The sequence below is a fragment of the Nannobrachium achirus genome (genome assembly GCF_963921795.1).
Source record: "Nannobrachium achirus genome assembly, chromosome: 12".
NCBI classification, from domain to species: Eukaryota; Metazoa; Chordata; class Actinopteri; order Myctophiformes; family Myctophidae; genus Nannobrachium; species Nannobrachium achirus.
Window position 1 is genome coordinate 2,536,302 of NC_137832.1, and position 72,089 is coordinate 2,608,390.

At 42.2% G+C, this 72,089-nt stretch overlaps 3 protein-coding genes across 8 annotated transcripts; 1 reads left to right on the plus strand and 2 right to left on the minus strand.

Moving 5' to 3' along the window:
- Window positions 1–4,172: 4,172 nt before the first annotated feature.
- On the minus strand, window positions 4,173–21,783 carry LOC308294975 (arrestin domain-containing protein 3-like; the record flags this gene model as incomplete). Its single annotated transcript, XM_080737911.1, has 8 exons — window positions 4,173–7,336; window positions 9,057–9,260; window positions 10,043–10,104; window positions 12,498–12,600; window positions 13,647–13,794; window positions 15,044–15,113; window positions 19,173–19,295; window positions 21,633–21,783. The coding sequence occupies 8 exons, from the start codon at window positions 21,781–21,783 to the stop codon at window positions 7,241–7,243; spliced, it is 957 nt and encodes a 318-aa protein (XP_080594037.1). The 3' UTR covers window positions 4,173–7,240.
- Window positions 21,784–32,555: 10,772 nt separating this feature from the next.
- LOC308296222 (rano class II histocompatibility antigen, B alpha chain-like) lies at window positions 32,556–37,953 on the plus strand. Its single transcript, XM_080739393.1, has 4 exons — window positions 32,556–32,681; window positions 33,219–33,479; window positions 33,775–34,056; window positions 37,509–37,953. The coding sequence occupies exons 1-4, from the start codon at window positions 32,615–32,617 to the stop codon at window positions 37,628–37,630; spliced, it is 732 nt and encodes a 243-aa protein (XP_080595519.1). The 5' UTR covers window positions 32,556–32,614; the 3' UTR covers window positions 37,631–37,953.
- Window positions 37,954–45,354: 7,401 nt separating this feature from the next.
- LOC308295036 (uncharacterized protein) lies at window positions 45,355–51,546 on the minus strand. Of its 6 annotated transcripts, none has more exons than XM_080737977.1 (11): window positions 51,205–51,546; window positions 50,041–50,163; window positions 49,783–49,854; window positions 49,480–49,533; window positions 49,260–49,331; window positions 49,059–49,136; window positions 48,866–48,945; window positions 48,628–48,714; window positions 48,443–48,520; window positions 46,786–48,211; window positions 45,355–46,675 (listed from the first exon to the last, which is right to left on the minus strand). In XM_080737977.1, exons 2-7 carry the CDS (start codon window positions 50,147–50,149, stop codon window positions 48,929–48,931), a joined length of 402 nt encoding a protein of 133 aa, XP_080594103.1. In that variant the 5' UTR covers window positions 50,150–50,163; window positions 51,205–51,546; the 3' UTR covers window positions 45,355–46,675; window positions 46,786–48,211; window positions 48,443–48,520; window positions 48,628–48,714; window positions 48,866–48,928. The 6 variants fall into 6 exon arrangements, 5 of the variants coding, with proteins under 5 accessions (XP_080594103.1, XP_080594104.1, XP_080594102.1 ...); XM_080737978.1 differs by having other exon boundaries at window positions 49,059–49,133; window positions 49,480–49,536; XM_080737976.1 differs by having other exon boundaries at window positions 49,480–49,536.
- Window positions 51,547–72,089: the final 20,543 nt, after the last annotated feature.

The following is a 72,089-nucleotide window of genomic DNA, read 5'->3' on the forward strand; positions in this document are numbered from 1 at the left end:
GTTAACATGACGGTCATAATTATTATGATATGACAAACTTTGTAAGAGGGTATGCGCGTGACATCATCATCATACCCGGAAGTTATGCGGGAACGCCTACTGAGTGGCAAAAAACTACTCTCTGGCCTTGACAGCCCATACATCCAAACGTAAAAGTCCTATCTGATTGCATTAAAAAAATATTAAACAACGTTAAATTCACTTTGCCACTCGATTTGCCACTCACTATATGCATGTGCATACTCTCTATTGCAAGGAATAGTCGGGGGGCCTTGGGGGGAGAAAATGCTCATTTTGTGCAAATCAGTCTAAAAGAGCCAAGTTTTGCACAGATGTAGCCCAGGGCATGCTCTAATGATTTAGCTAGGGCGCCCGAGTCGGCGACCTTCAGGGTCGCCACAGTGGCCAAATCAATTTGGGCTCCCATCGACTTTCTAGGAAAATTCCCCGAAAACAGTCTGCTTTAAGAAGGATGTGAGGGGTCTAACTATAGGGGTATGTCATGATTCTGATGCAAAACAAAATGCTTTCAATGGATTCAGAATAATGAATTCAGAATCAGAATCATGACCAGAATGGAACACTTTGTTAGTGTCATTGAAGGAAGTAAGGAATAGTCCCGATTTGTTTACAATGAAGGCTGATATACAGTGGTTCTCAAACCTTTTGCTTCAGGTCACCCCTGTAAATAATGATAATCATATCAGCTATATTTTGAGATGGGGGTCGGCGGCCAAATACATATCATTCTGGGGTAGGGCATTCACGAATAGTGATTTTTAGTATTCGAATTATTCAACCTCAAAGTATTCGAATAGTCGAATATTCGACAGGACTGGCCAAACTGGCAAATATTAAGTAAGCAAGCGAACATTGTGAAAATAGCCGATCTACATGCTCACATGTAGTGAGCATGTAGATCTGCTATTTTCACAATATTTATCTGTGGAACAGAGTCACATTAAATGTAATACCTACAATTCCAAGTGCTTGTCAGGGTGGGGGTCCCCAGTTCAAATATATTTATTTTGGGGGTCACGGCCTAAAAAGGTTTGAGAACCCCTGGTATAGAGCATTAACCAATTCATCCACCAGGGGCATTGACAACTCATTCTTATGACTTCCTATCTAGCCAAGCTTGATAAACTATATATATTTTTTAAAGAGAAAACAATAAAAAAAAAAAGCGAATATTCGACTTCGGTGAACATCGAATCAACAACTTTGATATTCTAATATTTGGTGAATGCCCTATTCTGGGGTTCCTTGACAAGAAAGTTTGAGAACCATTGATCATAGAAACATAGCTTAATGTTGCTGGGATGAGTGGTGCGGGAGCGTTTGTTCTCGCAGCTGAAGTCTGTTTTATTAATCTTTTCATCTTTTATATCATATAAATTTAAAAGAAGAACCCTTTTAGAATCCATGCCAGTAAAGAATTGTAGTTGTAGTTTGGACCCTGCTTTCTAGATGTAACAACAACAACACATGTTGGAACAACTGTGTCCATACGAAGTAAATTCATGATAAAAACATGTTTCTTTGAATGAATGGTGAACATGTTTAAATTCTAATAACTCCCCCGTTCTCCCACATCCATTCAGCGATACGACAAATAAATGCATAATTAAACAACATAAATCACATGTATATAAAATTAAGAAACAGACAACATAATCGATAAGCAGTGTTGGGGAAGTTACTTTGAAAGCGTAACTTGTACAGTTACGAGTAACTCTCCATGGCAATAACTTGATCAAGTTAAAGTTATAACCCAGGAGAAATGTAACTTATAAAGTTTCAAGTTACATTTCAGCGTTAAATTGAGAATGTAAATTTTTGGTGTACATATAATATCCTACAAACAAAGTCACATGCCAGCAGAAATATGCCTGTCAACTGTGTTTTGTTTTATTTCAAAACGTTATGAAAATTATGATCTGTTGAGGACATTTGATTGTCAAACTTAACAAAACTTAATGTAAAATCATAACTTCATTTGTAACTTCTTGTAACTTGTAACTTGAGCCAAAAATGACCCTAAACGTATCTCAGTTACTTGATGAGTTACATATATATGACGGTAACTCAGTTACCAGCAAGTCAGTTACATGTAACTTTAACTTCCCCAACACTGTCGATAAGTATTGATTATGGCTGTACAGTAGACATTGGATGAAATGATAAGCATTGATTATGGCAGTAGACATAAGATGCAATGATGAGTATTGATTATGGCAGTACAGTAGACATAGGATGAAATGATAAGCATTGATTATGGCAGTAGAAATAAGATGCATTGATAAATATTGATTATGGCAGTACAGTAGACAGGATGAATTGATTGAAGTATTGGCAATGGCAGTAGAAACAGGATGGCAGTTGTTTTCAGTGTGAAACTTTGGCTTTACACTTGAAGGTAGAGTAAGTGATTTCTTTGTTAAAAATAAGTGTTACCAGCAGGATTACCAGCAGGATTGCCAATTCACCATGTTTAACTAAACTTTTTTGTTTTCAACCAAAACATATATCACGTACTCTACCTTTTAAAATCACCAGTTATTTAAACCAAAAGCACCGTAGGCGTTCATAGCAGTGAGTGTTGACATTCATACATTTTGTCGTATAAAAAAATAAATAAAATGCCATTTCTGGTATAAAATGTCATGATAATGTCATCTTTTCATGTAATGGGCAGCAGAGGCACAAGATGAAAGAGTATCACTTAAGTTATAGAATGACAAGAGTACAATCTGGCAGTGGTGTAAAGTACAATTACTTAAGTACTGTACTTAAGTAACATCTTTAGGTATTCTTTTTTTTTTAACTTTATTGGAGTATTTCTACTTCTACTCCGCTACACCTCAGAGGCAAATATTGTACTTCTAATCCACCACATTTATTTAAAAACTTTAGTTTCTAGTTACTGTCTCTCTCTCTCTCTCTGTCTCTCTCTCTCTCTCTCTCTCTCTCTCTCTCTCTCTCTCTCTCTCCCTCTCTCTCTCTCTCTCTCTCTCTCTCTCTCTCTCTCTCTCTCTCTCTCTCTCTCTCTCTCTCTCTCTCTCTCTCTCTCTCAACTTTACTAGTTACTTTGTAGACTTTGATTATTAATACAAATCATACATCACCCACTACAGCCCTATGTACATTTCGGCCATTTGAAAATAGCCGATCTACAAGCTCACAATGTGCTGCAACGCAACGCATTGTGAGCTTGTAGATCTGCTACTTTCAAAGGACTTTTTATTATACATTTGCTACATTTGAAAACTTGTGAAATGGTACATTCTGCATAATGTGTACTTTTTTTTTTAAAGTTTTGTACTTTAAGTACATCTTTATACCAATACTTTTGTTACTCTAGTACAATTTGTATTCCAGACTTTTATGTAACAGAGTATTTCTACATTGCAATATTGATAGTTTTACTTTAGTAAAAAAATGTGAGCACTTTTCCCCCACCACTGCATTCTGGTATAAAATGTAATGTCATCATGTCATATGATGGGTAGCGACTAGCGAGGCACACATGAAAGAGCTTGACTTAGAATTAGGGAAGGAGCTTGTTATTTTGTATTGATAATGAGCAGCTTATCGATCCTGTTTATTGAGCCAGGCTTTTATCGAGCCCACAGTTGATAGTCCAGGCGTTTCGGGCAGTATTTTGATGGAATCGTGCACTTTATGAAAGAAGCATGACATTTGGCACACAGTTAGAACAGGCCATATGGAACATTTTTGGCTATAGGGGCATCGCAGATTTGTCTTGGGAAACTTGTGGGAGCCAATCAAATTTGGGCTCTCATAGACTTTACTATACAGTAAAATAATAACAGAAATAAATATGCTTTAAGTAGCATGTAAGGGGTCAAACTAGGTATTTTTCGGGATTCTGAATCCAATGCAAACATTTGTTTTGCAGGAAAAATATTCCTTGGGCTAAAAACGGACCCCATAAAACTATGGTTTAGTGATGAGTCATCACTTTTCACAGTTTTGTGGCGGCCGTTTCTCGGAAAGGAAAGTTTTTTGTGCAAAACAAATGCTTGCATTGGATTCAGAATCCCGAAAAACACCTAGTTTGACCCCTCACATGCTACTTAAAGCATATTTTTTTTTTGTATTATTTTACTGTATAGTAAAGTCTATGAGAGCCCAACTTTGATTGGCTCCCACAAGTTTCCCAAGACAAATCTGCGATGGCCCTATAGCCAAATATGTTCCTTATGGCATGTTCTAACTCTGTGACAAATTTCATGCTTCTTTCATAAAGTGCACGATTTTTGCCTGAAACGCTCTGAATATGAGTGTTTTGTGACCGTGAGTATGTGGCTGACTATTGAGCGTTTTCTAATATTTTGTGGAAAGATGTGAGACGACAAATTCTGACTGTGACTGAGTTTGTGGCAGACCACCAGCTATGAAGGTGACATTATTGATAAAAGTAACAAATATTATCATCAAATATCACTAAAACAATCATTCATTAGTGTGCAATAAGTGTTAAATGGTTTTATATTATGAATAGTACTGTAATCATTTCTTGATCACCTCTTGTATTGATTGTTTAACCAGGAAAGGAATAAGCCCAAAGCTTATTGATAGCAGGTAATCAATAAATGTGTTATGGAGTTTGTAGCGGACTTGTTTCCAGCGGCTTGTTTCCAGCTCCCTACTGATAATATGACATAAAAAAAGTTACATTCTGGCTTTATTATAAAATGTAATCTCATCTTTATACATCGTTGTTGTTGGGCTGAAATCTCAGATCTCGCCGTATTCTTTTCAGGGCCCAAAAAGTGCCGATCTACAAGTTTAACCCAAAGACCTCGAACGCATTATAACTTTAACCATTATTATATGCTTTAACTATTAAAAATAAATAGCAGATCTATAAGCTCACAGCGCGGCACTGAGTGCTGAGAGCTTGTAGGGCTGCTTTTTTTGCAAATCTTTGAATATATCTTTTTAAAAGCGAACATTTGAAACTCAAATCTCTGCTTCTGGGGGGGTCCCTGGAACAACATATTTTGAGATGGGGGTCCGTGCCCAAATACATGTAATTTTGGGGGTCCTTGACATGAAAACGTTTGAGAACCAATGACTTGCACACATTTTCACGATTTTGCAAAAATAGCAGAGCTACAAGCTCACAGTGCGGCACTCGGTGCCGTGCTGTGAGCTTGTAGATCTGCTATTTTTCAATAGTTAAAGAATAAAATAATGTTGCAGGTCTAAATGGGTTTAAATATGAACACAAGGTTTCTGCCCAACAACAACAATAATTCTGGACAGGCACAAATGAAGACGGCTCTAGAGCACTAGAGTTCTGAATTACTTTTGAATAGTTTGTGATCACAAACACTTGACGGAATACTTAAAAAACAATTTACAGTATATGGTTTAAAAAACTATAATAAAATAATAAAGAAAAAATATGTCCACATTATGGACACCTTAGATTGACACAAAGCAACGGCTTACTCGCGTTAAGTTTACTCGCGTGGTACGAGAAAGGAAAAAATATATACTTTAAAAACGGTTGAACAAAGTTATTGTTCAAAGATGTGCGGGAAATGACAGCGAAACATTCCTGGAGTTTTGTTTTGTACAACATCGTACATGTGGCGACGTGTACGAAAGTAAAAAGCACCAATGGTAATGTGTAAAAAAGCAAAAAGCACCGAATAAAAACACTTTAGAAATCAACCAAGAGACGGAGGGATAAATGTACCCGTAAGCATTGAACCCTTGAGCAAAAGAATAAAACTAAAATAAAAATAGGAGTAGGATGAAGGTTCTACATAATGTCCTCCCGGTGGGGGCTCCTCACTGGCAGGTGAGTCAGTAGGACACAGCCGCACTGGCAACAACACCACACAGAAATGAGTGTGTGCGGAGGAATTAATAAGCGACTACATTGATTGGATTAATTAGCATAACGACTACATTGGGCAGTAAAATCCCAGCTGGAAGAGTGGTGACGCGTTCCTTCCGACTCTCTTTCGTCTCCCCGCCGTCCTCTCCTCCTCCCGCAGAATGAAGTCGAGGTGAAAGAGTATTTTTAAAAGGTAAACTGATATGGTGTCATAGCAACCAACCAACCAACCAGACGCGCTCCCTCCGAAGGGTAGTTGTCCAACCGGAACCTCTCGTTTAAGACAACAGTGGGGGGACTACATAGGTCACATATGCCTTACTTACTTACTTGCTGAGGCCTTTAACTTCCCTTAGGAACATAGAGCATCAATGAAACTCCTCCATCCCCTTCAGTCTCCATAGAGTCACCTTCTAAGTTCTCCTTCTCCGGCGTGTCCAAGCCTGCACACCCTCTCATCTGGTACGAAAATAACAAAAACTATTTCGCTACTCACCAAAACCAAGATATCAGTGGCGAGTTGAAAGCTTACTCTACTTAGTGGACGCAGTCTGGACCCTCCACCACACGCTTAAAATACATTTCTAGGACGAAACGAAAAATATTCCACCGGATGGAGACACCACTTCTTCTAGTATTTTTACTATTTGGCGTCACCATCGCGGTGCCAACTCACTCCTGCCGCGCAGGTCAGAGGACAGCATTCACAGAGTATTAGTCTCGTTGGTCGTTGGGTGTTATTCAGCTCTGCGACGTTGGAAGCGCTGTTTCATAAAAACTGTCTTCAACCTGGAAGAGTGTCTCCATCCAGAGGATTATTTTTACATTTCGCCCTAGAAATGTATTTTAGTTTGAAACTCTTCCGTCCCCTTCGGTCTTGCACCTTCATCTCCTGCTCTGTGGTTCTTCTCCAGGAGGCTCTAGGTCTTCATCTCTTCCTCTTGCCTCCAGGGTTCCTGGATGTTAGAGCATGTTTGGTGATGGATCCTATAGTGTCTTCGCAGTGTGTGACCTATCGGTTCCATTCCATCCTTCTGATTTGCGTTTCTACTGTGTCTTTGTCTGGTGAGGTCCCACAGGTTGGTATTGGAGACGGTGTTGGGCCAGTAGACACTGTAGGAGGCGTGGGAGGCGGCGCTTGAACAATGTCTGTATGTTTGTTGAGTATGTTGGTGGTTATGTAACAGGTTCCACTAGGGTGGATTTGACATTAGAGTTGAAGATTTGAAGTTTTGTCTTGAGTGATATATATATATATTTTTTACATGTTGAATCTGGTCCTTGTTGTGGTCACATATTATGGCGCTCTCGTTAATAGGGTGGGGGGCCACGTAGGGTGGGGTGTCACAGATGACCCTGTCATTAATAGGGTGGGGGCGACACGTAGGGTGGGGTGTCACAGATGACGATGGGAAACAACACCACCAGATCAGGAGACGCTTTCACACCAAGACTCACCTACAGGGAGAGATAGAACACAAACGTTAGGCCTCTTGTAAAACGGCACCATCTAGAGGAGAGACGGAGAACAAACATTAGACATCTTGTAAAATGGCACCATCTAGAGCAGTGATTCTCAACCTGTGGGTCGGGACCCCCAAATTATTAACTTAATGTGCAACATTGTTTTCTCACTCAACAGTAAACAAACCACCATAAGGTTTAAGTATATAGAGGGTATCTGCATATTTCTAATGTGACAATTTAAAGGACAACTTTGTTTTTTTTACAACAAGGGTTCATATTTTTTGGAGAAAAGAAAAGATGAGTGTTAAAATGCTTTCATTTACTTCTTTCTAGCGTTTTAGTGATTTTAACCATTTTGATTTCAATACATGCCCCAGGTTGGGGGCATGCATGCAAGTGGCTAAATATGTATTTTTTGACACAATAAGCCCATTCCCAAGATGCACCGCAATCTTTCATGGGCAGATGTGACTTATGGGGGCTGGTGTAAATAGTAACAAAGAAATTGCCATGTTATTGTGTCTAAAAAGACATATTTAGCCACGTGTATGCATGCCCCCACCCACTGAAATCATAATACTAAAATCACTAAAACAATTGAAAGCAGTAAATGAAAACATTTTAACACTCATCTTTGCTCCACTCTGTGAAACCTTGTTGTGAAAAAAAAACAAAGGTGTCCTTAAAATGACAAATTAAACATTGGCCAAATTGTCAAATATTAGAGGCAGAAATTGTGAAAATAGACACAATAGAACCGTGTTATACAAAATGTAATTCCCGCCGCTTATTTCCGTGTTGTGTCTGTGGTGGCTCGAGGTGGATGCGTTTTATTTCATGACAAAAATAATGTATTTCACAGAGGGGGTGGGGTGCTGAGAGGTTTCCCACCACGGAGAATAGACTTTCAATAACGCAAAACTACCTTTGGTTTGGTGAGTAGTGAAGTAGTTTTGTTTATTTTGACTGAAGTTGAGCCGTCGTAGGGGCTGAGAGATCCTAGCTGGTCTAGTCTTTTAGCTAGCCGCTTACTGACTCTTGAAAACAAAGCGTTGCATTGTGGGGGTTTGCCTACTTTAGAAGCCATGAAGGGAGCTGACTGGCCCTTCTTGACGTCAATCAATCAAGTCACCTTAATTCAAGTGACAGATGCCAAAAAGAGGGTTTGTGAGGTTTAAACACATATTATTTAATATTTTAATTATGGCCTGATTATGGCCTAACAAGCCCCTTTTGTTTTAGAGGTGTCATGTGGTCTACCTGCACAGCCTTTGTGATCTACTGGTAAGATCAGCATCTACCTTTTGGGCAGCCCTGATGTAGTCTTACCGTGATGGTGTAGGACACCTCCAGGATGGGGCAGTTAAAGCAGTGTTCATTTTGGCAGCAAATTTCTGATTTAGTTTTAGTCAAAGTCTTTTGAATAAAATGCGATTTAGTTTTAGTCATATTTTAGTCATCTGAAATGTTTCATTTTAGTCTAGTTTTAGTCGACTAAATAGCGTGACGCGTCGCAGCGTGACATTTTAGTCTAGTTTTTATTTGTTGACAAAATTGTCAATATATTTAGCCACAGTTTTAGTCATCACAGCTTAGTATTTATATAGTTTCTATTTAGTTTTCGTCAGTAAAAAAAGGTAGTTGACGAACATTTTTCGTCATAGTTTTAGTCGACGAAATTAACACTGAGTTAGAGATGGTGTAGTCTTACCGTGATGGTGTAGGACACCTCCAGGATGGGGCAGTTAGAGATGGTGTAGGCCACGGAGGGCGGTATGGCCAGGAGGATGTCTGAGCAGGTGTCCTGGGTGTGAGGCTTGACGGGGGGTCCCTGGACCATCGCCAGGGGCTTGGACAGGATCCTCTTGCTGCTCTTGTTGTGGGTGTAGAAGGCCTGCTTCTGGGACAGGCACACCTGGTGGACAGTGGTGGAACAACAAGCACTCACATGTTTCACTGACTCCACCCATTTAGATCCGAAACGCATCCATGTCACTATAGATTTTAACTTCTTTAACCATTTTATACATTAGCTATTCAAAAAATAAAAGATCTATAAGCTCACAGTGCAGCACCGAGTGCCACACTGAGAGCTTGTAGATCTGCTATTTATTTTATTTTATCGTGATTTCTTTTTAGATACCCTCACAAAAACATGCAGTAATCCTGGTCTCTATACTGCTTCCCTTGTCCAGCCAGGGCACCTGATGGAGGGGAAAGGAACTGGTTGGAATAACGTGTTCCTTCCACGAGCTATGTCCAACCCGGGGAAACTCCTCCCTGTCAGGTGATAAGAAGCAACTTGAACTCCTCATGCATAGAAGGAAGCATGAGGTCAGTCCGTTGTCTCCCCAGGCGCGGCAGAGGGAGAGCAGAGCATGCAAATCTTTGAATATATCTTTATTAAAGCGAACATTTGTAACTCAAATGTTTGCTTCTGGGGGGTCCCGGATACATAATATTTCGAGAAGGGGGTCGGCGGCCAAATTCTAGGGGTCCTTGACATGAAAAGGTTAGAGAACCAGTGACATAGAAACGTGTGTTTTTTCAAAAACCTTTTTAGATTTAGAAGACATTTATAGAATCGTCTTAAAAGGATATTTCACTTTCAAAAAAGCTTTCGGTCATGGGTTACAATGGGTTTGTATGTAAGTCCAGTACTTGAGTAGATGTACTCAATTACTTTCCACCACTCACCTTGGGCGTGGCCGTCCGTGACGAGGCGTTGCCGAACTCACAGATGATCTTCACCGTCTCTCCTGGGGTTTCACCACCAGGGGGAGAGGGGGGGGCAAGAGAGGGAGGGGTAAGGGTAAGAGAGCACCAGTGTTAATGTTGTCGACTAAAAAACTTTGATGGAAAATATTCGTCGACTACCTCTTTTTTCTCCCACTGACGAAAACTAAATAAAAACTAATACTGTATATGTATGCTGGTCCCTGATTGGCCTACATTGCAAGTGTGGTTGCCTTGACGGGAGGCAACCAACCGAACATTCGGCATAACTGCCATAGAGTTATATATATAGAATAGAGGACGGACAGCCCCAGCCATTCACTTCAATGCAAGTGCTCAGTGGCGTTTTGAAGCATGCAGAAGTAGCTAATCCAGGTGCATTCTGGGGGAAATTGGCACATACCTATGTGCCAAAATGTTTGACGTCGAGACGTAATGACGTCGCAAACGACGTTGGCGTCCGTTGAACCCTATTGTAGACCCCAGCGGCACGCTCTTATGCTCCTGCATGTTTCACCCGGCCTGAAATTCCACAGCTTTGGCCAGTAGGGCGGCCACTTCAATATTTACAAGCCGTTCTGGGGGCTTGATAACTGGCAATCAAAGTAACTGTACTAGCCAATCACAGCACGTCTTTTACAGACTTGGCAAAACACGGAACAGCATAACATCTGTTTAGCAGAGTGTGTCGGCTCTTGTGGGACAACGATGGCATGGGTTCTTTCAAAAAAAAAGAAAAAAAAAGAAAAACACTTTTGACCACAACAGACAGTGTAAAAGCAATAGGCTTATTAGGCTCCACTCTATGCTATGAGAAGCTGCTGGGTTTTGCTGGGAAAACGGAGCAATTCTTCCTAATAGACCCCATGGACAGTAATGCAGGATCAATATGAGTAGGAAAATGAGCCTATATTATTATTACTTGTGCCAGCAGAGTGCACAAGTACTGCATTCAGGGTTCACTGTCGCGTAACCACACTAAGCTATGATGACTAATATTAAGGCTAAATGTATTCACAGTTTTGTCAACTAGACTCTAATGTGTAGTGGAGAAGAGATCCAGTAGAATTCATGTTACAGTATGTTTGGTTGCAGTTGGGTGTGGCGCTCTGAACATAGCAGATCTACAAGCTCACAACGTGAGAATGGAGATGGAACGACTGAGGAGTGACACAATTGAGGATCATTATCCATTCACTTAGAATGGAGCCCAGTGAAGCACTGCGCTTCTGGGCAGATGCGCGCGTCATGCGCGTCAGCAGTGTGTGTGCGTGGTGCGTGAGCACTGCGAAGCCTTATGGGTAATGTAGGGTTTTTTGCTAATCTGGCGATAACATAGCAATATTGGTCATTATTTTTTGATAGAAACGCCAGGAGTGCCAACTATGATTTAAAGACGTTTCCAGATGTCTTTTGGCTATTTTAGCAGCCAATGTGAGAATCAAAAAGTCTGGGAGAAATGACGGTTTGGGGAGTACATACTGTAGGCAAAAGAAAAGAATGTCGGGCTGCTAAATCTGAAGTTTGGGACCAGTTCTGTGAGGGTGTGAATGCAGAGGACAAACGGCAGCATGGTTTATGTTCCGTATAATCCCGGTGATGAGGTGCATAAACATGATTGACAGCCACAGCTCTGGAACATCCAGCATGAAGAGACATGTTTGTGGAGGAGCTAAATAGAAGGCTTCAGCACAACGTGCTATAACCGGTAATAACAAAGTTCCCGTGCAAGCCATGTCTGACTCTGAAGTCACCCATGCATGTGTTAGTGGTCTTTACAGCGTTGTGCTGTAAAGACCACTCCTTCATAACCTCCTCTCTCTCCCTCTCTGCCCTCCTACCCTAATCTAAACCTCTGACCGTCACCACTCCACGTAACCTGAAAACCCTGAACCAGTGATACTCAAACTACAGCGCGTGGGCCACTTCCGGCACGTGGCGAAATGTTTATGTCCTAATAGAGTAGCATACCCAAAACGTCATTGTAGGCCTAATGCAGATCAAATGAAAGATAGATGTACTGTAGCTCTATTTGCAGTAGCAACTGCATTTGGTAGCTAGACAGTCTGGGTAATCTATTTAAGTAGATTGTTTGATTTAATTTTATTTTCCTCAGCCATAACTATCTATTTTCACAAGTTTGAGTATCCCTGGCCTAAACCCCTCCACTCTCTCCGCCTCCATTCTCTCCTCCCTTCCGACCCTGGATGCTTTCCTCTCCCTCTCTCCAAAAACAATGTTGGTAGTCAATGAGTTAAGTGTGTGTGTGTGTGTGTGTGTGTGTGTGTGTGTGTGTGTGTGTGTGTGTGTGTGTGTGTGTGTGTGTGTGTGTGTGTGTGTGTTTGTCTTTTCTTTTTCTGGAAATTAAGCAGGCTTATTTGATTAATGTGTCCAGGAGGTGTCGACATTACCGTACCGGGAACGAAGGCTTTCCTCTCCAGGCGCACGTTCATGGTGACAGGACCCGACGCACACCAGAGGCAGCACAGAGTCATGGAGTTAGAGCCTGCTAGAGGAGACTGTACACACACACACACACACACACACACACACACACACACACACACACACACACACACACACACACACACAGGCTTGATAAGCCCAAAGCTTATTGATACCGGCTACTGGAGTATGTAACATGCTCCATCCCAAGTCATGCTGTTATACAGCCTGTAAGAGACAAACATCAGCCAGCATTGTTTGTTTTATTTTTCATGTTTAAGTCTTTACTGAATATGTGCTTGGTCTACCTATGTTTTTCTTATATTAGCCTGCCATTTCTTTGCATTTGATGTATTGATGCTGATGTAAAGATGTATTACCCTGCTTATTGTAACTCGCTATGGATTTAGAACGTCTGCTAAATGCTTAAACTGTAAACATCAAAGAGTCACTGTTAGAGCCTGCTAGAGCAGTGCTTCCCAAACAGTGAGTCGGGACCCAATTTCTACAGGTCACAATCTTGTTTGCTTTTCCTACCTTAAAAGAAAATCACACCTAGTGTAAAGTGAGCGGTGCTATTCATGAGTCAATTTTATTAAGAGTCCCGCTGGCCAATGGGACCCTGGGCGCACAAAACACTTTGAGCTGGTGGTGCCAAGATGTAGGCCATATCTAGACCAGAAGTAGGCCATATCTAGACCAGATGTAGGCCATATCTAGACCAGATGTAGCCCATATCTAGGCCAGATGTAGGCCATATCTAGACCAGATGTAGGCCATATCTAGGCCAGATGTAGGCCATATGTAGGCCAGATATAGGCCATATCTAGGCCAGATGTAGGCCATATCTAGGCCAGATGTAGGCAACACTTCAGTTTACTTTAGGCTACTCACCATCATGCCATTGTGGTGAACATAGTTGAAGTGTATTACCAGTAAGACTCCCTAATCGGGAGATAAGCGACCGTCAGATCGGCAACCTCATGCAAAGTTTGGCATGGATAGGGGCAACAGTGCCGGAGAGAAGAGTAGGGACAAAAGTGCGACGTGACGGACAGACGGTCGCAACCAGATGTAGGCCAGATGTAGGCCACGCTTCAGTTTACTTTAGGCTACTCACCACCATCTCGTTGTGGTTGGCATCGATGTGGTGAACGTAGTTGAACTCGGTCACAAAGTCCTTGGCCAGGTGCCAGGGCCGGTTGATGGACACGGTCAGCGTGTAGGAGATCTGACCGTGGACGCCACGGAACGTCGACGGGAAGTTCCTGTCCGCACAGGAAAACAGAGACAGGGACAGAAGAAACACATATATTTGTTTTAAAGGGAAATCTGCCATTTTTGCTCTACGTGTAAACATTTGATAGCAAATGTTGATTTAATTTAGTTTTAGTCACCTGAAAAGTTTTAGTGTTAGTCTAGTTTCACTCGACTAAATCTCATATGGTTTTGGTCGACTTAAATCGGGAGATAAGCGACCGTCAGGTCAAAGTATACACAAAGAGGCCTGTAAGTGGCATTGGTTCCACCCACAAGTTTGTACGACAAACGGTTGATGAGTAAAGCCAAATAAAGTTTCGGCCAATCAGAGGAGGGGGCGGGGCAAAGTTAAACCAATTAAGGTGAAGGACTCTTAAGGAAGTTAATTGACACCAGCCACAAGTGTGTACGACAAACAGTTAATGAGTAAAGCCAAATAAAGTTTGGGCCAATAAGTTAAACCAATGAAGGTGAAGGACTCTTAATCAAGTCAATTGACACCAGCCACAAGTTTGTAGGACAAAGGGTTGATGAGTAAAGCCAAATAAAGTTTCGGCCAATCAGAGGAGGGGGCGGGCCAAAGTTAAACCAATTAAGGTTAAGGACTCGTAATCAAGTCAATTGACACCACCGACAGGTTTGTACGACAAACGGTTGATGAGTAAAGCCAAATAAAGTTTTGGCCAATGAGGGGAGGGGGCGGGGCAAAGTGAAACCAATGAAGGTGAAGGACTGTTGGAGCAGCAGGAGTCGGTGGTCCCCGGGAATTCCCCGTGAGCAGCCCAGTTGGGGTGTTGATTTGGTCATTTGGCCAACTATTTGGCGGCAGTGGCAGGGGGTCCCTCGTCCCTGGGGGTCCCTGGGGGTCCGTGGAGGTCCGGGGGTCCTGAAGGTTGTGGTTTGGCAGGCAAGGAGTGTGTGTGGAAAATTTCACATGGATAGGGGCAACGATGGCGGAGATATGAGTCGGGCAAAAGTGTGACGTGACAGACAGACTGACGGACTGACGGACAGACAGGTTTTGATAGTAAATGCTGTTAGGATCCAGTAGAACTAAAAATAAAAGTAATTCTATGTTTGGTTGTGCTCGGTTGTTGCGCCCTGAAAATAGCAGATCTACAAGCTCGATTATCGGCTGTTTTCAGCATGCAACCTAACACTGACACACACACACACACACACACACACACACACACACACACACACACACACACACACACACACACACACACACACACACACACACAGAGTACCCACCCGTGGGGCAGCTGACAGGAGAAGGGATAAACATGGGTTCCAGGTTGTAGTTTTGTAGTCCCACCGCTCACTGTAACACAGAACACAATGTCCCATCAGCCACTGCAACGTCAGATAAATCATAACAGTTTGGCTGATCCAATACTACTAATACTACTATGTAGGGCTGTCCCCGACTAAGGATTTGTATAGTCGACTATGATTTTAGTCATTGTGTTGATAGTCGAATGGTAGTCGAATGGCCCGTTTTTTTTTTTTTTTCTCTCGTTTTTTTTGTACTCATTCATTATTTAAGCCAAGGTTTATTAGCATGGCCTTATAAGAATATTAATCAGAATAATACAGAAACTAGCCCTTACCCGTTCAAAGATATGAGCTCCGAAATGATGTGCAGTGTGTGGATTATGGGATGTGCACTGTGCACACAGTATATGAGGGATGGAAAGTAACTTTAACTGGTGCTTGCATGCTAATATGTAGGAGCATCAATGTAAGAAATACCCGTTCCATTTAACGGCTACAGAGATACTGTGTACCGATCTGCATGATTTTGGACAACATCTGTAACAGGGCCAGAACCCCCCCCCACCCCCCCCCCCCCCCCCCCGCCTGCCCGCCCGCCTGCCCGCCTGCCCGCCTGCACACACACACACACACTCCCCCCCCCCCCCCCCCCCCCCCCCGTGTGTGTGTGTGTGTGTGTGTGTGTGTGTGTGTGTGGGTTTGTGTGTGATTGTGCATGGCCTGAACAACAGCGCCCCTCCCTTAACATGTGTGGTCACAAAAGGTACTGTAGGCTAAATAGATATAGATACACCATAAAAATGCAATTATACAGCATACGATTTGTGAAAGTGACAAACGGGCTTCACAGTTATGTCAGGTGTGTTCATATGGTGATGGTGATGCGATTTCAGATCAATTGCTCCAGCCACTGAGGAGAAACGCTGTTTCAGACAGACACTCAGACAGACAGACAGACATTCGGAAAATTATATGTTAGATAACAACAACGAAATAATATCTCTAAAATAAATAAAGTAACTAAATAATATAAGGCGAATTAAAATAATAAAATACTAAAATAAGTAGGCCTATAGCAGGTGTAAAGTTTATTCACTTAGAGCCCCGGACTCCGATGTCTGTGTGTAACAGCCATGCAACTACTGTATAGGCGATGCGGTCGCCGGTCACACATTTCTGTAGGCTCTGCCTGACACCAATATCTGTGTAACATCATGCATCTGTCCACGAGACGCTGCGCTGAGCCTGACAGAGAGACATCGATTGGATTTTATTTTACAAAACAGACCCGTCACTCGTCGGGGAGAAAGAGAAAAGGAGAGCTTAAAACACAACTCTAGTGCTGTTGTGTTGATGGCATAGGTTTATTGCCGATCTGCAAGCTCAAAACGTGAGCGTCCGCTTCGCCTCGCTTTTGGGAGTATAGACATTACATAAGGGACTTAAGCCAACTTACTTTTATCAAGTGATCTGACATGTTGCTCGTTGTGGAGTGGTAGGTCATAGCCAGATCCTGCATCTTACTTTAGTTTTGTCCTCTACTTGTTCAAAGTCAAATCAAGATATTGCCATTCGACTTGGTGCCGTTTCGATCGATTAGTCGACTATTCGGGGTCACCCCTACAACTATGTCATATTAAGGTTTAAACCGTAAGGAGAGCTGGTCAGTTAGCAGTGTGCTGCAGAGTCAGACCAGCCCTGCTGGAGTTCATTGCTTTGACTTACGTAGTTTTGCATCTTTCTTTGGCATGAGGTAATTCATTATTTTGGAGCACCTGTGTAAGATTCCAATAGTATAAACATTTCAAATAGCTTTCATATAGCCTACTCTTGACCGGTGTCCCTGGAAGGAGCTAAGCTCCAACATCTGGCTCTGTCCGGTCCCCATAAAATGTCCGGGCTCTGAAGCCCTAAATCTAGCCTAGAATATGGCCTACATTTGGCCTACATCTTGGTGCACACAGCTCAGAGTTTGTCGTACGTCCAGGCAGTGTTGTTTTTGGCGTGCATTTTAGATTTAGTCTTAGTCTTAGTCTTTTTGACGAAATGCTTCTTAGTTTTAGTCAGATTTTAGTCATTTATATCCCTGATAGTTTTAGTCTAGTTTTAGTCGACTAGAACTCAAAAGGTTTTAGTCAAGTTTTAGTCGACGAACCCACACAAAGGGTTTAGTCCAGTTTTAGTCAATAGTTTTAGTCAAAAAGAAAAGTCTTTAAATAAATAAATGAAACACAGTCAACTAAGGCAGTGGTTCTCAACCTTTTCAGGCCGCAACCCCCAAAATAATCATATTTTAACTGGGGACCCCCCACCCACCCTGACGAGTTGAGGCATAACATTTTGTATAACACGGTTCTATTGTGAAAATAGCAGATCTACATGCTCACAACCCCTCACGTTGCGAGGCATTGTGAGCATGTAGATCATCTATATTCACAATTTCAGCCTCTAATATTTGACAATTTGACCCTTTGTCAATTTAATTTGTCATTTCAGAGTTATTAAAAAGTCCTTACATTGACACTTTAGACATGTACATAAACCCTCAATACACTGTATGTTGTTTTGTTTAGTTGAGTGAGAAAACAACGTTGCACATTAAGTTAATCATTTGGGGACCCCCCAAAATAATTTGGGAACGACAGGTTGAGAACCACTGAACTAAGGATTCACATCACACGTCACCATCATGCAGAAGACAGTTCGTGGCTGGATATAGGGCTTTAGCTGTGTGACGTCACTTTTGGCTTTAGCCTAAAAGCTAACGCACATGACAAGTGAACCTGATGATGTGAATCATAAGCACATCGCAACGTGCTGATTTACGACTCTCCCAGACAGGTGAAGCTAGTTTTATAACAACAGCCACGCGTGCTGCTGTTTATTGACACTCTGAAAAGCTACTCCGTGGCCGCAGCGGGTGCCTCCGTCTCCCGCTACAGCTACGATGCACTAGGTTTTCCCTTCGGGCTTCGGCTGGAAGATATTGGAATGTCCATATGTCTTCTCTTCTTCTCCGACCACTAATAGCTTACCACCGCGGTACCGACTCTGATAGAGGCTTTACAACCCCCACGTTTGGCGCTGACGCTATGGTCCATCAACTTCTGTGAGTGAGTTGTTTGACTGTGTGTGTGTGTGTTTACTGTAATCTGATTCTGTTGTGTGTGTGTGTGTGTGTGTGTGTGTGTGCGGGCGGCGGTGTGTGCGACACTGCATGCGTGATGCGTCGTGCGTGCAAGGAGATGGGCGTAACTAACAAGGACAGGAGGATATATTTATTTGACAGACAAATTACACGCACAGTTGGCAGAAAATGGTCATGCATTTTGACTTTGTCCACACACTAACATTTTCGTTTAGTCTCGTCTAGTCAACGAAAACACACATTCGTCTCGTCATATTTTCGTCACCAGACTAGAGATTTTAGCTTGTTAACGTTACGTCATAAACGTGAAAAAAGGGGCGTCAACAAAGTCATTTTCGTCATCGTCTCGTCAACAAAAACAACACTACGTCCAGGGTCCCATTGGTCAAGCCTCGCAAGATGCACTGTGATTGGCCAGCGGGACACTTAGTGAAACTAGAAATGCAGTTCCTAGAGAAAGTGCGTGGGCTCGCTGAAAACACACACAGTATATCATAGCCAGTATAAAAAGTACTGTACAGTGCAGTCTAATGCCGAACAAGTTGAAGGTTGAATGCGATTTGTAGCTCAAAGAATGAGGTCTAGTTTTAAGTGCCAAATAATGTGGATGGCAGTAATATAAGACAACATTAATCTCCCATAGAAATTCACTGGGAAACTGTTTTTGTTTTTTTTTCTCCCTCCAAAATCAACAATAACTGTGTGTAAACATTTGTGTTTCAAAAACAAGAGTTTTTGGATGGGACAACTAAAATCCGATTCGGACGGGATTATTTTTACCTAGGGACCCCAGGTAAAATGTAAAGATCACTGTGGTCATCTGTTTTTTTTTTATCCTGTTGCTTATCGACCATGTCTGTAATAATCACGGACCTTGTGGTGTAATCATTACAGGCGTTTTACCTAATAATCGCTTCACAGACCTCTTCTAATTAATGGTGGTAGTGTCTGTCTTACCGCTGGCGTCTTGCAGCAAGGCGCTCTTGATGTTGAAGAATTCCAGTTTGGCGCTGACTTGTCTCCTCCTCCTCCTCCTGCCTCCGCCTCCCCCGCTCACCGACCAATGAACATGAGCTTTACCTGTAAACAAACCAACCAACCGACCAATGAACATGAGCTTTAACTGTAAACAAACCGACCAACCAATGAACATGAGCTTTACCTGTAAACAAACCGACCAACCAATGAACATGAGCTTTACCTGTAAACAAACCAACCAACCAATGAACAGGATCTTTGCCTGTAAACAAACCAACATATACATTAAAGGGAAACTAGGCGACTACCTGTGTGTAAAAACACTCCCCCTCCCACTCCCCTGTCTGACAGGCATCAAACAGATAGCTGTCTTTGATGATTTAAACACATCGTGATTCCCCCACCCACAACATAATCATCATGTATTATGATTATACTTGGAGTAAAATTATCTTTTCAAAAAAGTGTACAGAAAGTGTTAAAATTATGTTTTTATGTGGCCACAGCCACCAGTTCATTAAGTGTGCCTGGTTGTCAGGTGGGTGGTGACCCAGCTGAGGTTAGCCACACCTACAGTGTGTGGTAAAAAGGGGAGGGGATGATTTTATGATATCATTATTACAATGTATTTCAGTTGGGCCTTTCAGCTTTCAGGAAGTAACCAAAACTACACAGGGACAGACATTTGCATAATTATAACCACACCTTGGGGGTCTATTAGAGTAATGTTAACTCCATAGACACTAGAGTTCTCAAATTCTGCCCAAACCAAACCATACCCGACCGACATTTAGGGTAGGGTAGGGCCTAAAGTTTATGCTAATTAGTCGGGCCGGGTAGGGCCTAGAGCTCAATGAAAAAAGAAAATATTTATTTTTATTATTTTATTACTATTACTATATGATAGATCCGACCATACCCGACCGACGTTTTCGGGCCGGGTAGGGCCTAAAATGTATGCTAACTAGTAGGGCCGGGTAGGGCCTCGGACTTGCCCAGTTAGGGCCCAGTTAGGGCCGGGCCTTAATTTTCAGGCCCGTTGAGAACTCTAATAGACACATACAAAACAGAAAAAGTACAAAACTATGGCATCACCTCTTTAACTGATTAGAGAGAGCACTAACGAGCACAGAACACGTTTGACACTTTTATGGGCCAATCAATTACCTCAGTGAAAAACCCCTTCGAAGTTCAAAGGGAGCAGTTAAGAGCTCTGGCCGAGCTCCCCCTCCCCACAGACAAAGGAATCCCTGCCAGGGATGAATGTCAACATAAACAGTGGAACAGAACCAAAATACAGCCAGGGGGATGTGTCTTTCTGCAAGGAAACACCCCCAGTCCTATAACTGCAAGATCTTATAGATCACTTATTACCTCTAACAGTGAGGTCTTATAGATCAGTTATTACCTCTAACAGTGAGGTCTTATAGATCACTTATTACCTCTAACAGTGAGGTCTTATAGATCAGTTATTACCTCTAACAGTGAGGTCTTATAGATCAGTTATTACCTCTAACAGTGAGGTCTTATAGATCAGTTATTACCTCTAACAGTGAGCTCTTATAGATCAGTTATTACCTCTAACAGTGAGCTCTTATAGATCAGTTATTACCTCTAACAGTGAGGTCTTATAGATCAGTTATTACCTCTAACAGTGAGCTCTTATAGATCAGTTATTACCTCTAACAGTGAGGTCTTATAGATCAGTTATTACCTCTAACAGTGAGGTCTTATAGATCAGTTATTACCTCTAACAGTGAGGTCTTATAGATCAGTTATTACCTCTACAGTGAGGTCTTATAGATCAGTTATTACCTCTACAGTGAGGTCTTATAGATCAGTTATTACCTCTAACAGTGAGGTCTTATAGATCAGTTATTACCTCTAACAGTGAGTTCTTATAGTTCATTGGTTCTCAGCCTGTGGGGGGGGGTCCCCAAATTATTTTGAGGGGGTCCCCAGATGATTAACTTAATGTGCATAAACATAAAGTTTAAGAATAGTATAGAAGGTATTTGCACATTTCTAAAGTGACAATTTAAGGACTTTTTAATACATTGCGTTGCGAGGCATTGTGAGCTTGTAGATCTGCTATTTTAACAATAGAACCGTCTTATACAAAATGCGCTTGTCAGGGTGGGGGGTCCCCAGTTAAAATATGATTATTTTGGGGGTCGCGGCCTGAAAAGGTGGAGGACCAGTGTTACAGATCAGTGGTGTTACCTCTAACAGTGAGAGGTCTTATACATCAGTTATTACCTCTAACAGTGTGAGGTCTTACATATCAGTGACCTTACCTCTGACGGTGAGGTCTTACAGATCATTACCTCCAACAGCGAGAGGTCTTATACATCAGTTATTACCTCTAACACTGTGAAGTCTTACAGATCAGTTATATAACCTGTAACAATGTGAGGTCTTGTAGATCAGTGACCTTACCTCTGACGGTGAGGATGATGGAGGTGACCTTGGTGTCCTTAGTCAGGTCAAAGGTCAAGCGTCCGGTCATCAGGTCTCCGGTGGTCCAGGTGTTCCTCTCGTTCAGAGCGGTCAGGTTGATGGAGAAGTTCTTCAGCGTTTGTTGGAACATCGTTAAAAAATCAAAAATAAATTCCAAATAATAAAAAGCACACCCAGAGTGAGGTGAGCGGTGTTATTTTACGGGTCGGTTTCATGGAAGCGTCCCGCGAAGCTTGGCCGACGATCATGTGACCTGCATGGTCATAGGTAGCCTAACAGACACACAACCGATAACTGACCAATGACAGTCCGGACAGAAAGACAGACACAGCGGGACAGACAGAGCCAGATGTAGGAGCTGGTTTAGCAAACGCTCAAAAATAAAACAACAAACAAACAAGCAAGCAAGCAAAAAACACAAGCGACCATTAGAAACAACAGCAGCAGTGCTGTGTGGCTGCTGGTGCTCTGCAGTGCTCAGCTGTTCTCATGTCTTTAGAGAAAACACTCAATTCCTTATAAATAGACATCCTGACATAGTAATCATTCTCAACACACGGTGAGCATGTGTGTACGTGTGCATGCGTGAGTGCGTGCGTGCGAGTGTGTATGTGTGCATGAGTGCGGTGTGTGAGAGTGAGTGTTGCGTGCGAGGCTACTAGCTACCAATGTTTTGGAATCGGCGTTGCCAGAATCTGTGAGAAAAGCAAGTAACAGGGTCTAAAAAAAGGTCCAAAAAGAATAAAGTCACATTAGTAGCCTATCATTCATTTCTTTTTTTTTTGTCAAATAAGTTTTATTGCCAACAGATTATCAACAACAGGATGTATCAGTTATCAGATTAACAATTTTCTGTTTTAGCATATATAAGAAAGAAAAGAAAGAGGAAAGAGCTGAAAACAAACAAGAAATAAAATACAATATGGCATCAAAACAACCCCTTCATACCCTCCCACCCCTACTGCTCAGTGACGAAACGCATAATAGAGAATCAGAATGAATTGTTCAATGGACATGCATTAGAATAAACAGTCTGTTTACAATAACATCATCCTTCTACTCAGGTAACGGACAAGGGGCAGCCAGATCTTATCAAATTGTGCCTGTCTGTCTTTAAGTGAATATCGTATTCTCTCAAGGTGAAGTGTACTAGTCATTTCATTAAGCCAGTGTTTAAATGCAGGTGCTTCCTCTTTTTTCCAATGAGTTAAAATCAGCTTCTTTGCTGTAATCAGACCATATGAAAGGAGATGTCATTGTGAACTTGTCAAGTTGGAAATGGGGTCTGATGTGCCTAAGATAATTCGTATTGGGTCAGGGTCAAGCCTATCATTCATTTCTAATGGGAAATGTGCGATGCAGTCCGGCGAGTACGACATGCCGACGTTCACGCCGTATCTGACAGACTGTCATGGACAGATCTAATTTGAATAAAGTTTGTTTCAACCAACTTCATTCTAATCTGATCCGTTGGTCGTTCTGTGCAGCCAATGAAAGCAGCTCTGCTGTGCTGTGCGTATAGGTGTGTCTGTGGGAGATGACAGGGAAGTGATCCAAACAGAGTGACTGTCAATCAACAACAGCACTGCCAAGGAGGCTAGGACACACCTACGTGTTGTTGGAGCCGTGGCAGACAGAATTGCGTTCCATGTGTCTGGCGTCCGATTCCACAGAGCCACTGGGAACTGAATTATGTCTTAACATTAATACCAGTAAGACACCCTGAGGGCGATAAGCAACCTCACCCTAAAGGGCGAGGCCGTGTGCACAAAGGCGTGTGCACATGGGCGCGTGCACGCATCCGCCTGGGTGACGGCAGACTGCTGGGCGAGAGCTGGAGCTTTGGCATGGGATCAACTTTTCATCAGACATCTATGATGTCAGACGACAATTTGCAAGTGTCTTTCTTCGCCTTAAGAAAGAGGTGTGACAGACGGACATGAGCTGCAGGTTTTCATACTGAATAGTGACCTAATTATTGTGATGTCATGTGAAGCGTGACAACAGTGGGTGAAGCATAAACAAAAACGTTCACTTTTACTTTTGTGCAAAAGTTAACAAAAAGCAGCTTGGAGGCAAAACATTTTAATCTCGGACCAAGAACAATTGTTTGTTGTGTTGCCTATAGCAACCACACTTATAAGCAACTACACTTCAGAAACAAGACCCCAAAAAACTACTACCAATATTTACAGACAAACAGAAAAAAACAAGCCCTAACTTGCTTATAATGAGCAGACGTGGCAACATGGCTTTGGATGCACTGCGCATGCGCCTTGCGTGCAGGGTGCGTCACTTTTCCTTTTTTCTCTCTCGTCTCTTTGACAAACTTTATGTATACACATTTTATACACAAATGGAAATTAACACATTAATACACACCAGACTATCAGTTATTAAATGCATGATACATTTATTAGAGTCACAGCACGAAAACATACATTTAACAGAAGTATATAGGCCTATTAAAGGTTTTCTTTGAATTGAGTAAAGGACCCTAATGGAAACAAGCCATAGTCATTTCTTGGGTTTAAAATCCTCTTAGCAGACCTGAACTGTAGTTTCCTATTATTATGTATTAATTAACTGCTAATACAGTATTCAATCAATCAATAGCCTCTTCAAACGAAGTTCAATTATGACGTTTTTAATACTGTGTAATTAATATGTTTTAAGTGTTGTAAAGTAACTAAGTACATTTACTTAAGTACTGTACTTGAGTACAATTTTGAGTTATTTGCAGGCTACTTTACTTGAGTATTTCCAATTTCCAATACTTTTACTTCTACTCCTCTACATCTCGGATCCAAATATTGACACGTTGTGAGCTTGTAGATCTGCTATTTTCAAACATTTTGTATGCTAACTTTTGGTCTACTTTAAGTACATTTCGATGTCAACACTTTCATACTTTTACTCGAGTACATTTAGAATTTTGGACTTTAACTTGTAACAGAGTATTTCTATATTGCAGTATTGATACTGCAAGTTCCTAATATCAGGCACGTGCACATAGACATCAAAGGGGGCTTGAGCCCCTGGCCTTTTATCCCTGTGCCCTCTCCATTCTTTTTTCTCCACTTTTTACTGTGGTGAAAGAAATGCAAATGCCCCTCTTTCCATGCCATACCTGAAGGCAGCGTTCAAGAGAATTGCCTTGTCCATTGTCCAAACTCTCCTGAACTTGAATGCAGCATCTTATGTTGAAAGAATTGCCCTCTCTGTGTAGAAATCCATGCCGTTGTCAGTACCATTTTGGCTCGCCTGGCATTTTGGCGCGGGGGTTCTGCACTTGCGACTGACGTCACACAATATGATTGGCTCTCTGTCTGAACGATGACGTGGCATATTGTGATTGGCTTTTGAACCTGGAAATTACATTCCCAAAAAATAAAACGTTTCTCAATAATGAAAAATAACTTTTAATAATAAATATCAGCAGCAAGGGACCCCCGGGGACCCCCCATGAGGAGCGGCGGTCCGCGTACCCCTCCGCTCCCCGGCCGAGCCAGGGCCGGGGTCCCGCTGCAGTCCCCCGGCCCTGGCTCGGCCGGGGAGGGATCTGCGGACCGCTGCTCCTCAGGGGGGGTCCCCGGCGGTCCTTCGTCTTAACACATGGGATGCCCAGGATTATTCAACATTTAATCGGCAGGGGCCCATGCAACCTGCTATTTTACCTACCTTTGAGGTCCTGGCAAAAAAGTAATCCGAGTAAATGTAATCCAAGTATGTCCTGTTCATTTTCACGATAGTATTTTCTTTCAGTCAAGACTGTTTTTAAACAATCGGGGGCCACAGAGATTTTGTAACGGCCGGTAGAGAAGGCCGCGTTTTAAACATGAAGGTGATTTAAAAGTTAGATTAGAAAAAAAAAAATGTTTGTGCAGCAGCGTTACACTGAAGTGAATCAGGGAGACAGACTTCCCGGTCACGTGATCTCGAGTGTTTTTCGTCACCGCGGTATTCAGGTACAGTAGCTACAGTATAGTTTACTGTACAACGCGCCAAACGCGTCAATGGGCACAAAGAGACATCAAAGAGATTGACGCGTTGGCACGTCGTGGACCTCTAATCAGTTAAAAGTTATTTTTTCATTATTAGAAACTTTTTTTTTGTTATTTTCCAGTGTTCAATAAAGGTTTGAAGAGGAATTCAAAGCCGAAAGCCAATCACAACATCATATTGTGTGACATCCGTCGCAAGCGCAGGACTCCCGTGCCCGTATGGTAGAACAAGCCAAAATGGTACCGACACCATTACGCCACATCTCCAGTGTTCACTTGATTATGCTTAGTTCAGTGTGCTATAAAGCACCAAAACAGATGCAGTTACATTGTAGAAGAGAAAGAAAGTTAACTCAGGCAGCGGCAAACAGAAAGGTCTTTCATTGTGTTTTAAAAGAAATAAGAGTAGACTTTTCTGGGAGTTTGTTTCTTTGTGTTCTAAAAGAAGCAGGAAGAATATTATAACATCCTACCCCTTCATAAAAGTTTTATACAGTAACACAAAACATATATGTATATTAAAAAGGGAGAAAAAAAAACATTCAAAAAACGTTTTTAAATACTTCAAATAGTCGATCTACATTAGAGTTCTCAAATTCTGCCAGAACCCGGCCATAACCGAACCCGGCCCGACATTTAGGGTAGGGTAGGGCCTAAAATGTATGCTAACTAGTCGGGCCGGGTAGGGCCTCGGGCCGACCCAGTTAGGGCCCAGTTAGGGCCGGGCCTTAATTTTCAAGCCCGTTGAGAACTCTAATGTACATCGAAATGTTGTGAGCTAGTACAGTAAATCAGCTATTTGAAATATTTAAAATGTTTTTCAAAATAATAAAAATCACAAGAGTTCAAGGATAAGGGTTAAGGCATGGACGAAAATAGGGCCCAGTGGCCTTGGGCATCTATCCTAACGGTGAGGGTCCATGTCTCATACAGCAGTACTGACTCCACTGTGAGGGTCCATGTCTCATACAGCAGTACTGACTCCACTGTGGGGGTCCATGTCTCATACAGCAGTACTGACTCCACTGTGAGGGTCCATGTCTCATACAGCAGTACTGACTCCACTGTGAAGGTCCATGTCTCATACAGCAGTACTGACTCCACTGTGAGGGTCCATGTCTCATACAGCAGTACTGACTCCACTGTGAGGGTCCATGTCTCATACAGCAGTACTGACTCCACTGTGAGGGTCCATGTCTCATACAGCAGTACTGACTCCACTGTGAGGGTCCATGTCTCATACAGCAGTACTGACTCCACTGTGAGGGTCCATGTCTCATACAGCAGTACTGACTCCACTGTGAGGGTCCATGTCTCATACAGCAGTACTGACTCCACTGTGAGGGTCCATGTCTCATACAGCAGTACTGACTCCACTGTGAGGGTCCATGTCTCATACAGCAGTACTGACTCCTCTGTGAGGGTCCATGTCTCATACAGCAGTACTGACTCCTCTGTGAGGGTCCATGTCTCATACAGCAGTACTGACTCCACTGTGAGGGTCCATGTCTCATACAGCAGTACTGACTCCTCTGTGAGGGTCCATGTCTCATACAGCAGTACTGACTCCTCTGTGAGGGTCCATGTCTCATACAGCAGTACTGACTCCTCTGTGAGGGTCCATGTCTCATACAGCAGTACTGACTCCTCTGTGAGGGTCCATGTCTCATACAGCAGTACTGCTGTAATTACACTTATCTCTGATCATTATTTACCTTTTTAAATTGACATTAAATGAAGGAGAATGTGATGCTATGTGCCCATCAGTCCAATAGGCGGCAGTATTAGTCTACCTTTTATGCCAGAGGGTGCTTTAAGTCTCAGCTCAACTCAAACTTCATTTATAAAGAACATTACAACGAGTAAAAGGTTGACCAAATGCTGTAAGGGTTAAAACTAAGAAACAAGACTGACAAAGACTAAGAAACACATTTAGACAAGAACAGAAAAAGAGGTTTTACAAATACCAAATGTGTTTTTTTCTCTCTTTTGTGCAGTTTCTGTGTTTTTATTTCTTTATTGCACAGCTGCTCTCCTAGATAACTTGTATTATTTTATGTTGTTCTTATAGAACTTTTAATCTGTTTAATGAATTGATTGAAGAGTTTATTAGCAATTTGTAATAGGACAAAGTACAGTTTCATGACAGTTCAAATCACTGGTACAAGGTAAACTAAAAAGAGATCCTAGTAAGCTTTACGGCTTATTTACACAAGAACCACTTTATGTATCTCATATAACATTGAAAGACAGACGGATAGAACAGAATACTTTGCATATAGGATAACATCAATTACAAAAGCAGAAAATTAAATAAAAAAAGACAGGGCGATAAAAATTTACAGACCCCTTAGTCATTTTACAAGTGCAGCTGTTTGAAGGTGACTTTCCAGACCAATGTTGAAGGAGGCAAGGGATTTTTTAAGGCTTGGAAGGCACATGTTGATGGTATAGCTGGAGAACGAGTTAGACTAGAGCCTCGTTTAGTATTAAATCTACGTTATTACCGAATCAGCTAAACTCAGAGACAAAAAGTACGATGAAAAACGTAAGTGCTGCAAAAAGCTTAGAAAAAAATTCAACCATGACCTCCAAATCCAAATCAAATATCTCACTGCTCAGTGTAAGAAGCTCAGAAACCAGACAATCGCCCTAATTAGATCCGCCAAAAAAGACTACATCGACGTCAAAATTGACGAATACAAAAACAAACCACGAGACCTATGGAAGTTGCTTAACAACCAATTAGGCTTAAAACCTAAAACCATATGCCACAGCATAAACATCAAAACGGACGCCGCTCTCATTTCTGACAAATGTGAAGTGGCTACCCATCTTAACAAAACCTTTACCACCATGGCCCATTCACTGGTTGAAAGACTGGTCGCCCCATCTGGGAGGTATGGTGTAAAATTTGTTAAGAAATTCTACAATAAACTGGGCGTCAGAAAAGACAGTTTTAAACTTGCCACAGTGACAACTGATGAAGTGTTTAAAAAACTGAGCGCCCTACCTCAACACAAGGCCACTGGCCTTGATAAAATTCCAGCTAGATTTCTCAGAGATTCAGCCGCCACCATTGCACCGATCATTACCCACATAATTAACCTTTCCATCGAACAGGGTCATGTCCCACAGGACTTCAAACTAGCAAAAGTAACCCCCCTGCATAAAAAAGGTAGCAAACTAGACCCTGGAAACTACCGTCCCGTTTCCATTCTTAGCTCCATATCCAAAGTCATGGAGAAAATAGTCTACGAACAGATAGCAAGATATCTCGATGAGAATAATCTGATTTACGAGTTCCAATCTGGATTCAGAAAATCTCATTCCACTGACACATGCCTTCTGTATTTGACTGACCAAATCAAACGCGAAGCGGATGACGGCAAATATAGCGGCATGGTCATGATGGACCTCCAGAAGGCATTTGACACCGTAAATCATTCTATTCTGATTGAGAAACTAAAAGCCATCGGTCTTGACAGCGCAGCAGTGAGTTGGATGCAATCTTACCTGGTGGGGAGGGAACAGGTGGTGGAGATTAACGGTACCCTGTCCCCCCCCCCTCCCAGTAAGCTGTGGTGTTCCTCAAGGTAGCATACTGGGACCTCTGTTGTTCCTAATATATGTGAACGACATGGCATCTGCTTGTGACTGCAACCTGTTCCTGTTCGCGGATGACTCGGCTCTCCTAGTCTCGGGCAAGGACCACTTGCAGGTTGAAAAGACACTTAACTCTGAACTAAGTAAGATCTGCACATGGCTTAATGACAACAAATTATCAATTCATCTGGGAAAAACTGAGTCCATCCTCTTTGGATCAAATCATAACCTCAAAAAAGTCGATAACTTCACAATCAAAGTGGGTGACAAGGTCATAACACGAAAAAACGAAATCTCTTACTTAGGATGTATCCTTGAAGCTAATCTTTCCAGTGAAAAGATGACTTCTAAAGTAATAAATAAAATCAACCAACGGACTCGTTTCCTACAGAGGATCGCCCCAATGGTCAATTTCAACACACTGAAGACCATAGCTGGTGCAATAATCCAGCCCCTCTTTGACTACGGAGTCCACGTATGGTATCGTGACGCCCCACAAGCCCTAAAAACTAAACTCCAAACAGCCCAAAATAAACTAATTAGGGTCCTACTTCACCTTCCCTATCAGACTCACCTCACCGCTACTCACCAGTTAAGAGTGGGGTGGCTCAGAGTAGATGACAGAGTACAGCAACTTGCAATGGGCCTGGTGTACAAGATACACTACACCACTATGATACCCAAGTACCTGTCAAAATACTTTATAAACATTAAGGATGTCCATAATTACAACACCAGAGGCAGCGCCACAGATCACTTTCAACCCAGAGTCAAAACCAACAAAGGGTCAAACTCCTTTTTCTGCTATACCACCAAAATGTGGAAAGCCTTACCGAAGGTCATAAAGGAGTGTGGATCACTAGCATCCTTTAAAATTGCCCTGAAGAATCACTTACAGGCAGCAGCCATTCGCAACTGGTAAAAAACTAACCTAGCCCAACCCTACCCTCCCCTGCCCCTTCTTTGTATATACTGTTTATTTAGACTTACTGTTTTCTTTTTTCTTTTTCTTTACATATCTACTGCATAGTACTGTGTTCTATTTGTCTGTCATTCAATGTTATATGAGATACTTCAATGGTTTCCAGTGGAAATAAGCTTAGTCTTTTCATGGATCTCCTTTTAGTAGACCTTGTACCAGTGAACTGTACCGTCATGAAACTGTACCTTTTCCTATGCAAACTTCTAATAAAGTCTTCAATCAATCAATCAAAGTGGAGCTGCCTCTCTTGTGATCGTGGACATCCTTGACCTTTTAAAAGGAGTTAGTCAGGTACATGGGTATCTTGGAGGTGTAGTGTATCTTGTACACCAGGCCCATTTCAAGATGTTGTACTCTGTCAGCTACTTTTTGAGCTGTGGTGGAAAAAGTACTCAATTTCTTTACTTGAGTAAAAGTATCAATACTGCAATGTAGAAGTACTCCGTTACAAGTAAATGTCCGGAATTCAAAATGTACTTGAGTAAAAGTACGAAAGTGTTGGCATCAAAATGTACTTAAAGTACCAAAAGAAAAAGTACAATATGTTTGAAAATAGCAGATCTACAAGCTCAAAACGCGTTGTGATGCGACGCGTTGTGAGCGCGTTTGTTTTATAATATCATAATTTATATCTGCAAAGTAACAAGTAACTAAAGTTTTCAAATAAATGTAGTAGAGTTAAAGTACAATATTTGCATCCGAGATATATATATCGTTCTATTTTGTGCTAATAAAACTAACCTAGGGAAGTGAAATTAAAGTTTGGGGACTTTCCAGTGAGAGGCTTCAACACACACACACACACACACACACACACACACACACACACACACACACACACACACACACACACACACACACACCTCTCATGTGACACTTAGATCACATGACCAGAGTGTTTTAAAGACATGATGGTTTCAGCAGTCAGATGTAATGAGGCTTGGATTTATGTTTAATGAACATGAACAGCATTTTACCAGCTTGAGCTTGTAGATCTAGAGTTTGTAGATCTGCTATTTTCGGTGTTGTGTAGAGGAAAGAAAAGAGTGAACCAAGGTCAGAGCCAAAGGTCAAGTTTACTAAGTATTGATGTTTTAAATGGTTAAATGTTTGATCATGAATATAATCATACTAATTAATATCATTAATTAACAAAACACTGACAGTTCTGTCAAACGACAAAAGACAGCCTTCGGTTGAACAAGAGACACGGAAACGACATGAAACCATGTGACTTAAATAGAAAAGGACTCTCCCACCCCCCCTCATTCTCAAACAATACAGAGAAGATGTCTCGGAGAAGATGTCTCACTCACGCGTATGTGTGATTCCGGCCTGTCAGGTTGATCAACATGTCTCCCTGGTAACTGGTGATGTTTAATAAAATAATCATTCTGATTGGCTGCTGAATCTGGGGTTTGATGGATGTAGCTTGAAGGATTGGTTCTGTGTTTAAAGTGTTGATAAATGTTCTGAAAGAGATTTAGAAAAACATTTCAATAAATACGTCTTAGAAATTGTGAAAAACAATGCATGTGTTAAAATAATGTCTCTCTCTTTCTCTCTGAAGAATCATTCTGATTGGCTGCTGAGTGAATCAGGAAGTGAAATTCAGGTTTGAGTTTCCTGTCAGAAGCTTCGTGGTTCAACCCCACACACACACACACACACACACACACACACACACACACACACACACACACACACACACACACACACACACACACACACACACACACACACACACACACACAGTGTGTTGTGTCATTTAACCCCATCAGAGCAGGGTTGTAGGCTGAGACCTTCTGGTCATTTCACTGAAGGATTCTCACCAGGGTCTGGATGGCTTTGAACTGGGATTATTTGACCAAATAAAATCAATCAATAAATCACATCAGACTCTCATAGACTAACATTACAACCTGATTAGTCTGTTAGGATATTCTATTTTGATGTTTAATTTTCTCTCATCATTTCTATGTTGTCATTTAGTGCAGTGTGAAGCGCTTTGTAAAAAGTGCTTTGACAAATAAATGTTCAGTTTAATGAATTAGTTCACAATTTACAAATATGCATAAGGTAGATAAGGTACATAAGGTGCATAAGGAACATAAGCGGCAGCTATACTGTATTATGTGCAATAATTCAGAACATCGTCTTCTTGGAAACAGATGACGTAACACCATATCTTTAATCTGATTGGCTGATTCATCTAAACTACAGAACAAATCCTCCTTCCTTCTCTTTCAGACTCCACAACGTCTCTTGAGGGTTAGGATTAACATCAGTTTATAACATCTGTTTATATCATCAGTTCATTCTAATCAGTTTATTCTCATGTATTAAATTCAGTTGAGTTTCGATCCGTGATGATGAAGATTACAGCCACCCTCCTCATCCTCTCCTCTGTACTTCATGTCAAAGCCATCCCAGGAAGTAAGTACACTATATTTATATTATTTATACTGTAAATGCATTAATATCTACTGTTATGATATACGTTCATGTGTCTAGGGTTATATAACATTATATTTATATAACATTTAAAATATGCATTATTCATGTTATTTATTAAAAATATCATCTGATAAACTGTAGTGAAGCCTCAAGGCCTGAACAGTTCTGTTACACCACAACAATACACACACACACACACACGCACGCGCACGCGCGCACACACACACACACACACACACACACACACACACACACACACACACACACACACACACACACACACACACACACACACACACACACACACACTTCAATGATTTTATAAAAAAACAAAAACATTGACATATATTTTAGTGTGGATAGATGTTTGGCAGGAAGCTACTTATCCAACCTTTCACTTGATGATTGTTTAACATGGTGGTGGTGGTGATGATGATGATGATGATGATGATGATGTCATTGTTAGTTTAAATCAGTTTGTTGTTGAATGTAATGTAATGTTTGTTTTATTTCCAGAGTTCCATGAGGAGATTAAAGTCATTGGCTGTTCAGACACAGCTAAAGACTCCTATAAAGAGAGGATGTTAGGACTGGATGGTGAGGTGACGTTCTACGCAGACTTCAACAGAGGGAAGTGGGTTGGTGCTCGTCCTCCATTTGTAGATCCAGTAAAATCCCAGCCAGGAGCTTATGAAAGAGCTTTGGGTAGTATGGAGGTCTGCAAAGCCAACCTGGAGGCCCTGCGCACTGCCTTGAAGAACCCTCCAGTGAAACAAGGTACAGAATTAAATATTAACTATTAACACAATAGTTATTATGTAAAACTGATGTCAAACTTATTTGACATCAAGGACATAAAATATTTAAATGTATATACATGCATGTGTCCTCTCTGCTCTTTTATATGGTATTGACCAGAGGTACTGTGTGTGTGTGTGTGTGTGTGTGTGTGTGTGTGTGTGTGTGTGTGTGTGTGTGTGTGTGTGTTACCATCTGTGGTGTGTAGCTGACCCTGGGTCTGTTGGATGATAACATATATATTTGTGTATCTTTGTATGTTGTGTGTCTCCAGTTGAACCTGACAGCCGGCTCTACACCAAGCGCCATGTTGAAGTGGGCGTGTCCAACGTTCTGGTGTGTCATGTGACTGGTTTCTATCCTGCTCCAGTGAGCGTCACATGGACCAGGAACAACCTCAACCTGACTGATGACATCACAGACACCGTCCCACAGCTCAACCAGGATGGAACCTTCTACCAGTTCTCCAGACTGAAGTTCACTCCAGAGCAGGGAGACGTCTACAGCTGTACAGTCAACCACCAATCACTGAGCAGCCCTGAGACCAGATGGTGGGGTAAGAACTCATCAATACTGTTTATTTGCACTAACTAGCACTGACTGTTACGGTCTCTTTATTATCTTTAAGTCACTTTATGTATATATACTTATATATTATTCGCCCCCTCTATTGATGCACCTTCTCTTTATTGGTACTGTACTGCTCTTTTTTTCTTTTCCTCTTATCTATCTTTTTTATTACTTCTCTGTAACTTTGTAAATACTGTATACTGCTATGCTACAACTGGACAACTGAATGTCCCCCTTGGGATAATGAAGGTATCTATCTATCTATTATTTAAACACTGTTTATACATCATAAATAATGTCCATTAACACTGTTTATTTAATCACTGTTTATACTAAATAAAAAATGTCCATTAACACTGTCCTGACTCCTGATAGCCACTGCGAAACTTTTTATACATAAACACTGTTTACAGCTTAATAATAGTTAAACACGGTTTTATAGATAAATACTGTTGATAAATAAATGTCCTGTCTAGCTGGGAGGGGATTCATAAAGATTCTGCACTTGGTGAAAGGTTTTATATTTTTGGCATGGGGTTGGTTGGTATCGTTATACAGTTTACACAAAATATTGTTGGCCCTAGTGGTCTGTTTGCAGAAACTCTATATTAGACTGGTCAGTATAAATGAATCAATGAATGAAATCTTTATTTCCATGTCATGCCATCAATTTGGCTCATCCCATATGGGATTATATGACACCTTACACAAAATGAAACGACATCAACAGTCCCTGCAGTTCACATCACACCCTATCATTTATGTTATAACATACCTAATAAATAACATAAACATGCATACAGTACACATACAAACAAAATAATAACAAACAAGACAATGCCATTTTACATATACTGTAATTGGCCCTCCTTCTCATTAACCTAGGCAGGTTGTCAAGTAATTCAGTAAGCAAGCTTTACCAGCTCATTATAGGCACTACATAGTCACTAGTCATTAGTTATCCTCTGACTCTTCTGAAAAAAAAACATGTTATGAAGTTGACACACAGTCCACAGACATGGTAGTCCATATCTTCTACCACTTTTTCGAGTCACGTGTTCAAATACTGGATTCTGATTGGCTAAATTCCGGAGGTTATGAGAGGACAACTGCCGCAAAGTTGTGTGGGGACTTGTCCGAGATCAATGCGCCTCAGTGTACATCCGGGGACTTCGTGCGTAGAAGACCTGGCCCCATGAAGTGAACGGGAGTGACGCAACTCTCCATTCTAGGGCTCTGCTTTCCCCCAACCAACAAATGACGGTGGCAACGGTCCTATGTTTACTAACGTGCATGCTATAGTCGCCGATTTATTTGGATCCAATGCAATCCGCCAACTTTAAAGCCCCTTTTCTCTGAACCTATGCCTTTCTGGAAGCGAACAGCCTCTATTTACGGCCGGAACGGTACTTCTAACTGACGTTAGCTTAGCTGTAAGCTAGACGCATGGATTAGTATGGAGTTGGCGCCATCTGTTGGTGAGTAGAAGATGTTGTTTGTGGAACTATCTGCTGTCTCGCGGAAGTTTTATAGGCAATAATGATTGTAACTTAAGATCCTTGCAAGTTACAACTATGTGTTTTCTTTCATGTATACGGGAAAAAGTGGTAGAAAAGCTATTTACCACTCGGGGTCGGACATTATGCTCTCATAATGTCCTGAGTGATGGTGTTATCGGACTCGGCTGCGCCTCGTCCGATAACACCCTCACTGCGGACATTATGAGAGCATAATGTCCTCTCACTCGGGGTAAATTGCTTACATCTACAAGAGCAGCAGATTCAGATTGTCTTGCAAGTATGTGTTGTGCAGCAGTTACAATAAATGACCTCCAAGATGTAAAATGATGATAATATAAGGACACATTCATGCAGGGACGTGCAGAGAATGTTAGAGAGGCAGGGGCTGAAATTTTATACATTTCGCTGTGACGCGTTGTGAGCTTGGAGGTCACATAAGCATAATCAAGGCAATAGTGGAGTTGTGGCATAATGGCATGGATTTCTTAGAGTTCTCAAATTCTGTCTGAACCCGACCCAACATTTAGGATATGTATGCTAATTAGTCTGGCCGGGTAGGGCCTCGGGCTCAATGAAAAAATGAAATATATTATGTTTGTATTATTTTATTACTTTTACTCAGTGATAGAGTTCTCAAATTCTTCCCAAACCCGACCATACCCGATGCTAAGTAGTCGGGCCTCGGGCCGGCCCAGTTAGGGCCCAGTTAGGCCTTCATTTTCAGGCCTGTTGAGAACTCATTTCTACACAGAGAGGGCAATTCTTTCAACATAAGATGCTGCATTGAAGTTCAGGAGAGTTTGGACAAGGCAATTCTCTTGAATGCTGCCTTCAGGTATGGCATGGAAAGAGGGCACCATAGTAAAAACTGCATTCATGGTCTGGAGAGGGCACTTTTTACAGACGGATAAAAGGGCATGGGGCTCAAGCCGCCTTTGATGTCTATGTGTGCACGTGCCTGCATTCATGTTCTGACAATGTATTCACCATATTCCTGGCCCCGCCCCCGGCTTCCTGTTCATATCCTGAAAGAGGCGGAGGCTGAAAAAGCTGGCCTGAAAAACATAATTTGGTTCCCTCTGTCCTTGCATTAAAGTGTCAGTAGTTGGCGTTCTGGGCTCTGGGCTCTGAATTAACCTGTGTTGCCATGTCTGCTTATAATGAGCAATTTGTGTCTTTAAAAAAACAGTGTAGTTGCTTATTGGGCTGCCTTACCTTTTAATATTTTTTGAAACCAGTGGTTCTCAAATCCTTTCATATCAAGGACCCCAGATTAACATATTTGTCCACAGTCGCAGACCCCCACCTGAACATATGTGGTGCCAGGGACCTCTACACAGATTTATGTTGTTAAAATGTTTCAAAAATATTCAAATTTCTTTTTTTTCCTCCATATTTTTTAAATACCGGTAGCAAATATACAAGCTCACAATGTGTCGCAATGTGACACATTGTGAGCTTGCTCATCTGCTATTTTCAATTGTAAATGTAAAGTAGTATAGCCTAGTTGCTTCTGTTGGGTTTATTTCTTTGGCAAAATCTGGCAACAGACAATTCCGTGTCACTTCCTTACTTGGGAGGAAGTGAAAAGATGTTTTTGAAGCAGCACACAGAGAAAAACTCTCTAGCGCCCTCTGTAAAAGAAAATGGCAGCCTCCATAGAGAGGGCCAGGAATATGGTGAATAGAGTCACTTGATGAGACAGCATTGTGTTGGATTAAAAACATGTTTATTTTTTTAATTTCCTGAAAAGTTAATCTTTTGGACAAAACCAGAGATGTGTTTTATTTGCTTGTGTATTTATGTATGTTTGTTTGTTTATTTATGTGTGTGTGTGTGTGTGTGTGTGTGTGTGTGTGTGTGTGTGTGTGTGTGTGTGTGTGTGTGTGTGTGTGTGTGTGTGTGTGTTTCTCTCCAGATGTGGAACAGGACCAGCCCAGTGTGGGTCCAGCTGTGTTCTGTGGGGTGGGGCTGACCCTGGGTCTGCTGGGGGTTGCCATGGGAACCTTCTTCCTCATCAAAGGAAATGAATGCAACTGAAATAACAAGATTCAAACATGCAGAGATACTGATGTTTGATGTGTTTATTTAAAATCCTAAGGAGTCTGCTACAGTCAAAATGTTGGTTTAAATGATAGATTATGCATCGTGGCTGAAGAGTTGTGCTGCTTCTTTCTTCTAAACCATCATTCACCGGTGTGGAGAATAATGATGGGTTGATGAACCTCACCAACCTAGGTGTGCACTTCTCCCTTAGTGTTTTTCTGATGAGTTAATTTAGTCATTTTTAAAACACAGTTCATTATCACATTATCATGAATCAAAATGTTTGTAGATTTTTTTATTAGAGTTTCTCTTGTGTGTTAGAGTTAGTTATTAACAAAATATCGATTATATACATTTGTTTGTGGATTAATGATTTGTAGAAACAATTTGTATTGTTTCAGTTGAACTTAATAAAATCTTCTATTACTCTAATAAAACATTGCATGTTGTCATTGAGATGAGATAGAATGAGATGACATGACATTATAACTTCATGATATGAGAGACAAATGAAATAAATGTTCTGGATATTTTATCACCTGTAAACAACTAGCCTCTTTTACAACCATATTGCTTCTACGCTGGTAAACACTTTACCCCCCACTCAGGACTTAACAGTGATCAGCATGTCCCAGGGACCTATCTGGCATGGGGGACACAGACAATGTGGGCTGCTATTTCCTTCTGGAGTTCATATTCTGGTTTGATGTAAACATTTGGAATTTAAAAAAGTGGAAAAGTGGAATTATTGTAAGTAGGCTACATTACTTCTGCTGTAGTTTTGGTTTATCGTCTGCCTGGTAACAAGTGATGAGGGTGAATACCGTTTTTTCATTGGTTGTAATAGAGTAGCCTAGAGTGTTACATAAGTGAGTCACCAACACTCATAGGATCCAACACCATCTCCTGTGTCTTCCTACCAGTGGAAGCGTTCTACATCAGAACGTCAACTCATCAACACTTCAACTAAACTCTGAAACATCTCTCAACTCATCAACACTTCAACTAAACTCTGAAACATCTCAACTCATCAACACTTCAACTAAACTCTGAAACATCTCAACTCATCATGACTTCATCTCATCTCTGGCTCTGTGTTTCACTGAGTTTCATCTGTTTCCATGGAGCAGGTAAACTTTATATTAAACAGATAATATAAACCCTACGTATTAACCTGACCGGAGTACCTCAGGGCTCTATAATAGGCCTTGTCCTGTTGTCCCTCTACACTAAAGATCATAGACATAGACGATCTACAAGCTCACAATGCGATCCATATTGTACAATAGATCTGATATTCTGAATAGATGCTAGGGTTCATAATATTTTTAAATAGCAGTTCAACTGTCTTTAATTAATGTATTTAACAATTCAAACACACACTGTATTGATATTATACAGATGATGGAACTGATGATATATATTTTTCCAGATGGATATCTATACTATGCGGCTTCCCGCTGTGTGTTCAACTCCAGTGATCTGGAGGACATACAGTACATATTGTCATGGAATTTCAATAATGATGAGATCATCAGGTGGGACAGCAGAGTGGATCAGTTTGTTGGATACACTGAGATTGGTGTGAAGAACGCAGAGCGCTTCAATAAAGATCCTGGACTACTGGCTGGGGCGAGAGCAAGCCGAGTGGCATTCTGCAAAAACAACATTGAGAGCGACTACGCCACTGTTCTGGACAAGAGAGGTGAGCTGATCTCAGAGCAGCACTCAACACTCATCACCTCATAAACTATAACATGATATCATAATAATTCATAATATTGAGAGATGATTAATATTGTCTTAATATTGATCTTATCTTTATTTGATCTACTATTTCTGAGTGTTTTCACCTGACATGTCTGAAATAGTGACACCATGCAGGATTAAATTAACTTAAAAAGATTCAGTGATAAAACAGATTTTATATTTTGATTATTGTCTTTGCTATTTTGTTTTGCACAATTTTAATCAATTAATAACATTTTTGCAGGATACATTTGAACTATTTCCATTAAATGATATTTCTCGATGTATTGTTGTATGTAAAGCATGAGTAACTGTAAATGATTCAATATAATGTTTAAATGACATTATAAATGTGTATTCTACACTGTAGAATATTGTAGAAGCTACACTATTCTATTCTATGAAACGTTGTTCTGTGGTGCCATCTGGTGGCCAATCACTGTCATTTACATGGACATTATACAAACATAAAATAGTGTAGATAACAGAAGTGTTAGTGTTAGTCACTGAGTTCACTACAGGCCCAATTCCAATCCCTTACTGACTCACTGACTTATAGGTGCGCGTTCACATGCAGTCAGTGAGGGCTTGAAGGCTGTTCCAATTGAAATCTCTAAGTCAGTAAGTCTGCATCTATGCAGACTTTGGTGAAGGAATTACCCACAGTTCATAGCGTTCCCAGGGGAATCCTCTAAATGTCAATCATTTAAGTGTGCAAATTAGTCATGAATCACAGTTAGAACGTCAACAAACAGTAGTGCTTCCTCACTGTTCTCAATGATAGACGGAATGTAAGATATATATTTAGTAAAACACAAGAGGACTCATGATAAGAAATGTGCAAAGTAAATACAGAATATGCAAATACATTTTTAAATGAATAACATTATAACCCTTAATCTATATAGAAATTAAAACGAGCAGATTAACGAAAATATTATAATAATAATTGACAATCACAGCCTTTAAAGCAATGACTGTAAATGAGGACAGTAAAGAGTTTTAGATGTGATGTAAAGTGTCATGAATGAAACATTCATCTAAAGTGCTGTTCCATTCCTTTTATAACATATTGTCCTTTCAGCCTCCACCCCTCAAACACTGACCAGCTGACATCACTTATAGTCAGTGAGGGTGCAGAGCTTGAGGGCTTAGGGTGGACATTGTTATTGGGCCATAATAATAATAATGTTGTTCTTCCAGTGGAGCCCTACGTGAAACTGACCTCAGCAACTCCCTCCGCTAGCAGCAGACACACTCACATGCTGCAGTGCAGCTCCTATGACTTCTATCCTAAACTGATCATCGTCACCTGGCTGAGAGACAGAGAAGAGATCACCTCTGATGTGACCTCTACTGATCTGCTGTCTGATGGAGACTGGTACTACCAGTACCACTCCTACCTGGAGTACACACCCAAGTATGTAACAAATACCAATACATAAAAATACACACCTCTACTGGTACCAGTACCACTCCTACCTGGAGTACACACCCAAGTATGTAACAAACAATGCATAGCCACCTCTATAATGTCCATAAATCAGTTGTGAGGTCTGCAGATTGCAGGAACTCCCAATAAGACAAGAGCTGACGTTGGATTGGTTGAATTGTGTTCAGTGTCAGCCGCTACATAATAGAGGGTATGCATGGGACATCATCATACCTGGAAGTTATGTGAGAACGCCTACTGAGTGGCAAAAACTCAGGCCTTGACAGTCAAACAGAAAAATCCTATCTGATTGCATTAAACAACGTTAAAGTCACCTTGCCACTCAAATTGCCCCTCGATTTCCAATCGACTTCATGCATGCACATACCATATGGAGGAGACGATGCTTCCTGTTTCTGTGATCCTGAAACACTTTTCACAAGTGTGTGTGTGTGTGTGTGTGTGTGTGTGTGTGTGTGCGTGTGCGTGTGCGTGCGTGTGTGTGTGTGTGTTACAGATCAGGAGAGAAGATCTCATGCATGGTTGAACATCCCAGCCTGACCGCACCTATCATGATGGACTGGGGTCAGTTACTGTAATCTATTACTACTTTAATCTATTACTACTGTAATCTATTACTACTGTAATCTATTACTACTGTAATCTACTATAATCTCATGTACTCTACTGTAATGTGTTGACTGCATTGTTGTACTCTGCTGTAGCAGTCTTATATCATAATACAGGTGTGTGGTTGTTCTATCATCAGATGACTTCATGCCAGAACAATGAAGAACAAGGTGTTTTAAGAAACTGTAATAATATCATATAATTAATATCATATCATATTTCTATCATCAGATGACTCCATGCCAGAGGCAGTGAAGAACCAGCTGGCCATCGGAGCATCAGGTCTGGTTCTGGGTCTGGTCTTGTTCCTGACTGGATTCATCTACTTCCACTGGAAGAAGAGAGGTGATTAATTAATGTTTAATTAACGTTCAATTAATGATCTACTACCAGTAGAAGAAGAGAGGTGATTAGCATGGTTAATTAACATTTTAGTCAGGAACACGGCCGTCAAAGTGGATTTAACTATTTATTGCATAAATGGAATACAGTTAATCTTGGCGTTAAAGACACGGCGTTCTGAATTTTGTGCATGCTTTATGAGCTTGCTAAGCAAAATCAGGGAATGTTAAGCAAGACTCCTGCATAAACTAACGCTGCAGCATTCATTTAATCTACCACCAAGGTCAAGGTAAACTTTATTGTCCACAATGGAAATGTGTCTTGGGCTTTCACCCCTGCTGCAGCCACACACATGATAGAGATACATAACAGAGGGGGGGACACAACATTACAATAGTGATTAATAAATGTATCAGTGCTGTTTCAGAGCCTTGTTCAACATTTTAGTTGACGCCGGTACAAACAATTGTTTAACCTGATATACTTCCACTTTGGTTCACTGTATCTTCTACCAGAAGGCAGAAGTACAAACTCTCCATGTAAAACATGGGTAACATTACATCACCAACTATTCTTTTTCATAAACAGACTGCAGAGAGGGGAGGTGTCTTACTATGATCTTCCCTGCAGTCTGCACCAAACTATTTGGACCTCAGTTGCACTGAGAGATTACCGAACCAAACTGAAATGCCAAATCTGACCAGGCTTTAGAATGTTGCTCCAATACAGGCTCAGTAAAATATTATCATATACCTTTGGTACACACTGTGAACCCTCAGACGGCGTAGGAAGTGCAGTCTTTGCTGTAGTTTACTACAGAGACTGTCCATATGTGTATTCCATGTTAGTGAGTTGTCAATACAAATGCCAAGTATTTCTATGAGGAGACCTGTGAGATGGTGGAATGACCACAGGCCTGTGGTCACCAACACTCATAGGATCCAACACCATCTCCTGTGTCTTCCTACCAGTGGAAGAAAAGAGGTTAATTAATATGATTCACGAACAAGTTTCAATAACATGTTTAATTAGCATGTTTAATTAATGAATCAACCAGTGGAAGACATGAGGTCAGATCAACAGACATGTGGAACTGTCAATCACAGAAATAGGCCTACAAACAAACATGAACTTAAACTTTAGGCCTAAACTGGTTTCTATGGGTTTAGAACCTGAAACGGTTTAGACCAGTTTAGACCCTAGTTAGAGGTCAAAGTGTGCTCTATGTAGTCACATTTAGCTTTAATACCAGTGTCACAAAAATTGATTGACATTAATGTGTTTGTGTGTGTGTGTGTGTGTGTGTGTGTGTGTGTGTGTGTGTGTGTGTGTGTGTGTGTGTGTGTGTGTGCGTGCGTGCGTGCGTGCGTGCGTGCGTGCGTGCGTGCGTGTGTTTTAACTGTCTCTCTTCTTCTACCAGGTCGTGTTCTGGTGCCGACAACAAATGACGATCTTTAGACTCCTCCCACACACCCAGGTTCACTTCCTCTTTCTTTTTAATTCACTTTTATTTAAAATGTATAAAAGTGTATAAAACTAGAACACATGCTTGTGTAAGAAGTGAAATAACAACAACTAGACTAGGATACTAATTAAAATATCAACTGAACATTGATTTTCAGAGATATACTGTAGCTATTTTAATTTCTTACAATATGAATCTAATTATCAAGTTTAATAATCAAATAAATGATCTGTTGTATCAGACCACACTGTCCTGATGACAATGTGGTCAGATGTATTGATTATGTCAAATATTAATCAATCAAATAAACATTTATTTTACATGAGATTCTACAGAGATTCTACTGAGATAAACTATTGACAAATTATTGGTGTCTCCAGTGGGACGCTATTTTCCTACATTACATTCCTATGTTTATTCACGATGTTGATGGCATTCGGCAGCTTTTGTAAACTTGGTTGAAGTGTGAAATACTGAAATTATTCTTTTTTTATCGATGCTCCTGAAAACTCTCTGTGCAGACGGTGCGGTGCCGAGTGCAATGATCAATACAACACTGACTGTTGACAAAGTATTGCTCACATGTTGTTAGAGTGGACTGAGTTGTTTCTACTCTGATGGTTACTGTACAGGGAGGATGCTGAGAGCTTAGCTTATTAACTAGTTTACTAATAACTTGTTCATGATCTATTAACTATTTATTAGCCTGATTTCAGACTCAGCTCACGCTTTAGTCTGAAACTGTGCTCCATTCTGAGCGATTTACGGGGGACTTTTTTGCGAGCGTGCACGCGCGTGTCCGCGCGCGAGTGATCGCGACGCACGGTGATCGAGACGCACGGTGGACGCGACGCACCGTCGGGGAGTGTGTGTGTGATTGTGTGTGTGTCTCTGTCTGTGCCAGTGACTGCTTCCACACAGAACTGCGACCAGAAACTTGTAATCAACATTAAACAGTATGGGGTTAAATTAAGGCCAATTCAAATTCGTATTCGTACTTTGCCTTTTTTTTACTCGTAAACATTTTTACCAAAAAAACTATACGTAAACAAATTAATTGGAAAAAAATATCCGTAAAAAAAAAAAAAGTATGAATGTTTTTGGGGAAGCTGCAGTGATTATAATGCCAAAACAAAAAAACAAGACAAAATACGAATATTTTCTTACTGATTTACGAGTTGTTTTGTTGGTTTACTTCATCACGAATGCTTTCATCATCTCACGCACACGAATGAAACGCTCACACACACGAATGAACCGGCCAATAATCACGTGATCGGCAGAGAGCCAATGGGGGTGCGGCCTTTCCACTAGCCAATCATAATTCTCCATTCTTGGCAGCAGTTGCCATGTCTGGTAAAAGTGAGTAATCTGTTGTTTATGTTCCTCACATAATATACCTATATCCACACGATATTTGTTTTTAAACTATTGACTAAATTGACTAATCAATCATTTTTATACATTAAATAAAATAGAAATGCATATATTATTAATACACACGATAAAAGCACTGATAAAGGTCACTTACAGATGCTGCAAATCAAAACTAGACAATTAACCTTACCTCCGGCCCTGACCTTTTTACTGTAAATACAATATTTATTGTTTCTTATTTTTTTCTTATGATTGATGATACAATGTGCACAATAGCCTAATGTATTTTATTATTCTGTCATTTAATGTACATAGCATCCATGAAATGTGAAATGGATGATTACAAAAACAGACCATTTGGCCAAAACAAACTAGTTACTATGATGAACAGTGTTTCATAACAGATTACAGTACAACTTTGACTGTACAACCTGGATTAATGAACATTTTGCTAATAAAGAATGCAATCAATTCCTAATGTAATTTATTTACTTACCAGCAGACCCTCTGATGTTATAACCAAGCTAAATAAGTGTTCATGTACAATAGGTTATTTCACATTGATGTTAGCAGACAGTGATGACCAAGATCAACTTTAGGTTGGAAGGAAAAAATGCTACAATAGTCAAATACAACTGCACAGAATTATATTTTATTAGACAGTGGCTCCACAGTGTGTGGCAACAAAGTTAATCAAACAGATTTTCCTGCTGAGTCCCCGTTTCAATGATGTGTTCAATTGCTGAATCTTATTTGTTAGTTTCTTTCTACATGAAAACTAATTATAATAGAACTTGCAGAATTAATTGTACAAAATTATCGATGTGATTGTTTAGAGATGTAAAGGATGTTTGGAGGAGGGTTTCAGTATTTCTAATGTAGGTGTTGTAACAGTAATAGTGCCTGGAAAGGGCATTACATAGAACTGAAAATGGAAGGACCATAGGTTAAGTGTCTGTTCAGCTCTACAACGCTCTTCAACCTACTAAGGCTAGACTCATTGGCTAAGTTGACCTCAACAATGAAGATAGATGTCCCTACTGTGGTGTCAAATTTCAACATCTCAAAAGTGCATTCTGCTGTAATTATATTAGAAATGGGCAAATAAATAAGAATACAAATAAGCACCTAAACTATTTTCAAACAGTAACAGAGCACACATGAAACACATTAACCACTGTGTGCTGGATTCCAGGTAGTGAAGACTGTACGAGGGAGAAGGACACTTTGAGCAGAACACTTGTCGACATAACACCTGTCCAGGCAGGGAGGAACATGAACCCAGTGGGAATTAGGAACTTTGGTAACGATGCCACCCCAGAGCAAGAATATCATACAAGGTTTCATAATTTTAGATTGTAATTAGGGAAAAGCAAAGATGGGAGAGTTAAATGTTTTCATTTAGTTCTATTGTTTTAGCGATTTTAAATACTTTATTTCAGTGCATGTGTGCAAGTGCCTAAATGTGTCCTTTTAGACAATAAGCTGGCAATTTATTTTATTACAATTTACAGTGACACTACTAGCCCCCATAAGTAACATCTGCCCATGAAAGATTGTGGTGCCTCTTTTTGAATGGACTTATTGTATCTAAAAATACATATTTAGCCATTGTACACATGTCCCCAAGCACTGAAAGCAATGTAATCAAAATCGCTAAAATTATAGAAGAAAATTAACACATTTTAACACTCATCTTGTCTTTTCTCTAATTACAATCTAAATATGAAATCTTGTAAAGGTGTCCATTCAGTCAAGTTTGCGATTCTATGTGGTGATGTCAGACGGAGAGAGAGAAAAACAGAGAAACCATCACTCCTCGTGCTCATGGCGGAGGGCGTTGTAGAAGCCATGGAAATCACTGGGCAACACCTGCTTCATTTCTTGCAGATGTTTGAAGTTCATCGCTTTAATGGTGCGGCGGCAAGTGTAGAGTGGGGACACTGTGGTGATGTTGCTCTTCTTCCTCAGTGATGGGGACTCGTAGGGCTTCCAGGCGTCTGAGTGGTCGATCTTGTACTCCATACTGCCATCAACGTTGTACCTAGGATGAATACAAGGACAGTGACAGGGGAGAAAAGTCAGGTTTTAATACTCATTAAATAATGTTTGTTTTGGTTTCCGCAGCTATGTCATTATTATGTATTCAAATACCTGATTGCTCGGAGGTCATGCACGGTGGGATCCCCAGTGACCTTTCCCGGGCAGATGGCTTTGCAGAGGTTCACCTGGCTGAAGTTTTTGAAGAAAGTGTGGTCTACATACTTCACTTGGTATGGCCTGGGATTGGTACGGGCTTCCCGGATGGCAACGACATACTCAGCTGGAACGCAGATGTCTCTGTTCCTCAGTCTTCTCTCAATCACACTGTGCACAGGATGTACTCATCATAAGAGGGATGTTCTTCGAGGAAGTGCACGATGCACGAAGCAAACTCGTTGGCAGAGAGACCAGCTTCACCCTCGTGCCATAAGTAATTTGATGCATCATGTGAAGTCATGTCATACATGGTAAAGTTATGGACACAGAGCTTGGTCTTGAAATAGAGGGATGAGGCCTGTAGCTTGGAGCAGAGCAGGAGCCCCTGAAGATCCATGCATGTCACCAAGGTCTTCTCACCTGCCTCGTCTTTGTCCTTCTGCTTCATGGCTTGTGCAGTGTCCTTTTTGTTGCAGTGCTCCTTCCATGTGGCAGCCTCAATGTTCCCAGCCTTGAACGCACAGCAGGTATCACACTGGTCTTTCTTCGGGTGAAAAAGAGAGTAATTCAAACATTAAACATTCTGGTGAACACTTGCCTTGACAGCACCTGGATGCCATGGTCTGCACTGGAACGGATATACTCTGCATGGAGGTGATTGATGGACTTGAACACAGGCTCCAGGTACATCTTAGTAGCCTGATCTCAGACTCAGCTCACTCTGAGAGTGGGCGGGGTCTCTGGTCTGGAAGCAGGCTAACATCTTAGAGGACGAGGACCGGCAGTAGTGCGAGGGAACTTTTGGAAGGTCCAGAAGGAAGGTCTTCAAGAAGTCAGACTCCTCTTTCCTTACCCTCACCCGCTTCTGCTTATCTTCCTCAGTAGGGCTTTTCCCTCTTCTTCCTACCCACTTCAAAAAAGACCACTGCTTCAATCCTAGGGTTGACAGGAACATGCGTTGGCACACTCCGAGTCTCCTGCCATCTACGACAAGGTGACAGAAAATGGATGCCGACCTCCTGGATTTCTCTGCTCCTGTCCTCCGTCGCTTTACACTGCTCACCTCTACCAATGATGCAACATAAATCTTCCTCTCACGCCAGTCTAATTTCTCCCAGAAGTACTTGAAGATCTCTTCTCGCTTCGACTCTTCCACTTCTCTGCAGTGCAGTTTACTGGACCTGTGGCCGGCTGCAGACTGACATGACACACCCATTTTTCTTCCCTCCTTTAACACTGACTCTCTATTCTTCCTAGGCCAGATATGACTGGCCTATCATTCTACGCCTCTTCTGGATGTTGTTCTTCCAGCCCTCTGGATTTCTCCTCTTCCTACAGAGACCAGCATCAACACCTGAGGAGTCTTCTTCCACCTCAAGTCCTATATTGTGTCACAAAAAGAGAGAAAATTTGTCATTCAGACCATTAGTGTGCGAGTCTCTCTGTGTGTATCTGTGCAGCCCCTTGCGTGCACATCTGTGTGGGTATGTACATGTGTACTGTATGGATGTGTAGTTGAAAGAAAAGAGTTAAATAGCAAACATGCACCATGCAAGATACTACATTACACACATGTGCATCAATGTGTCCATATTAATAATGACAACAACACCTTCATTTCCAGATTCCGATTCACCAGGAGAATCACCATGTTGGTCACGTTCAGGTGTCCAGTTTCGATCAAGCGGATCTGGGAAAGAAAGAGGAACAAACAGAATGCACACGTTGACATAATTCAGTGTTGCTAGGACTTTGCATTCTTTGCTCTGGCTGACTTAAGCCTGGTTGTACACAAACCTTCTTCGTCCCCACTTGTGTCGTCATCCTCAACTCCTTCAGAATCTTCATCCTCCACATTTGAGTCCGGCTCAACTCTGTCTGCACCTAAAGAACAGAAAAGAAATATGAGATGTTCTCACATTAAGTGTGAGGCGCTTTCTGGTCATGTACAGTATGATTCTGAAGGAAAAAAATGAAAATGCAACATTCAGCAGTCACTATTTGTGTTTATTACAGTGATTATTAATAATAATACCTTCATATCCAGATTCAGCAGCACCAGAAGAATCACCATGTTGGTCACGTTTAGATGTTAGGGTTAGTGGTCGAGTGGATCTGGGAAAGAAAGAAACAAAATGAATGCAATGTTAACACACCTGCAATTCAGTGTCAGGCTTTGCTCTGGCCAATAGCCTCGGTTCCCTGGCACTTGTTAGTTTTACACCAACCTTCTTCTTCCCCACTTAAGTAGTCATCCTCAATTCCTTCTTCGCCTCCCTCATTTGAGTGAGGCGCAACAACTTCTGCTGCAGAAAAAGAGAAGAGACTGAATGTCAAATAGAAAACATGCAGCATTGACAATAATGCAAAGTGTCACATGTGTGCGTCATGTTTTTGTATGAAAGACTCTATACAGCTATTAATATTACCTTCATATCCAGATTCAGCAGCACCAGGATTATCCAACTCTAATTTAAGGTTCCATGATGAATCAAGCTCATCTGGTAAAAACATAAGAGGAACACAATGTACAGTGAATGCAAAGTAGAAATTACATTGCCAAGATGTTGCATCCTTTGCCCTTAATCTGTTTTACCACAAACCTTACTTCTCTCTCAGTGGGTGTGTGCGCGTGCGACAAAGACAAACCTTCAATCTCCTCAATTGATGAGTCCTCCACAACTGCTTCTCCTGCTGCTTCTCCTGCTGAAAGGGGAAAAAGGTCACACGAATTAATGAAATGGCTACTTTTTAAGATTGTGATACTACAGCAGATACTGATTAACAATTTGTGTTAAGGTAATAATACTATGTTTGAAACTAGTACAGCAACAATTCAAAATGGGTACTTAGTGCATGTTTAGGGATTTGTAACTAGGACAGCAGGTACAATACAAAACCACACATATGTGTTTCTATGCACTATAATTCATAACACACCACACCACATACCTTCACTCCCAGATTGAATCAAAACAGCTGACCCAGCACTGGCAGCATCAACTTGGTCACAATCAAGTGCATCTTGGAAAGATACAGATTATCATTAGAACACTGAATACAGCAGCTAATTATTGTAATTCATGATTAAAACACTTTGATTTCCAAATTAATCACACAAGTTGCACCACAGCCAGAATCACTACACACATCATTAAACTGAGCTGACTTATTCCTATTTTTCTTTCTATTTTTTTTTATCGCACAAACCTTCTTCGCTGCTTTCACTGCTCTCTAGTACAGTCTCTGCCTCGTCATGTCTGCCCCTGACATACTTGACGCTAACCAAAGCACACTGCTCCTCCATAGAATACATCATCCTGAAATGTTATACTGAAAATAAAAGGAGAATACAGGGTTAAAATCAAGGGTAACACAATGGTGTAAAGTAATTAAGTACATTTTCTTAAGTACTGTACTTGAGTACAATATTGAGGTATTTGTACTTGACTAGAGTATTATCAATTTCCAATACTTTTAATCCACTATATCTCAGATCCAAATATTTTACTTTTACTCCACTACAAGCTGAATTATTTCCAATTTCCAATACTTGTACTCCTCTATATCACAGATCAAAATTATTGTACTTTAATACACAACAAGCTGAGTGCCTTTGGAGTACTTTTACTCCAATGCAAGCTCACAGTGCGACACATTGTGAGCATGTAGATCTGCCATTTTCAAAATATTTGAAATGGGACATTCTGCATAGAGTACTTTTACTTTTGGCACTTTAAGTACATTTTGATGCCAACACTTTAGCCATTTTATCAAGTACATTTTGAATTCCAGACTTTTACTTGTAACAGAGTATTTCTACATTACATTATTGATATTTGTACTTAAAGTAAAAACATTTGAGTACTTTTACCACACGTAATGGTACGTTTTTGTCCAGATGGAACCAAATGGACCCTTTATGGACCCGTTAAGGGTCCATTTGGTTCCATTGACACTCCATAGAAGTTGTTGTGCTGGCAGCTTAATGTAATGGTACGTTTGTGTCCAGATGGAACCAAATGGACCCTTTATGGACCCGTAAAGGGTCCATTTGGTTCCATGGACACTCCATAGAAGTTGTTGTGCTGGCAGCTTAATGTAAGGTATAAGGTAAAGGTAAATGGAAAACCACATGGCAAATTATTTGATCGATAACGCCAGTTGCGGTGGGTTGACGGAGGCGAACCATGTTTGAAGCAAGATCAGTGTACGACGCTGCTTGTTCAGAGAACAAACAGACAACACAAACATCAGAGAACAATACTTTCCTTGAATAATAACAATTCACACGACGCCAAGCACAATCGTGAACATGATCGTTGGTATAACCTAAGCATACAGTTCTCAACAAGACATTTGGTGATACTTTACCTTGTAATAATGTCGAATTCCGTGTCGTTTAGTGAAGAAAAAGTTTGTTGCTCTGAATCATTCCCCTCCTCCAGTCCTTCTTCTCCCGCGGTTAGATACGCGTAGTGTGATGGACAGGTTGAACATCCAATGGTGATGTCGTTTCGGAGCGTATCTCCGTTGGCTGTTGGATACGCGGTGTGATGGACAGGTCCCACATCCAATGGTGATTACTGTTTCAGCGTATCTCCCCGCCCATTACATACGCGGTTTGAGGGACATGTCAAACATCCAATGGTGATGCGTGTTAAATAGCTTGGTCAATAAAACAACTTTCCATTGGCCATTTACACACCAGCTGATACTAGCAGAGAGAGGAGAGTGAATGCAGAGCCCTAGAATGGACAAGTTTTCCTGAACCAAACAGTCGTCAACCTCCCTCACCACGAAGGACCACAGAAAGTTTGTTGTTCCTTCTTGGAGCAGGGGCGTACCCAGGAATGAGGGTCAGGGTAGGCGAAATGCCAGCCGAAATGCCAACGAGGTGCCCCCCCTCCCCCCCACCCCCCCCACCCCCCCCCCCCTCTCCCCCCCCCACCCCCCGGGGGAGGGGGCGCCCATAAAAAATAAATAAATTTTAAATACGTTAAAGCGGATAAATAAATAAACACTATTCAAGTATATTCAATGTATGGATTTTTATTCTCAAAAAGCACAGCATTACAAACAAGGCAAACATTATGCCCAAATAGTGACACATTTCAATTTGCAATTACAACACAACTAAATTAGTTCAAAGTAAACATCCCTTCAAATAGGCCTACATGTCTCAAAACAGGAGACGGCGGGACTTGAGCTTGAAAATATCGATAACTTCATCGTAATTCAGACGATCAGTTAAGTCTCTCTCAAACTCGAGGAGACACAAACTATTTAGGCGAGCTGTTGTCATGGTACTTCTTTGTGTGTAAGAGTGGCCCAACTCACATTAACAGCCAGTGTTAAAACTGGTACCTTTGTCAACACCTTATTACTGAGATTTGCTAATAAATAATTATGATTACACCCCTTGGTTGAAGTGTATTGTTTAAGTATTACCATTAGCGTACCCATATAATATATAAGACTTCCGACAACGCCACCTCTGTTAAAGAGGAAAAGAAGGTTCACTAAGTAAGTAAAACCTTTAAAGACACACAGGTTCGTCATACGGGATACCAGAGCAATATAACATTTCAGGAGAGAGTGACCCAGACACCAATTTAGAAAAGTATAACGATCTTTATTGCTAATTACAGAGGCCTCTATCACGCCATAAAACACAGTTCCAAAAATAAAAGAAATTAAACATATCGCTCCTAAGCTAAAACTAGAAAATGCTAAACAACAATAAAACATCAGTTCAAAACCCCTCCTTCGTATACGTTTCTCATTAGCAGTTAAAGTGCACTTTGCAAAGTTAGCTCCAGGCCTGTTACAGCCTTCAAATTGTAATAATATAATTATTACAATAAATAGGATTCGGCAAGGATATAAGACTAATAACCATATAATTATTAATATCAGTTAAGCAGGTATGAGATAATAAGGATAATAATAATAATAAGCAGAGTGAGTGAAAGGTGTAGAGGGACACAGCAACTCTTCGGTAACGTCTACTTCTTAGGCCCACGCATCTGCGAACAAGGAAAATAGGCCAGTATCTTCGTATACTTCAATTTATCGGCACAACTTCAGGTCAGTGGCTCGAATAGACAATGGTGCATGGATAGGATACTCACAACCAGGCAGCCGAGTGGCTGCCGGTGCGGTTGATTCGCACGACACCACTGTCACCACTGCGACCCCTCTCGTCAGCTCGGATAGAGCGGCTCGTCTCGGCTCGTCTGGATCAGGATAGATGGTCCGCGGGAACACTGCTGGTTCTGCTGGGCCACCGTGTTGTCTGGATCACTGCGTCGCACTGTAGAGCTCACTCGTTTTCGTCATCAATGTTTCTTAGTTAAGGCTCACTCGTTTTCATCATCACTGTTCCTTGGTTAGGGCTCACTGCTCATGCCCTCCTCTTAGCAGTCGGTCCTCAGTCCCTCATATCACCGGTTACTCTACCGGTTCACCTGCCTCTGCCCGTCACACACAATACGTCCGTCTCCTTCCTCGTTCAGAGACAGAATGACTCTGGCTCTCCTTTTAAAGGCCGCCTCTCACTCTGCCAGCCGCCCATTGGCTGAGCTACTGAGCCTAGTTACCCTATCAGTTCTCAGTTCAGGACACACATGCACAGTAGGAGGAGTTGGTTCAGGGGGGAAACAGCATTAACATCATATCCCAAAAGTCCAACAATGTATTCAAAAGTAAAAAGACAGAAAGAATACATTGAAATAGTTAATAATAAAGAAAAACAAAAAATAATAATACCGCTTCCTTTCACCCCCTTACACTCTCCCCCTCTTAATCGTTGCCAGTCCCTGCAACTATCCTACAGGAAAGAGAAAATAACCAACACGGCTCATACATTAACTCAGTGCGCACTGCCGGTCACTGGGAGCTACACATACCTTTAAAACATTACCGTGCACTATTCGATCCCGCCAAGAAGTCAACTTCCTACCTGCTCTCCGCTCGTACATACGCTTGCGCTGTCTGGGGTCTAAAGTCTTGATCACCTTGGCCTTCTCCATGTAGCGCATGCAACACTCCACCATGTTCTTCATGTCCTCGTCTTCCTTCCTCAAGACCTCCTGGAGCTCATCAATCTTCTTTGCCATATTGCCGTCCACTTTGGGTTCCAGGTCGTAAATAACCTCCCTCTTCTTCTGCATGTCAGAGTGGGCCTCATGGAGCTTCTCCAAACCCTCCTCTGGCCTTCTCTTCAATAGGGATGAATCCTCCGTCTGGCGGCCTGGCTCCTGCAGAGCCCGCTGGGGCTCCTCCACTTGGGCTCTCCTCTCTCTCCAGGGCCCCTCAATCTGAGACTCCTTGCCTGCACCCTCCCGCTGCAGGGCAGACAGCTCCTCAGCCATGTGGCGGATTTGGACATTACACTGCTCACGCACCCTCTCCACCTCTTTCCTGGTGTGTACAGCAGCATCCTGGATCAGCTGCTTAATGGTCTCCTTGGCCTTCTCCAATTCATCACATCTTTGCTTCTCCCTCAGAAGGGCCTGCTCCTTCTGTAACGTAGCCTCTTCAGTGAGCCGAGCGCTGTCGTGGACTTTAGCCAGGGCCTCGTAGCGCTCCTCCTCAAGGGCGGCGCACCTCCCCTGGAGCTTACACACATTTCCCACCCACACTGCCTGCTCTCTGTGCACTGCCTCTGTCTCCTGAGACGCTGCTTTTAACCTGGCTTCTAACTGACTCAATGCTGACTGAAGCTGTTGTAGTCTCCAGTCCGAGGCCTCCTTCAGATCCTGAGCCTCCGCTGCGTCTTCCTCCCATCCCTGCATCTGATCCTGTACGGTCTGTAGCCGCTCGGTCATCTCCTCCACTTTGGCTGTGGTGGTCCTCAGCTCCGTCTTGGCCTGCCTGAGCTGGCCACGTAGCTCCTCCATCTCCGTGCTCTGCTCCGTCACCATCTTGAGGAACTTCTGCTTGTCTCTACATAACCTCGCTATATGGCCTGACCGCTTACATTGTCGACATATCGGCCTCCCCTCTCCATCCCATTCGTTTCTCTGCGGTGGCCCATAACGGCGTGCCGGTGGCACGTAGGCTGGCTGCGGTGGCGCGTAGGATGGCTGCGGTGGCGGCGGTGTGGGACATACAGCTGGAGCGGCGGCTTGCATGAGCGGTCGGATTTCGTTCATCAATTCCTTCGTAAACCCCTTCATCTGTGTTTTGACGTCCTCCATTATTTCTCGCTTCAGTTCATCTCTCCAAGCAGAGGTCTGTGGTGGCACAGGGACAGTTACTGGGTTAATAGCATGACAAGCAATTTCAGCAGCTGGCGTACCTCCATGTTCCATGTCCAAAAGCAAAGCCTCTTCTCGTAGTGCAGCGAAATCTTCGCCTGGATGGCGTCGAGCATATATTCGCAGGGCCTGGCCAAGTGGGCCCTCAGCTAACCCTATGAGAAACTGGTCTCGTAACATGGCCTCGGTGGGGGCAGTATCAGCATCATATCGCCGCAACCCACAAAACAACTCTCTAAGCCTCACAATAAATGAATTAACTCTCTCCCCAGGGCGCTGCGCACAACTAAAAAACTGAGAGCGCACCTTTGCGACAGGAATCTTTCCTTTATATACATCATCTAAACATGTAAAGATTTTCACTACTGTGTCTCGGTCTCCCTCATCCAACACATCAACCTGTCGTTTAGCCTCATCCGTTAAAGTTTGACGCAAAATATTAACTTTCTTAGCCTCGTTAACATTTTGCGTACTCAATAGCCCTTTAATCTGCACTTTCCATTCCCTATATTTAGTTTCACCTTCTGTACCTCCGAACGTGGGCAGCCATGGGGCACCCGGATATACCGGCATCATCATCATTATAAATTACAAGTTCAAGGTCACACACAACTGTTCAATCTCTCCTTTATATTGCTCTGTACCCGATCCTGCCGACGCACGCCAATATGTAAGAGTGGCCCAACTCACATTAACAGCCAGTGTTAAAACTGGTACCTTTGTCAACACCTTATTACTGAGATTTGCTAATAAATAATTATGATTACACCCCTTGGTTGAAGTGTATTGTTTAAGTATTACCATTAGCGTACCCATATAATATATAAGACTTCCGACAACGCCACCTCTGTTAAAGAGGAAAAGAAGGTTCACTAAGTAAGTAAAACCTTTAAAGACACACAGGTTCGTCATACGGGATACCAGAGCAATATAACATTTCAGGAGAGAGTGACCCAGACACCAATTTAGAAAAGTATAACGATCTTTATTGCTAATTACAGAGGCCTCTATCACGCCATAAAACACAGTTCCAAAAATAAAAGAAATTAAACATATCGCTCCTAAGCTAAAACTAGAAAATGCTAAACAACAATAAAACATCAGTTCAAAACCCCTCCTTCGTATACGTTTCTCATTAGCAGTTAAAGTGCACTTTGCAAAGTTAGCTCCAGGCCTGTTACAGCCTTCAAATTGTAATAATATAATTATTACAATAAATAGGATTCGGCAAGGATATAAGACTAATAACCATATAATTATTAATATCAGTTAAGCAGGTATGAGATAATAAGGATAATAATAATAATAAGCAGAGTGAGTGAAAGGTGTAGAGGGACACAGCAACTCTTCGGTAACGTCTACTTCTTAGGCCCACGCATCTGCGAACAAGGAAAATAGGCCAGTATCTTCGTATACTTCAATTTATCGGCACAACTTCAGGTCAGTGGCTCGAATAGACAATGGTGCATGGATAGGATACTCACAACCAGGCAGCCGAGTGGCTGCCGGTGCGGTTGATTCGCACGACACCACTGTCACCACTGCGACCCCTCTCGTCAGCTCGGATAGAGCGGCTCGTCTCGGCTCGTCTGGATCAGGATAGATGGTCCGCGGGAACACTGCTGGTTCTGCTGGGCCACCGTGTTGTCTGGATCACTGCGTCGCACTGTAGAGCTCACTCGTTTTCGTCATCAATGTTTCTTAGTTAAGGCTCACTCGTTTTCATCATCACTGTTCCTTGGTTAGGGCTCACTGCTCATGCCCTCCTCTTAGCAGTCGGTCCTCAGTCCCTCATATCACCGGTTACTCTACCGGTTCACCTGCCTCTGCCCGTCACACACAATACGTCCGTCTCCTTCCTCGTTCAGAGACAGAATGACTCTGGCTCTCCTTTTAAAGGCCGCCTCTCACTCTGCCAGCCGCCCATTGGCTGAGCTACTGAGCCTAGTTACCCTATCAGTTCTCAGTTCAGGACACACATGCACAGTAGGAGGAGTTGGTTCAGGGGGGAAACAGCATTAACATCATATCCCAAAAGTCCAACAATGTATTCAAAAGTAAAAAGACAGAAAGAATACATTGAAATAGTTAATAATAAAGAAAAACAAAAAATAATAATACCGCTTCCTTTCACCCCCTTACACTCTCCCCCTCTTAATCGTTGCCAGTCCCTGCAACTATCCTACAGGAAAGAGAAAATAACCAACACGGCTCATACATTAACTCAGTGCGCACTGCCGGTCACTGGGAGCTACACATACCTTTAAAACATTACCGTGCACTATTCGATCCCGACAAGAAGTCAACTTCCTACCTGCTCTCCGCTCGTACATACGCTTGCGCTGTCTGGGGTCTAAAGTCTTGATCACCTTGGCCTTCTCCATGTAGCGCATGCAACACTCCACCATGTTCTTCATGTCCTCGTCTTCCTTCCTCAAGACCTCCTGGAGCTCATCAATCTTCTTTGCCATATTGCCGTCCACTTTGGGTTCTAGGTCGTAAATAACCTCCCTCTTCTTCTGCATGTCAGAGTGGGCCTCATGGAGCTTCTCCAAACCCTCCTCTGGCCTTCTCTTCAATAGGGATGAATCCTCCGTCTGGCGGCCTGGCTCCTGCAGAGCCCGCTGGGGCTCCTCCACTTGGGCTCTCCTCTCTCTCCAGGGCCCCTCAATCTGAGACTCCTTGCCTGCACCCTCCCGCTGCAGGGCAGACAGCTCCTCAGCCATGTGGCGGATTTGGACATTACACTGCTCACGCACCCTCTCCACCTCTTTCCTGGTGTGTACAGCAGCATCCTGGATCAGCTGCTTAATGGTCTCCTTGGCCTTCTCCAATTCATCACATCTTTGCTTCTCCCTCAGAAGGGCCTGCTCCTTCTGTAACGTAGCCTCTTCAGTGAGCCGAGCGCTGTCGTGGACTTTAGCCAGGGCCTCGTAGCGCTCCTCCTCAAGGGCGGCGCACCTCCCCTGGAGCTTACACACATTTCCCACCCACACTGCCTGCTCTCTGTGCACTGCCTCTGTCTCCTGAGACGCTGCTTTTAACCTGGCTTCTAACTGACTCAATGCTGACTGAAGCTGTTGTAGTCTCCAGTCCGAGGCCTCCTTCAGATCCTGAGCCTCCGCTGCGTCTTCCTCCCATCCCTGCATCTGATCCTGTACGGTCTGTAGCCGCTCGGTCATCTCCTCCACTTTGGCTGTGGTGGTCCTCAGCTCCGTCTTGGCCTGCCTGAGCTGGCCACGTAGCTCCTCCATCTCCGTGCTCTGCTCCGTCACCATCTTGAGGAACTTCTGCTTGTCTCTACATAACCTCGCTATATGGCCTGACCGCTTACATTGTCGACATATCGGCCTCCCCTCTCCATCCCATTCGTTTCTCTGCGGTGGCCCATAACGGCGTGCCGGTGGCACGTAGGCTGGCTGCGGTGGCGCGTAGGATGGCTGCGGTGGCGGCGGTGTGGGACATACAGCTGGAGCGGCGGCTTGCATGAGCGGTCGGATTTCGTTCATCAATTCCTTCGTAAACCCCTTCATCTGTGTTTTGACGTCCTCCATTATTTCTCGCTTCAGTTCATCTCTCCAAGCAGAGGTCTGTGGTGGCACAGGGACAGTTACTGGGTTAATAGCATGACAAGCAATTTCAGCAGCTGGCGTACCTCCATGTTCCATGTCCAAAAGCAAAGCCTCTTCTCGTAGTGCAGCGAAATCTTCGCCTGGATGGCGTCGAGCATATATTCGCAGGGCCTGGCCAAGTGGGCCCTCAGCTAACCCTATGAGAAACTGGTCTCGTAACATGGCCTCGGTGGGGGCAGTATCAGCATCATATCGCCGCAACCCACAAAACAACTCTCTAAGCCTCACAATAAATGAATTAACTCTCTCCCCAGGGCGCTGCGCACAACTAAAAAACTGAGAGCGCACCTTTGCGACAGGAATCTTTCCTTTATATACATCATCTAAACATGTAAAGATTTTCACTACTGTGTCTCGGTCTCCCTCATCCAACACATCAACCTGTCGTTTAGCCTCATCCGTTAAAGTTTGACGCAAAATATTAACTTTCTTAGCCTCGTTAACATTTTGCGTACTCAATAGCCCTTTAATCTGCACTTTCCATTCCCTATATTTAGTTTCACCTTCTGTACCTCCGAACGTGGGCAGCCATGGGGCACCCGGATATACCGGCATCATCATCATTATAAATTACAAGTTCAAGGTCACACACAACTGTTCAATCTCTCCTTTATATTGCTCTGTACCCGATCCTGCCGACGCACGCCAATATGTAAGAGTGGCCCAACTCACATTAACAGCCAGTGTTAAAACTGGTACCTTTGTCAACACCTTATTACTGAGATTTGCTAATAAATAATTATGATTACACCCCTTGGTTGAAGTGTATTGTTTAAGTATTACCATTAGCGTACCCATATAATATATAAGACTTCCGACAACGCCACCTCTGTTAAAGAGGAAAAGAAGGTTCACTAAGTAAGTAAAACCTTTAAAGACACACAGGTTCGTCATACGGGATACCAGAGCAATATAACATTTCAGGAGAGAGTGACCCAGACACCAATTTAGAAAAGTATAACGATCTTTATTGCTAATTACAGAGGCCTCTATCACGCCATAAAACACAGTTCCAAAAATAAAAGAAATTAAACATATCGCTCCTAAGCTAAAACTAGAAAATGCTAAACAACAATAAAACATCAGTTCAAAACCCCTCCTTCGTATACGTTTCTCATTAGCAGTTAAAGTGCACTTTGCAAAGTTAGCTCCAGGCCTGTTACAGCCTTCAAATTGTAATAATATAATTATTACAATAAATAGGATTCGGCAAGGATATAAGACTAATAACCATATAATTATTAATATCAGTTAAGCAGGTATGAGATAATAAGGATAATAATAATAATAAGCAGAGTGAGTGAAAGGTGTAGAGGGACACAGCAACTCTTCGGTAACGTCTACTTCTTAGGCCCACGCATCTGCGAACAAGGAAAATAGGCCAGTATCTTCGTATACTTCAATTTATCGGCACAACTTCAGGTCAGTGGCTCGAATAGACAATGGTGCATGGATAGGATACTCACAACCAGGCAGCCGAGTGGCTGCCGGTGCGGTTGATTCGCACGACACCACTGTCACCACTGCGACCCCTCTCGTCAGCTCGGATAGAGCGGCTCGTCTCGGCTCGTCTGGATCAGGATAGATGGTCCGCGGGAACACTGCTGGTTCTGCTGGGCCACCGTGTTGTCTGGATCACTGCGTCGCACTGTAGAGCTCACTCGTTTTCGTCATCAATGTTTCTTAGTTAAGGCTCACTCGTTTTCATCATCACTGTTCCTTGGTTAGGGCTCACTGCTCATGCCCTCCTCTTAGCAGTCGGTCCTCAGTCCCTCATATCACCGGTTACTCTACCGGTTCACCTGCCTCTGCCCGTCACACACAATACGTCCGTCTCCTTCCTCGTTCAGAGACAGAATGACTCTGGCTCTCCTTTTAAAGGCCGCCTCTCACTCTGCCAGCCGCCCATTGGCTGAGCTACTGAGCCTAGTTACCCTATCAGTTCTCAGTTCAGGACACACATGCACAGTAGGAGGAGTTGGTTCAGGGGGGAAACAGCATTAACATCATATCCCAAAAGTCCAACAATGTATTCAAAAGTAAAAAGACAGAAAGAATACATTGAAATAGTTAATAATAAAGAAAAACAAAAAATAATAATACCGCTTCCTTTCACCCCCTTACACTCTCCCCCTCTTAATCGTTGCCAGTCCCTGCAACTATCCTACAGGAAAGAGAAAATAACCAACACGGCTCATACATTAACTCAGTGCGCACTGCCGGTCACTGGGAGCTACACATACCTTTAAAACATTACCGTGCACTATTCGATCCCGCCAAGAAGTCAACTTCCTACCTGCTCTCCGCTCGTACATACGCTTGCGCTGTCTGGGGTCTAAAGTCTTGATCACCTTGGCCTTCTCCATGTAGCGCATGCAACACTCCACCATGTTCTTCATGTCCTCGTCTTCCTTCCTCAAGACCTCCTGGAGCTCATCAATCTTCTTTGCCATATTGCCGTCCACTTTGGGTTCCAGGTCGTAAATAACCTCCCTCTTCTTCTGCATGTCAGAGTGGGCCTCATGGAGCTTCTCCAAACCCTCCTCTGGCCTTCTCTTCAATAGGGATGAATCCTCCGTCTGGCGGCCTGGCTCCTGCAGAGCCCGCTGGGGCTCCTCCACTTGGGCTCTCCTCTCTCTCCAGGGCCCCTCAATCTGAGACTCCTTGCCTGCACCCTCCCGCTGCAGGGCAGACAGCTCCTCAGCCATGTGGCGGATTTGGACATTACACTGCTCACGCACCCTCTCCACCTCTTTCCTGGTGTGTACAGCAGCATCCTGGATCAGCTGCTTAATGGTCTCCTTGGCCTTCTCCAATTCATCACATCTTTGCTTCTCCCTCAGAAGGGCCTGCTCCTTCTGTAACGTAGCCTCTTCAGTGAGCCGAGCGCTGTCGTGGACTTTAGCCAGGGCCTCGTAGCGCTCCTCCTCAAGGGCGGCGCACCTCCCCTGGAGCTTACACACATTTCCCACCCACACTGCCTGCTCTCTGTGCACTGCCTCTGTCTCCTGAGACGCTGCTTTTAACCTGGCTTCTAACTGACTCAATGCTGACTGAAGCTGTTGTAGTCTCCAGTCCGAGGCCTCCTTCAGATCCTGAGCCTCCGCTGCGTCTTCCTCCCATCCCTGCATCTGATCCTGTACGGTCTGTAGCCGCTCGGTCATCTCCTCCACTTTGGCTGTGGTGGTCCTCAGCTCCGTCTTGGCCTGCCTGAGCTGGCCACGTAGCTCCTCCATCTCCGTGCTCTGCTCCGTCACCATCTTGAGGAACTTCTGCTTGTCTCTACATAACCTCGCTATATGGCCTGACCGCTTACATTGTCGACATATCGGCCTCCCCTCTCCATCCCATTCGTTTCTCTGCGGTGGCCCATAACGGCGTGCCGGTGGCACGTAGGCTGGCTGCGGTGGCGCGTAGGATGGCTGCGGTGGCGGCGGTGTGGGACATACAGCTGGAGCGGCGGCTTGCATGAGCGGTCGGATTTCGTTCATCAATTCCTTCGTAAACCCCTTCATCTGTGTTTTGACGTCCTCCATTATTTCTCGCTTCAGTTCATCTCTCCAAGCAGAGGTCTGTGGTGGCACAGGGACAGTTACTGGGTTAATAGCATGACAAGCAATTTCAGCAGCTGGCGTACCTCCATGTTCCATGTCCAAAAGCAAAGCCTCTTCTCGTAGTGCAGCGAAATCTTCGCCTGGATGGCGTCGAGCATATATTCGCAGGGCCTGGCCAAGTGGGCCCTCAGCTAACCCTATGAGAAACTGGTCTCGTAACATGGCCTCGGTGGGGGCAGTATCAGCATCATATCGCCGCAACCCACAAAACAACTCTCTAAGCCTCACAATAAATGAATTAACTCTCTCCCCAGGGCGCTGCGCACAACTAAAAAACTGAGAGCGCACCTTTGCGACAGGAATCTTTCCTTTATATACATCATCTAAACATGTAAAGATTTTCACTACTGTGTCTCGGTCTCCCTCATCCAACACATCAACCTGTCGTTTAGCCTCATCCGTTAAAGTTTGACGCAAAATATTAACTTTCTTAGCCTCGTTAACATTTTGCGTACTCAATAGCCCTTTAATCTGCACTTTCCATTCCCTATATTTAGTTTCACCTTCTGTACCTCCGAACGTGGGCAGCCATGGGGCACCCGGATATACCGGCATCATCATCATTATAAATTACAAGTTCAAGGTCACACACAACTGTTCAATCTCTCCTTTATATTGCTCTGTACCCGATCCTGCCGACGCACGCCAATATGTAAGAGTGGCCCAACTCACATTAACAGCCAGTGTTAAAACTGGTACCTTTGTCAACACCTTATTACTGAGATTTGCTAATAAATAATTATGATTACACCCCTTGGTTGAAGTGTATTGTTTAAGTATTACCATTAGCGTACCCATATAATATATAAGACTTCCGACAACGCCACCTCTGTTAAAGAGGAAAAGAAGGTTCACTAAGTAAGTAAAACCTTTAAAGACACACAGGTTCGTCATACGGGATACCAGAGCAATATAACATTTCAGGAGAGAGTGACCCAGACACCAATTTAGAAAAGTATAACGATCTTTATTGCTAATTACAGAGGCCTCTATCACGCCATAAAACACAGTTCCAAAAATAAAAGAAATTAAACATATCGCTCCTAAGCTAAAACTAGAAAATGCTAAACAACAATAAAACATCAGTTCAAAACCCCTCCTTCGTATACGTTTCTCATTAGCAGTTAAAGTGCACTTTGCAAAGTTAGCTCCAGGCCTGTTACAGCCTTCAAATTGTAATAATATAATTATTACAATAAATAGGATTCGGCAAGGATATAAGACTAATAACCATATAATTATTAATATCAGTTAAGCAGGTATGAGATAATAAGGATAATAATAATAATAAGCAGAGTGAGTGAAAGGTGTAGAGGGACACAGCAACTCTTCGGTAACGTCTACTTCTTAGGCCCACGCATCTGCGAACAAGGAAAATAGGCCAGTATCTTCGTATACTTCAATTTATCGGCACAACTTCAGGTCAGTGGCTCGAATAGACAATGGTGCATGGATAGGATACTCACAACCAGGCAGCCGAGTGGCTGCCGGTGCGGTTGATTCGCACGACACCACTGTCACCACTGCGACCCCTCTCGTCAGCTCGGATAGAGCGGCTCGTCTCGGCTCGTCTGGATCAGGATAGATGGTCCGCGGGAACACTGCTGGTTCAGCTGGGCCACCGTGTTGTCTGGATCACTGCGTCGCACTGTAGAGCTCACTCGTTTTCGTCATCAATGTTTCTTAGTTAAGGCTCACTCGTTTTCATCATCACTGTTCCTTGGTTAGGGCTCACTGCTCATGCCCTCCTCTTAGCAGTCGGTCCTCAGTCCCTCATATCACCGGTTACTCTACCGGTTCACCTGCCTCTGCCCGTCACACACAATACGTCCGTCTCCTTCCTCGTTCAGAGACAGAATGACTCTGGCTCTCCTTTTAAAGGCCGCCTCTCACTCTGCCAGCCGCCCATTGGCTGAGCTACTGAGCCTAGTTACCCTATCAGTTCTCAGTTCAGGACACACATGCACAGTAGGAGGAGTTGGTTCAGGGGGGAAACAGCATTAACATCATATCCCAAAAGTCCAACAATGTATTCAAAAGTAAAAAGACAGAAAGAATACATTGAAATAGTTAATAATAAAGAAAAACAAAAAATAATAATACCGCTTCCTTTCACCCCCTTACATGTGCACATTTGATTCTTTTTACACTGGAAAACAGACGTTCAACAGAGCATGTTGTCATGGGCAGTGTAATTAGTGCTTTTAAGAGGTAGTGGACACTGGGGAAAGCGCTATCAGGGCACACATCCAAAACCTTAAGCAGTGTGTTACATTTGTCTCCCTTGCTTTCTTTGATATCAAGGTGAGTCATAAATGAAGCAAGCTCATGTTCTTCAACTGCTGCAACACCCAAAACACTGCCAGAGACATTGAGAGTTTCTACCATTTCAGTTACATCAGCATCAGTTACATTAGCAGCACGGGGAGTTGCTAAGAACACACTAGCAGACGTCATGAAACCATAAGAGTCGGGTTGGAACCTGGTATTCAACTCATTAAGTTGACAGTCTACGATCTGGTTTAAAATGATGCGTAAATCCTTGTCACATTGGACTCTTGATTGTTTTCCCAGGGTAGTGGTAATGATACTATCACTGAATTTAGAGGGAACAAAGCGTTCTCGGACTGTACTAACTGCAAATCTATCCCACTTTACAACATCATGTTTCTTACATAAAGCATTTGTTTCGGTCAGGATGCTTTTATATCCTTTTAAGCTATTGTCATCACACCTTATCGCTGACAGCTGTCTTTTGAGACCATCAATTAAATCTATAGCGCATGGTACAGTAGTCGTTTTAGACTGCAGGCCATTGGTTGCTGCATTAGAAATAGAAAACAGGTTTTTAAAGAGAACGAGAAGGAAAACAAACTTCCTTGTTTGTATCCTAGTTAACAATGCATTTGCGTCCTCACATGATGGACCTCGATTCAGGACATACGCACTCAAAAGGTCTAGTATAACGTCATAAAGTTGGTGCACTTTAGTAACAGCATTAGCTCTTGAACTCCACCTTGTGTCACAACCACGTTCAAGTTCAAGGGGTCTCTTGTGTGGATATTTCTCTTGCTGAAGGTCAATAAAAGTAGCATGTCGGCTGCAGCCTGTCATAAAAGCATGCAGTGTATTGAGTGTAGTGAAAAACGACTCTGCGTCTTCTGATGTGCGTGCTACAGCAGACAAAACCAGATTAAGTCTATGTGAGTGGCAATGTGTGTAGGTAGCGTTTGGAAATGAGTGCTTAAGAATGGCCTGCACCCCGCCTTTGTATCCAGACATCACAGAAGCCCCGTCAAACCCCAGCCCAACACACATGTTTTTGTCTAACCCAAAAGGTTCCACAATACCTGGTGTCCGTCGCTTTTATCGTGCTTCCCACAGCCTTTGGCCATGTTCTTCCAGCTTTTAAATCCACGTCGAAATGTATCATTGTCTCCATTTGAAAAGTGGCGACAAAACTTGCAAAACACAGCATCTTGACTAATGCTATACTCGATAAATGGGAATTTATCATACCAGTGGTTTGCAAAACTCCTGAGTGTTCCGTTGAAGTCTGTAGATGGAAATCTTTTTAGTTTCGGTTGAGTCGCCGGTTCATCTATAGCAGACAGGTCCGTTGGCCCATCCACTCCTCTGGTGGTGGCTGGTACAGCTGCCGAGGCGCAGGCCGCCGAGGCGCAGGCGGCGGCGGTTCTTGCTCCGGGCGCCGCGACAGTGAGTGGGCTGCTGGGCTCTGGAAAGCAGGCTGCCTCGGTCCCCGCTGCTGTCGGTGAGTTGCTGCCGCTTGAGCCTGGTTCTGGGTCCGGGAAGAAGCAGGCCGCCTCGGCCCCCGCTGCTGTCGGTGAGTTGCTGCCGCTTGAGCCTGGTTCTGGGTCCGGGAAGCAGGCTGCTTCGGTCCCTGCTGTCGGTGAGTTGCGTGCGGCTGCAGGCAGCTCTTCGGAAGGCGGCGAAGGCGGCTCCAATGCGGCGGCAGGGAGGTCTTCAGAAGGCGGCTTGCTTTTGCTGGCGGCGGTGAACTGGAGCGTCTTCTGGGTGAACCTCTTCTTTGCTGGTGGTCTCATGTTGTAGTTCAGTCAGTAATGAATCAAGGCTAGTCTGAGAGCCTGTTTTATACAGTATCCCACCTTTCAGCCAGGTAGAGGTGATAATGGCCCAAAATCCCCTCCCCTGCCCCGTAACACCATTATAACAAAAGACGCACAGGAACAAAAGGCGAGGAAAAGGCGACCAGAATTCAATTTACATCCCAATGAACTGGCTGGCTGCCTTCCCCAGCGAGTGGGCAAGGGGGGTTGAGCAACATTCTTTAAGTTTTGTGGGTGCTTGGGGGTGCTTTGGGGGCTATAATTTACATTTTCAACAGAATAAATGTAAGGCGACGGCCTTTTCGCCTTAATGGCAGGCCCGCGCCTGTCTTGGAGCTCTTTCAAGAGGTTGAATTCTCAAATCTGATTGCTGCTACATCCTGCCATCGGAACCCTGATCGGCTGATGTGGTCCATGTCATCACAGTTCCTGAAAGAAAAATAAATGTACCCAAGACAAGACTATGTATATTATTAAATGTATTTTTATGTATGGTAAGAACAGATATTTACTGTTACTATAGCTATCATTTTACAATGTTAATGAAACTGGACTTAGTCAAAAGTAAAGTTGTTTATAACATGTACTGTGTAGACTATTTTTACTTTAATTAAAGAATACATTTAACCAAATGAACCTGTAAAGGTCTACACTCAGATTGAAATTAACATTGAGGATTTTTACTCTATTTGTACAGATTGTTTGGTCCCCATATACTCGTTTGATAATCACCAAATTAATAAGAGGTAATAAGAATTGACTTGTATTATCCCACATTCCCACTGACCCCCATTTAGGCCAGTGACCCCATAAGAGAACATTTTTACGGCTCTAGCAGTGATTCCCAACCATTTTAATTTCAAGGACCCCCAGTTTGACATCCATTAGGCTACTGACCCCCCATTTAATAGCATTTGTATCTCTGAGACCCCAACTTATATTGTAAAATCATACGTTAGCATAACTCAGAGTGTACACATGGAACCAAATGATTTGTACAGTTACATACCCCTAAGGGTCCATTTGGTTCCTAACTATAATTTAGCTGGGGACCCCCTGGAACTCCCTGGGGGTCCCCCACTTAGAGAACCAACAGTCTGATGATGTAGTAGCCTATTATAGACGGAGCTAAGATGCTAATGAGGCTAGCGTTAATATTAAACTTTCTTTACATCAAATAAAGACCCCGGACTAAACCCTAAAAGACACTACTGCTAAGCACATTTAACAAACGTTTTATTAGATAGATTGCTGTATTTTATGATAATAATAGCGACGTTATCTTACCTTTCTCTATCGGCTCTGCTGTGAAGACTGTAGCATAGTTACATACGTTTCCCATAAACAACAGAAAGCAGAGATTACTCACTTTTACCAGACATGGCAACCGCTGCCAACAATGGAGAATTATGATTGGCTAGTGGAAAGGCCGCACCCCCATTGGCTCTCTGCCGATCACGTGATTATTGGCCGTATTCATTCCATGCATGCATTCGTGTGCGTCATACAGATTCGTGTGCGTGAGATGATGAAAGCATTCGTGATGAAGTAACCAACAAAACAACTCGTAAATCAGTAAGAAAATATTCGTATTTTGTCTTGTTTTTTTGTTTTGGCATTATAATCACTGCAGCTTCCCCAAAAACATTCATACTTTTTTTTTTTTACGGATATTTTTTTCCAATTAATTTGTTTACGTATAGTTTTTTTGGTAAAAATGTTTACGAGTAAAAAAAAAGGCAAAGTACGAATACGAATTTGAATTGGCCTAAAACAGCTTGGTGAAATCAGTGCGCTCGTGCGTGTGTGTGTGTGTGTGCCTTCCTCAGCCTGCCTGTGTGTGTGTGTGTGTGTGTGTGTGTGTGTGTGTGAGAACTTCGTTTGAATCGTTTCAACTGCTGCGCGGATTGGATATTCGTTAGACCCACCCCACCCCCACCCCCACCCCGCGCGCTCATTGGACAGCCGAAAATAAAAACCGATTCATGTACTAAGCTCCAGACCAGAGAAAGAGTCCACTCTGAGAGTGGGCGGGGTCTCTGGTCTGGAAGCAGGCTAACTATTTATAGCATACTTTAAATCATTACAAGATTAACCCACTGTTAACAATCATTTAACAAGTGATGAATAACACATTAACTAGTAATGTGTGAATGATTGATTTACTATTATAAGGGAAGGTTTATCTAAAGTGTTTACAATTTAACACAGTTAATGTTATCAGATTCTTATTGGTTCATTGTCTTTTCACAGAACACCTGGATGTGTTTACAGAGAGGCCCTCTGGTGGAGAGAGGAGGAAATACATGTGTGTCCAATCAGCTTTTTAAATAGTCATATAGCGGCAGCACAGTGATGACATCATCTACAGCACAGTGATGACATCATCAACCTTTTTCGCAAATATGACTTTTAAACAAAATGCTAACTGGCTAGCCATGGCTAACGATAATTAGATTGGACGATTAATTAAATTACTTTTATAGTTTGTGTGGTCAGAAAACACAAACATCATATTCCAGTTCTACACGATATTAAAACATTAAAGTGATCCCTGGCTAATACGACAAATATGCCTTAATACATTATAATTGTCCTCTATAACTACAATGTCAAATTAAAAACACCTTAAATATTTTATTTCTTCTAGAAATAGCTAATCTTTCACTCAATAGGGGAAATGCCTGTCGCAAGTTGATGATGTCATAAATGTCATGTGTGATCTATCCTTATGGAATTTATGGCATGCATGTGCAAAAAACACATTTGAAATATTGATTTGATGCTCATGCTAACCATAGGAAGTATAAGTTTGTTTTTATTTGCACATGCATGCCATAAATTCCATAGGGATAGATCACACATGACATTTATGACATCATCAACTTGCGACGGGCATTTCCCCTATTGAGTGAAAGATTAGCTATTTCTAGAAGAAATAAAATATTTAAGGTGTTTTTAATTTTACATTGTAGTTATAGAGGACAATTATAATGTATTAAGGCATATTTGTCGTATTAGCCAGGGATCACTTTAAATAAATGATCAGAGTTGTTCATAACATTAATATTAATATCATCTGAATGGAAGTCAGTCAGCCATGTTTGTGAAAAAGGTTTTATTATTTTATAATTGACCATAAGTCATTTATTATGTAATCATTTATAATGTGTGATAATTAATGTGTTACGATCATTATGACATCACTGTTTCCCTTTGATGGGTGGACCTAGAGCCTCTAGGGTGGTCTGAGGTGATGGGTGGACCTAGAGCCTCTGGGGTGGTCTGAGGTGATGGGTGGACCTAGAGCCTCTAGGGTGGTCTGAGGTGATGGGTGGACCTAGAGCCTCTAGGGTGGTCTGAGGTGATGGGTGGTCCTGGAGCCTCTAGGGTGGTCTGAGGTGATGGGTGGACCTAGTGCTTATGGGTGGACCCAGTTTAGACAATGGTGGGCTGTCACAGTCTAGGAAAATGAACGGTAAACAGTGATGACATGCAATCATTTATATTAATCAATCATGATGTAATCATTATGTAATCATTTACAATGTAATCATGAGCAGAGGAGCAGATCAGAGTACAACGTAGAGAGGAACCACAAACAATGAATCTTCTCATCAATAAAAATCACCAACATAGAGTTATCGCTATAGGATTTTAAACTAACTAATAATGTCCACAATGATTACAGTTTGTCTGACATTTGCCAAATCCATTTTCAAACTATATTGTTGTTATGATGTGATTCATTCATTATAGGTTGACATCACATGACTTAACAACCTAATCCATATTAAAGTATAGATTGCTTAAGTTTTTAATGAAATAATTACAATCTATGGAAAGCTTCAAAATTCTGTGAATTTCACTTCCTCCCTTTGCACTCCAAGCCCTTAAATAAGTGTCTAATTTGGACAGTTTAAATATTCCTTGGTCAGTATTCTTCTTTTTTTCTTTATATTTCCGTTTTTTTTAGTTTTTTTTTTAGCTCCACTGCTGTGTTTCTATCCGTTCATATTGGCTGAACTCATAAATTAAACTATTTAACAGCTCTGTGGATTTATGTTGTTGAACAGGAAACAAACCCTTCATAAATGTGTTTACTGTATGCAATAACTTATTTCTGAAGACGTTATTAGAGGAAACACCTCCTTCTCCCTGGGATCTGCACCCCTAACCATGAATGGTTTGATGTTCACATGTTAGATTGTGGCTTTAATTTGCTTGGTTTGATTGGAAGGACACAATGTATCAATAAAGAAATCAGAAACATAACTGGACCTCATGATTTCTTACATTTCACCCATACAGTATTTGATCTTAACTTTCTGTTTAGAGAATTATAATGGCAGATCTCTAAGCTCACAACATGTCGCAGCACGACACCATGTGAGCTTGAAGATCGGCTGTTTTCGGTGCACAGAGAAGCATATCAAGACAAGCCCTTAAAATTGATCCAAAGCCGGCAGCACACATGTCCAGACCAGTGGTCTACATCTGAGACGGATAAGCTTTGTGTGGACAAAACTAAGTAGGCTATTATATAACTATAAGACGACATAAGTGCCTATAGGACTACTTTGATGTTATAAGTGATTCTATGAGTAATGCATATTATACATGCTCCCAAAAATGTTTTCTACTTTTTAAATTAAATGTGGGAGTTAATTAAGTTAGAGTATTATTAATGTATTGTTTTTTAAATAATTTAGTAGGCTATAATGGGACATTGCCTTGGGATGGACGCCATCTTGGTTTCGTCAATACATGATTAACTAATGTTAATTTCACTGATTCAGTCGCATTCCTTGAGCCCAAAACCTAGGGTTAGACACCAAAACCTAGGGTTAGACACCCAAACCTAGGGTTAGATATCAAAACCACCTTATACAGTAGGTTGAATAGTAAATGAGATATAGCCATCCCGGCAGCCTTCTTGGATGCCATCTTGAAAATGATGCCTTTCTGGTAAGTATATTTTCCTGGATTTTTGCGATGTTCTCAAGCATGCCTAAAGGTACCAGAATCAATTTGAAAAACCCTTTTGTATCGATATTTAGGTAGGTTTAATGGTATTCTTTCATATGTACGTACACAGACTAGGTTTATTATCTGAAAAATAGTAACAAATGGATGTGTACATGTATTGGGCTATTTGTCTCTTGTTTATTATGACCCCGGGGTATGTAAAAAAATGTGTAAAGAAAAAATGAAATAATGTGAACGAGCTGTATAATGAAGTGGCTGATCTTTGTTTTCACTCAGACCGTTTTGTGCATGGCACCGAGGTCCCCTTTATAAGCGACACAATGTTGTTAGTACTTCAGATACACACTGAGGAAGACCTGTTGGGACGAAACGTCCGCTTGTTTGCTGCTGCTGGGGGAAAACCTTCAATAAACATGAAGAATTTGTTCTAAAGCGATTGCTGGTGTCCTTGTTCTATACATTCTTTCATACAGGCATATTGACCTACTGTATCTATTTCTCATAAAAGTGCTTGTTTAAGATAAGGCTGAAAATCACCAGCTCAGAATGAAATACTATAGGTAAATTATACATTTCCTGAGAGTCCTGTCAATATTCCAGTTGTTGTGTTTTGTGTCTCTGATGTTTCTTGATGCCAAAGAACTAAAAAAAAATACATGGTTTAGGTGGAAA

Bases quoted from the DNA above. Each gene is read 5' to 3' on its own strand.
- LOC308296222 (XM_080739393.1), top strand. From the start codon at position 32,615: ATGATGAAGATTACAGCCACCCTCCTCATCCTCTCCTCTGTACTTCAT. The intron at 32,682-33,218 runs GTAAGTACACTA...TTTTATTTCCAG, and splicing joins TGTCAAAGCCATCCCAGGAA to AGTTCCATGAGGAGATTAAA. The intron at 33,480-33,774 runs GTACAGAATTAA...GTGTGTCTCCAG, and splicing joins GAACCCTCCAGTGAAACAAG to TTGAACCTGACAGCCGGCTC.
- LOC308295036 (XM_080737976.1), bottom strand. From the start codon at position 50,149: ATGATGTATTCTATGGAGGAGCAGTGTGCTTTGGTTAGCGTCAAGTAT. The intron at 49,855-50,040 runs GTTTGTGCGATA...TATCTTTCCAAG, and splicing joins CAGTGAAAGCAGCGAAGAAG to ATGCACTTGATTGTGACCAA. The intron at 49,537-49,782 runs GTATGTGGTGTG...TTCCCCTTTCAG, and splicing joins GATTCAATCTGGGAGTGAAG to CAGGAGAAGCAGCAGGAGAA.